This window comes from Mus musculus, chromosome 5 (genome assembly GCF_000001635.26).
Source record: "Mus musculus strain C57BL/6J chromosome 5, GRCm38.p6 C57BL/6J".
Taxonomy (NCBI): Eukaryota; Metazoa; Chordata; class Mammalia; order Rodentia; family Muridae; genus Mus; species Mus musculus.
In genome coordinates, this window is record NC_000071.6 from 137,891,655 (window position 1) to 137,963,743 (window position 72,089).

Sequence of the window (72,089 nt, forward strand, 5' to 3'; positions counted from 1 at the left end):
TGTGCAAGGACATGTGTATGCACATATGTAAATATGCACATGTGTGTGCACTTATGCAAGTACACACATGTGGAAAAGTATGATCAAATAAATTTTTGATACATTAGGTAAATACTAACAGTGTAAGTATATTTGCAGGATGGCAAATTCTATACATTACCTCCTTGCAAGACACTAAAAAACTAACAATACAATGCAATTCTCTTTTAAATTTTTATTGCATTTTGTAAAATTAAATGATTTGCCTTCTAACATTCATGAGTATTTTATGAAACAAAAATGGGTCACAGTGGGGCACTCCATAGTCCCAGAACATTGGAAGGGCAGAGAGGAGCGTCACGAGTTCAAGGCCATCCAGTTACATGGCAAGCTGAACTCCATTGACCTCCAAAGACCTTGTACACACAACATAAGGGTCAAGTGTGGACTGAGGACAGAGAAGATTTAAAACCATGGGAACTAGAAGACTGGGGTTGGAGGACAGAGATGCATAGACGGTGGAGTGTAATGGAAGTTTACAAATAAACATTTAAATGTGCATGTCATGGATTGCATACAGACTCAGCCAGCCCTCCATATTTATTGCCCTGCAGAAAACTCAAGTCCAGTTGGATCAAGGACCTCAACATAAAACCAGATACACTAAATCTAACAGAAGAGCCTTGAACACACTGGTACAGGAAACATTTTCCTGAACAAAATACCAGTGTCTTAGGCTCTAAGATCAATAATTGATAAATGGGACCTCATGAAACTGAAAAGCTTCTGTAAGGCAAAGGACACTGTCGAGAGGAAAAAAATGGCAGCCTTCAGATTGAGAAAAGATCTTTACCAACCCTACATCCAACAGAGGACTGATATCCAAAATATATAATAACTAAAGAAGTTAGACTCCAACAGATCAAATAACCCAATTAAAAAAATGAGGTACAGAGCTAAACAGAATTTGCAACAGAGGAATCTTGAATGACTGAGAAGCACTTAAATAAATGTACAACATCCTTAGTCTTCAGGGAACTGCAAATCAAAATGACACTGAGATCCCACTTTGCACCAATCAGAATGACTTAGATCCTAAAACTCAAGCAAGAGCACATGCTGGCAAGGATGTCCCTCCTCCACTGCTGGTGGGAATGCAAACTTGTACAACCACACTAGAATCAATATGGCAGTTTCTCTGAAAATGTAAATAGTTTCACTTTAAGACCCAGCTATACTGCTCATAAGCATATACCCAAAATACATTCCACCATAATACAAGGACATGAGCTCCACTATGTTCATAGCAGCTTTATTCATAATAGCCAGAAAATGGAAAAAAAAAAGACACCCCTCACCCAAAGAATGGATACAGAAAATGTTGTCCATTTACACAATGAAATACTATTTAGCTATTAAAAGCAAGGACATCATGAATTTTGCAGGTAAATGGGTGGAACTAGAAAATATCCTCAATAAGGTAACCCAGACCACCCACATGCAGGTGTTCACAGAGGCCAGCAGAGGGCAATAGATCATGGAACTGGAGTTACCTGCAACTGTGAAGGACATGCATGGTATGTATTCCCTGATACGTGGGTATTAACCATGAAGAACAGAATACCCATGATACTGAGAAGTTTAGCAAGAAGGAAGGCACAAGTAAGGATGCTTGAATCCACTTAGAAGGAGGCAAAACAGTCATGGAAGGCAGAAGGAGGAAGAAACTTGGTGGAAGAGGGGATGGGGAGAGGAATGGGAGGTCACGATCAGGTGTGGGGAGAGACAGGTGAGAGACCCTTTTCTAAAGGGAAGCAGAAGAGGGGTGGATAAAGAAAGTAGCAAGGGGTAACAAGAGTGGACAGAGGGAAACTGGTGAGGATGTAATGTAAGAGAGAAACATAAAATTCAGAAGTAAATGAATCTTAACCAGACTCAGGATATAAACAAAGTTCACAAGTCTCAGGAAGTTCCTGAAACTTACACAAGTCATAAGCTCCCAGCTCCCAGCTCCCAGGTTACATAAACAGTAACAATTTCAGGGAACTTCAAGTTGGATCACTCATACATATGTAAGCAACCACTCACCCATGACTCTGTAAGTACCCTTGAAAGGCACTGGTTCACTAAGCTAGACTTGGGTAGAATCATTCCTTTGGTATCTCATTAGTGCCATAACTGAAGTAAATAGTTGTCCTTCCAGAACTCTCTAGGAAAAGTCAATATCACCATGTTTATTGACTTCTCAGCTTAGTACATCATTGTAGTGTGCTGCAAATCAAAAGGTTTGGTAAAAATTTGGTCATTAGCATGAGTACAAAAATGCTTATTTTCAGAAATAAAACTAGTAATTGGTGTTTATTTTCTCATCAGAAATCTGGGTATTTAGTAGTAACAATGAAGTGAACATCGGCAGCCCCACAAGAACCAGGGAGTTGGATATATTTATCTTGGATTTGTGTCGTTACACCCTTATGTTCCACAGAAGATAACTTTCACAGAGACTGAGCAAGTTCAAAGAACACCCGGAATCCTTCAGGAGTGCACGAAATTATTGCAATCTTTATCTCTGGATTCATTCACAATATGAATTGGTTTCTGGTCCACAGGATACAACATCATAACAGACCATTATTCATTCATCACTTACAGTCTCATCTCTGGACACAACTTTTAGAAGGAGTGGGTTTTCTGGTTGAAGAAGTCCTTGTTTGCTTAATTTTAAAGGGATCTGCAGCAATTAAGTACAAGAAGCAATCAGTGAAGTGACAACAACCACAAATGCAAAGAAGAGATGCACAAATGCTAAAAGTGCTTTACAAGTGCACAAAACCTACTTTTACTGCCAAAGTCCTTCCTTAGGTACTATCTACCTTTTTGCAGACAGAGTTTCTCACTGACCTGGAGCTCAGAAACTCTACTAGGCTGGCTGCTTAGCGAGCCCCAGGAATCTGCTGATCTCTGCTTTTTCAGTGCTGGGAGCTGGGAATACAAGTGCATGCCAACACACCTAGTTGGTATTAAGTGGATTGGCTGATTGGTTGATAGCTGAGTTTTATTGGTTGATAGGTGGTTTGGGTTGGTTGGTTTGTTTCTTGCTTGCTTGCTTGCTTGCTTGCTTTGGTTTGCATGGGTTATGGTGATTAAACTCAAGACCACGTGCTTTCAAGGCAAGAACCTTACTGACTAACGTGTCCCCTAAAGCCCTTAGTTTAGACAATTTTTGCATTAACTTATTTATTCATTCATTTTCACATCCTAATAGCAGCCCACCCCTTCCAGTATCCACCTCACAGAATAACTCTCTCATCTCCCCTCCTCTTCTCTGAGAGGGTGGGGGGGGTCCCCTCAGTACTAGTTTAGACAATTTTTATACTCGTCTTTTAAAAGCAAAATATACAACTCTAAAACTGAAACACTTAAAACTCTCCAACAGATGGTGCAAAAAAAAAAATTCCTTAAATCAAAATGTTTTCCTGCAAACCAATACCCCAGTTTAAAAAGCAAAACTCCCATAAAAAACATAACTTAGTGAAAATTCACACTGACCTCAGTTTCCTTACAAGGCTGGACAGTGAAGTTCTGCAGGACTCTGACAAGAGCAACTTTCATGTTTATGAGAGCAAACCTCATGCCAATGCAGTTCCTTGGTCCACTCCCAAAGGGCAGGTACATGTAAGGATTGATGCTGTCCTGATTCTTCTTGCTGAACCTGGCCCCACAGGAGTAGATTAAGGCAAGTCAATGAAACACAATCCCCACAGCAGCCACTTGTCTGGTATCTCTTAGATACCCACAAGCAGTAGTCGACAGGACTACTACTCCTGGACTGGTTGTGAAAATTCTGGTATGACTTTTACAGTTTCTTGCTTGAATATAATGTAATGTGGTTATTTTCCCCTCCCATATTAGCTTCTCATGTGACCTCACCAATATTCTCTTCTTCCCAACTTGTCGCTCAGCCATTTTCACATCTGTTTCGCATGAGTCTTTCACAGGTGGTCACAGACTTTGTATGTTCATGATGGTGATGGCAACGTTCTAGCCAGAAGACACTATTAACACACTTCCCTGATTCCTTAGCTCTCACAGTTTTTCCATCCTTTCATCCACGATGTTCCCTGAGCCTCAGAGTGGGTGACATACCATAGGAATTATACATTACAAGTCTTTCTCTTGCTTTAACATGGAGGAGCTTTTTAGCCATATTGAGATGAGGCGAGTACTGTTCAAAAGAACATATATCTTTAAAACCCAATCATTGCATATAGTGTGATATGTCTATTCTGTGATACATAAGAAATGAGGCCAATTAAGGAAAAGTATGTGATTGGCTGAACTCACACTCCCTAAAGTCAGAGGTTATTTTATTTTTTATTTTTATTTTTGGAGGTTTCAGTATTTTATTCAAGTTTTATTTTAAGTGGTTGAAGGGGAGGAGCTAATTCCACACAAAATGGAAGACTCTATAATGTACCCATTAAACTGCTAAAAAATAGTGGTGAGACTACAAGAGGATTCAGTTGAGATCCCTAGTGTTGTCAGGGTGGGACCACAATCACCCGCCCAGCTCAGAGCCGGAGAACCCGGAAGCTATTTCATACTCTGGTGCAATTGCAAAAGAAGGAATAAAAAAAAAAAAAAATAGAAGAAAGAAAACCACACCACAACACAAGGAAGAATTAAGTCCTGAATGACTGGCTCCGTCATGCCCACCCTCTCCACCCTAAAATGGCACAAAAGAAATAGCTAACCACACCCTAAAGACCACTTTTGGTGTAAAACTGGTAAGTGATGGGCTAGGATGGGAACAGGGCACGATGGGAACAGGGCGTGAGGATCGGTCTAAAAACATCCCTTTCACGCAGGTGTGTACATGCTTCTGAGCAGATAGGATCTGGACACCAGGGTTCGATGCTCAGGAAGTCACAGTTTCATCTGGGGACTGGATATAGATTTACAAAGGACCTACATGTTCCCAGCTTTCCACTCGTAGCCTGGCATCTCTACAGGGGCTCCTCCCCAACCCACTCCTACAGCTAAACAGGACCCTTTCTAAATTCTGAAGTTAGCTATGCTGCAAAATAGTTTAAAATTAAACGACTGTGCAATATTCATTTATGCTTGAAATTCCAGTCCTAGGCCAAGCTTGTGGCCTCCCGCATTGACGTTCTTGCCATCGAGCAGGGCTGACAACGTCAGTTTGATACCTGGTTTTAGGGTCTGAGTGGACCCTAAGCCAATCAGGCTAGCATCAGGGTCGACCTGATACTTGGCTGCTATTCTAAAGCGAGTGTTACTGTTTTCCTGCAGTCCAGGCTAGATTGGAAGTCAGAGGTTAAAGTCAGAGGATTTGGGCTAATACTGAACTTGTTTTCCTTCCTCTCCTATTGGTCAGTCTCTTTTCCCTTCTCTGTTATTCTGTTTTCTACTGTCTTCCTCTCATTTCTTTCTAGTGGTGTTTACCTCCCCTTTCTCCTCATTTCTCTCCATCTCTCATTCTGTTCCTTCCAACTTCCCATCTTTCCTTTCTTCACCCTTCTTTTTCCTCCCTCTCTTCCTTCTTTCTTTCTTCCTCATCCTTTTCCTTTCTTCCTTCTCCTCTCCTTTTTTTCTTGCTCTTTCCTTCCTTCTTAACCAGACAATTTAAGTCAGGTAATTTACAAAGATATACAATGTTTCTCTAATATAATATAATCATTAATTTATCTCTCTGTGTGTTCCTTTGGGTATAAAAATCTGAGTGGACAGAAAATTTTTATTCAAATTAAATACATGTAAATGATACTTAAGAGAAAAAAATCACTGCGTTATGGAAAAGTGGCAATTGCAATGTAACTGTGTATTTTTTCTTTTTCTTTTATTTTTTAAATGTTTTTTTATTTAACTTTTTTTTACAGTTCAGATTTTATTCCCATCCCAGTCCACCCTCTGACTGTTCCACATCCCATATCACCGCCCCCATCTCCACGAGGATGTCTCCACCTCCAGCCCCCACCCCACCAGACCTCGCTAGTCCCTGGATCCTCCAGTCTCTTCTCTGACTGAGTCCTTGAAAATTCTGATGTGCATTAGAGTATTGTAGTTTCAAAACTTAATGAGGGTTGTGGATGTATGTGAGTAAACAATGTATGTGTGAATAGTTGCTGGTCACATAGAATTCCCTTAAAAGTGCTCTGGATACTGATTTGTTCCTTTGTCAAACATTCTCTGTTGTAGAAATCAACAAAATGATTTATCAGTGTTTGGAGTAGTCCTTCATGTACAGTAAACACTTATTATGTTGTTTCATTATTAAACGAATGCAACAGAAGTACAGCCACACCAAAAAAAAAAAAAAAAAAAAAAAAAAAAGGAAGTGGGATTGCTGAAAATGGAGGGAACACAGAAGCCATCTGGTCTAGAAGACAGAAGAGCTAATGAGCTTTAGTTAACTTCTGGTGTCCAAATTGCACACAATATGGTTAAAAACATAAGGTACCAGAAATCAGGAGGTGTGTAGTAAGACACAATGACTGCCTAGATCCTGGGCCTTTAGGCTTGTCAGCCTCTGCTCTAAAAATGCCATTCTTTATTTTGTTTGCCAATAAAACAACTAGAATGTAAAACTGTGGCTGAAGCTTGATCTCAGCTCCAGTTTTCCAGAAGAGCCCTCTTGAACTGTCTCCAAAGAAGGATGTCTCAGACTTTTAGACAGCAAGAGACATGGCTTTGGAAAAGTCAGATAGGGTAAGATAGCTGTCCAGGACAACAGCAGAGGCAGGAGTTGAAAGACACATGGTCTTCTCTGTTCTCGATAGGGCTGCTCAAACAAGGCCCTTCAGTGATAGCATTACTGCCACACTGGAGGACCCAGGAAGCAGTCTAGTCAAAAAGAAAATGCAAATGTTTTCTAAAGGCAATGGGAGCAACTGAAAGAAGAGCAAGGAAAATCTAGGAATGAAAAGCTTAATGCATTAAAAAAAGAGATAGTGCTGAGAGCACTGTGATAGATGCTACTCTTATCTTAAAAGTTTGAATAGACAGATGGATGGATAGGCATACGATAACCAGAAACACAGACAGACTGTTATTGCTACTTATGTGTCTTCAGCACCAGGATACAACACATCAAAACTGGACTAGTCTGGGTCTGGGTAGTTTCTCTTTCCCACATGCTTGTACCTTTCAGGGCGGAATTCCTCAGGCTCTGGCCAGTACTTCGGGTCTTTGTGAAGAGCAAAGGTTGGTATCATCACCACAGTCCCTTTGGGAATGAATAGCCCATTGATTTCAACATCTGTCTTACAGACCCTCTCAAGTCTTCCAGCGATTGGATATAATCTGAGAGTTTCATTCACCACCATGTCTAGATACTCCATCTGTAGCAGGGTATCATAGGTGGCAGGTGCCTGCAAAGAGAGACAGAGATTTTCATAAATTAAGTAATTTGTGGAGAACTAAGTTATTGCACTACCCAAGAAAAACTCACATTGATAAAGGACCTTAGCATTTACAAAGTATTTTAATAACTGACATACTTCAATGTGATCAATGTATCTTTAATAAATGTAAGACAATTATGAGATTCTAAAAGTCTTTGTGACAATTACAAACCCAGGAAATCGTCAGCCTTATTATATACTACATTTTCTTAATTTGAGGAACCATAACTAACACATAATGATAATTAGAGTCACAAAAATTTAACACACGTGATTACGATTCCACAGAGAGGCCACACATGTGTGCTTGAAAGTATTATATACAGCACAGGAAGAGAACAAATCCCTATTTTATTTATTTGAAATTATTCTGTATGACCATTCTTTTGATTATATATAAAGTTTGGAAGCATTGATAGGATAAAAATTTAAATGATCTGTGGAGATAATAGTCTCTTCTGTATTAAAGGTGACAAAAGACAGATATAAGTCATTGCTACCACAGTGCCCAGTTTCAACCTTGGTAAAAGTCACAATGAGAACAGGAGCCACCACTAAACCCCACTCTCTTGTCTGTCACTGGTCCAGCATGCTGGTTTTCATTCAGGGCTTGCCTGTGATCTCTGAAGAGAGTGATATGCCAGATAGACCACCCCATACACCAGATAACCTCACAGCCCACAGTTTGGGCAGAATTATAAAGATCAATGTATAGAACTTGTGACTATTACTATATTAGATTTTTGGACAGACCGTAATATGGCATGACTAAGGGGTCACCTATGAGTTGAAAGAAATGTAGAGGGCAGCAGTAAATCCACCTGCCTCGCCCAGCCAGGCCAAGGCCAGTCACGCTCAGGCAACAGTACAGTGCATGGCATCAACAGAGCTTACTCTGAAGACACTTGACTAACCAATACTCACACTTCCGTATCACTGTGCTTTTGTGGATGTTTCATGGTAATTTTTGTGACAGACAATCTATCCCAACATTTGTCTACAATGATATTTTCATAAAAAGCATCATCCAATATCTGCTTTTCTCTTTCCAGAAACCTTCTTAAAATAAAGATGGTGAAGGCATCAATGCTTAAGATGTTGTTAAAAATTTCTCCCTGTGTGGGTTAAGTAGCCATTCATGCCAATGATTCTCCTCTTCCCTCCCTCCCTCCCTAGGTCCTATCCCCTCACCTTATTGGGCAGAGCCGCATCAATTTCATCCTGAAGTTTCTTCTGTACATCAGGGTGAATGGCCAGCAAATACAATGCAAAGGAAAGAGCACTGCTTGTGGTCTCATAGCCAGCAAAAATAAAGATAACTGACTGAGCCACAATCTCCACATCAGATAATGCTAATGGGAAAGAGAACTCATTTTATTTTATTTTATTTTATTTTTTTTATTTTATTTTATTTTATTTAGTGTGTCTGTGTGTGTGTGTCTCTCTCTGTGTGTGTGTGTGTGTGTGTGAGAGAGAGAGAGAGAGAGAGAGAGAGAGAGAGAGAGAGAGAGAGAGAGAAAGAGAGAGAGAGTGTGAGAGAGAGAGCTATAGTATTTTTGTGGGTGTCAGAAGACAACTTGCAAGAGTGAGTTCCTCCTTGAAACATTTGGGTCCTGGAATTTGAACTCAGGTCTTTGGCTTGGTAGCAAGTGCCTTTATCTTACGAATATAGCTTACCAATATTGCTGGCCCACTAGATACATTTTAGAGAAAGGAGATCAGTATTTAAAAAAAAATCATTATTTGGATGAAAAACAACCCAACTAATATCCCAAATCCCTAAAAAGATCATGAAAAAGCAATTCAGAGTCACCCTCACACTGGTCTGACAAGGGATTGAAATGGGAAAGTCAATTTTGTCAAGCTCCCTTAGGTCTACACTCCTCGCGACCATCTCTGCATTCTGACATCTTCAATATCTTGCCAGCTGAGAAATATCAATAGGAAGCATTTCTGGGTAATGTACACAATTTCTTCAGAATGCCTCATAGATAATCAGAAATATACCTTATTTTGTTCAATTTTAACATTGTCTCTTTGTAAGAATTGAAATCATAACTGCTCAAGTACTAGCAGGCTGGTACAGCATTTTTAACTTTCAATCTGCTCCATTTTAAGTTTTTTGTTAAGTCTTATTTTATTTGAGTGTGTGTGCATATGTGCACCAATATACACAGTGTAGGGTAGGACCCGAACATGGGTATGCAGGTACATGTGGACATAGACTCCAAACAGGACTTCTGGTGTCTTCCATCATCATTACTTTGGGATAGGGTTTCTTAATGAATTAAAATCTCATCATTTCAGCTAGTTTAGATGGCCACTGAGCTCTGGGTCCTTCTAATTCCATTCTCCGATTTTGTGGCTATATAGGCACATACAGCCATGACTTCAAGCTAAGTTTTAAGACAGAATAATTTAATTTTTCTTAAGGGAAAATACTATCTTCTATTATACTTAGATGAAGAAGCTTTCCTAGTGTGAGGGAAATGGTTTAGTGAGTAAAACTATTTGTTTTGTAAACATGGGGACTTTAGTTTGAATCCCCAGCACCCGCATAAAAACCTTGAAGTGTTTGGAATGAGTTTGCAATAGAAAATTATGAGTGTACAGAAGATGAGCATATCCATGAGCTATACCTGTCTTAAGCAACCTGTAGCAATAGGACTCAAGGTATGGTGTAGAGACCAGTAGCAACACAGGAAGGCTCTTGGTAATGTCAAAGCACCCCACATCTCCCTGGTTAGTATCTGAACTTTCAAGAGATGTGGTATTTATATGCATAATCTATTGGATAAACAAGAAATGCCAGTCTTTAAAATTTGCAATTCAGAAATTAGGGGAGCTACAAAGAAAAAAGGAATAGCCATGGAGTATTGAGTGATGGGCTGGAGAAATGGCTCAGCCTATTAAAAGAGCAGGCTGTTCTTGCAAAGGGCCTGAGTTCAGTTGTGGGCAGCTCAAACTGCCTGTAACCCCAGCTCCATGGGATCTGATACCCTCCTCTGACCTCCCAGGCACCTAAACTCATACATTCTCACAGACATACAGACATACCCTGATATAAATTAGAAAATAATTTTTGTATTTAAAGGGTAATGACTAACAATATTTTAATAAATTTATCCTCATTAGAGAATTTTTGATGAAATCTCAAAAGGAAGAAACCTCAGCAGCAACTAAACTGCACCTGTGGGTGCTGTACCCTGACACTGTGACCTGCAGCCCTGTTCCTCAAAACCCAAGCTTATGACTAAGGCTGAACTTAGACTAAGCAGAATTGTCTTTATGTGTTTGATCCTTATTTGTGTGGCTCTTCTTTACAAGGCAGGGATTACAACAAAAATTACATGCACAATGACTCATGTTAACATGTTGTAAAGTATAAACTACCCAGTCAAGCATAAACTAGCCCACAATCGTATGGTTTGAATCACATGCAAAGAAACTACACACCCAATAGCTGACTTAGCATAAACCTGAAATATCATGTAACAGGAAGAAGGAAGATGGTTTATAAAGATGTGGAGATGACACCAAACACTTTGTGTGTTGCTCTGGTGTGGTCTATCAGTACACATTTGCCAAATCCACAAAATGGACAAGGCCAAGAACAAACCCAAACTGTAACTATGAACTTTCAGTGATAATATGAACATGTAAGTTCAGTGCTCATAACAAGCGCACTCCATTCATGAATATTAAAAATGGGAGAGTGTCAAAAAATCAGTATCTCTCCTTTATACAAGCAATACATTGTCTGAGAAAGAAAATAGGAAACAATGCCCTCCACAATAGCCACAAGTAATATAAAATATCTTGGTGTAACTCTAACCAAGAATGTGAAGCAAGGGAGTATTCCTCCATTGCTGGTGGGTGTGCAAACATGTACAATCACTCTGGAAATCAATCTGGTGGTTTCTGAGAAATTTGCAAGTAGGTCTACTTCAAGACCAAGCTATACTGCTCCTGGGCATATACCCAAAAGAGACTCCACCATCCACAAGTATACTTGCTCAACTATGTTCATAGCATCTTTATTCATAATAGCCAGAAACGGGACAACCTAGATGTCCTTTAACTAAAGAATGGATAAAGAAAATGTGATACATCTACACACTGGAATATTACTCAAATATTAAAAAAACCAAGAATATTAAATATTAAAAAACAAGAATATCATTAATTTTGTAGGCAAATGGATGAAATTAGAAAATATCATCCTGATTAAGGTAACCCAACCCAAAAAGGACATGCATTGTATGTAGACACTTATACATGAATATTAGCCACAAAGTACAGGATAGCCAAACTACAATCCACAGACCCAAAGAAGCCAAATAACAAGGCGTGCCCAATGGAGGCTGGCTGAATCTTTCTCAGAAGAGGAAATAAAATAAATATAAAAGGTAGATGGAGGGAGGGAACTGGGTGGGAGAGGGGATGGAGAGGGAAGCAGAGCAGATGGGGGACCACATTTTGGGATATCAGAGGAGAGAGAGAATAGAAATTGGTAGGGGTTAGGCATTTCTAGGACATGCCAGAGACCTGAGATTGGGGTAGGGGAGGCCCCACGGTGTCTATGAAGGTGAGTCTAGCTGAAACTCCTAGAAGTTGGGGATATGGATCCTGAAGATGCAACTTCTGTAGCCAGGCAGGACTCCCAGTGGAGAGATAAGGACAGCAACCCACCCACAAAACCTTCTACCAAAAATATGTCCTGCCTTCAAGATGTGCAGACACAAAGATAGAGAAAAGAGGGAGGAAATGTCCAACCAATGACTGGCTCAACTTGACACCCATCCTATGGGCAAGAACCAATCCCTCACACTATTAATGATAGTGTTATGCTTACAGGCAAGATTCTAGCATAACTGTCCTCTGAGAGGTCCACTCGACAGCTGACCAAAATGGATGCAGAGATCCACAATAGAAGGAGTTCAGGGAGTTTTATGGAAGAGGTAGGGGAAGGACTGAGGGACCCAAAGAGGATAGGGACTCCACAGGCAGACAAAGAGGCAACTAACATAAACCCTTGGGGACTCCCAAAGACTGAACCACCATCTCAAGAGCAAGCATGGGCTGGACCTATAACACACACACACACACACACACACACACACACACACACACACACACACAAACACTGCTGCAAATATGTAGTAGATATGAAACTTGGTCTTCATGTGAGTCCCCCAACAACTAGAGCAGGAGCTATTCCTAAATCCGTTTCATGCCTATAGATCCCATTCCTCTAACTGAGCTGTCTTGTCTGGCCTCAGTGAAAGAGGATGTACCTACTCCTGCAGTTACTTGATGTGCAAAGGTGAGGTGATGGAGGGGAGTGCTCTCCATTCTCAAAAGAGAAAGAGGAGGAATTGGGGGAGGAGCTGAGAGAGGAGGGAACTAGTAGTAGGAGGAGCTGATATTGGGATGTAAAGTGAATAAATAATTAATTAATTAAAATAAAAATGGAGGGCATGATGGTCCAGCAAGATGGCTCAGCAGATAAAGAGTCAAGCCCAATAACTGACTTCCACCCCATGAACCCATAAAGGTGGAAGGAGAGGACAGTCTTATGCAAGTTGTCCTCTAAGCTTCACACTCACACCATAGCATGCGCATGTCCATATATAAACATAATCAAAATAAGTGAATTTCTAAAATGTGTTCTAAAAAGAATGTGAGGTCATGCACATAAGGGGGTGGGAATATATAGAAGCCTGTATATATTCAGCTGAAATTGACTATATGCCTATAGTTTCTCTAAACCTCGTTAACTACTTTCTAAATGAAACCAAGAAAGCAGGCAGCTTGTCTCTCTATTACGTGGAACATTACTCATAGCTGCATGGGACATGGTGGGATTAGAAAGCCATCTTTCTTCAACTATCACAGCAATGGTTTCCTCAAAAGCCATCCATGATGGAATGAGTAAATGAAAAACTGTGAAGAATTGTATACATGCTTAGTAACAAATCTTTCTCCACACATTCCTCATCAACTATACAAGAAACCAAAGCTTGACTGTAAATCAAGTACTGGGTAGACTAGCACCCTGTATTTCCAGTGACCATCTCCCCTGTGGGGCTATGCCTGCTTACTGAATATCTAGATGCAAATCTCCAGGGACAGCTTCTGACTCAATGAGTCTAGATGACGCTAAGATGGTATTTGTTCTGCGGTACCAGATCCAGAGACCACTGATGACCTCCAGACCTGAAGCACATGCCCTTGAGGCTTTGAACAAAGTAATGATTCTGTGTTTCTGCAATGTTCTTCTGGCTGCTGTATATACTGTCTACAGCTACGGGCTGGGTTGGGTTGGGTTGGGTTGGGTTTGGAAAAGTTGTAATTGTTTGTCTTTAATTTGGAGATATATTCATCTACTTGAAAAGCCTCTTGCATGTTTCTAGAACAAACTCCCAACTCGGAGGTTCCTCATCATTAAGCATGAAACATCCTTGCTTACCTTTATGAGATTCTTTGGTTTTGTAATTCTGGGAGTTTATCATCAGCTGAAGAAAATCCACTCTTTGCTGAAAGAAAATAATTTTGAGAGATGCAAGGTCAGCTGAGAGGTCAGGGTGAGTTACAAGAACTAGCAACCATTCTAAGAATAATGCTTATGTAAAGTCCAGAAGTCTGGATATGGTTCCCAAAGTCAAAGATAAACAAAAATATACATATATACACCTTGGAGAACAGACCACTTTCCTGAGTGAACACTGGCTCTGTGCCCAATAACTTTGGTCCCTCCTGTCTTTGACAGAACCTGAGCTCTCTGGGTTCTAAACAGCCCTCGTCAGCCCCTTCCCTTCAAGTTTATGTTTACACAGGAAGAAGTGGGCTTCGATCTCGTATCTTTCTATCTCAGTCTCAAACTATTGTCCTTATAGATAAAACTCATTCCATTTCCAGATCCCATCAGTAATCTATGGGAGAATATCTTTAAATGTTCTATGCACCAAGCTAGAATGCTATGGTGCTCAGCAATAGTAGGGTACCAAGTCCTGCTTTCCCTCCTTAATCCCTAGTCCATTTGTATGCACCAAAGTCTGACTACCCAGAGAAGCACTGCGGCACTCCAGGTCAGGAGGAGCTCAACCTTAATTCAGACCAGCCAGATTTATTAGCATACACCTGCAGTCACAACTCTAGGCTCCATAGCAAGACCGTGTCTTAAAACAACAACAATTAAAAATAAAGCAGAATAAACTGGCACAGGTAGGAAAAAAATACTTTTTTGAAAATGTGTAAAATGATAAGCACGGAAATGAAGTGACTTCTTGCCAGTGTGAGGTCCAGGTACTTAAAGTGTCTGGAAAGAAATGTTTAAGCAGAATCATTGTCCTTTCAGTAAAGGGAAGTGCTGAATTTTGTCTATTTTTTTACATTTACATTTACTGATACATTTAAAAATGTACATGACAACTGAATGAACTGATAATTTGATACATGCATAAAATAAATGTTGCTTAAATCAGGTTAAGCATATTTTTCTCAATATCCATTACTCATTCATGATAAGAACTTTCAAAGTCCACTCCTCTATAGCTTTTGGAATTTTTTAAAAAATGGATTCAATAAGCACAGGAGAACAGATGTTTTACACACAAGCTTATATCTTTATATGATTAGCACATGGGAGTTCTTTTTTTCTTCAATTTTTTATTAGATATTTTCTTCATTTACATTTCAAATGCTATCCCAAAAGTCCCCTATGCCCTCCCCCCTCCCTGCTCCCCTACCCACCCACTCCCACTTCTTGGCCCTGGTGTTCCCCTGTACTGAGGCATATAAAGTTTGCAAGACCAAGGGGCCTATCTTCCCAATGATGGCCAACTAGGCCATCTTCTGCTACAATATGCAACTCTAGAATAAGACTAAGCAATATGCAGGGCAACTTGGATCATTGTTCAAGGATGACACACTTGCTAACCATGTGCAAGGGTCTTGGTTTTATCCCTGGCACTGAGAAAATAACAAATTTTAATTTTTTAACATACATCCGTAGAGTTCTCATAATTCCCCTAACTTACTCCCCACAAATTATATGCAAACTATCTCTTTTTCCTGGCATGCGGTGAAGTTCTTGCCTTAAAAAATATTTATTTCGTATCAGGCATATCATTTAATGGTAAATACTTTATCTGGCTCATTTTATTTCTCTATTCCCAATCTCTACACTCTTCACTCTTTTTAAAATATCCAAATTCTCTTATCCTTAACCTGTAATCTTCCATCTAACTTTTAAAGATACAGAGGAAGTGTGTGTGTGTGTGTGTGTGTGTGTGTGTGTGTATGTGTACATGCATATTTGTTTTATATAAAGAGAATTGGAAACACATTAGCCCTCATGCAATCAGTTATTACCTTTTCTTTCTCTTTCATGCGATTCTCTTTCATTCGTTCTACTGAAGTTGTAAAAAAGCTTATGACATCTCTTGGAAACAAGGAGACATTTAGTGCATCAAATACTGGGGTAAGGAATGGAAAGAGTGCTAGAGGGAGAAAAAAGAGAAACCATGGTGAAAACACAAAAATGTACCCGGAGAAGTTCCACACATTCTGCCAATCAGCACAGTAAGCCATCAGAATCCCCAATGAGACACATGCTCTCTTGCTCAGGTTGCAGACCACTTGCTGGAAAAGGGTGTGTCAATGTATGGCCACCAACATAGAAGTGACATAAATCATTCTTGCCACATAGTTTCAGGGTTAAATTCCTTTACTTCTCACCTTTTACATGTCAGACTAAGGGGGACTGAGGTTTGTGGGTTTTGTCGTTGGTTGGTCTTGGTTTGGTTTTTTGATAAATCAGGCTTTAGCCCGGTGCTGTACTTAATCAAGGTGTTCAAGAACGAGCTTTTAGAGGGTAGAGAGATGGGTCAATGGTAATGTGATTGCCTTTCAAATTCGAGAATCTGTGTTCAGTTCTTACAACCCATGTTAAGGGCATATGCATTGGCTCAGAATGGCCATGAGAGGTAGAGAGAAGGAATTCTGTAAGCTTGATGGTCACTTAAGCCATCCTTCTCCCTGGTGAAGTTCCAGGCCAGTGAGAGAGCCTTAACAAAAGGTAACAGACACCTGAGGTTTTCTTCTGAGGTTTACCTCTGAATACTTATGTGCATTCATATATACAAGTATGTAAATATGCATGAATATATACACACAATAATAATGATGATAACTTTAACCAACCCCCCCCCCCAAAAAAAAAGGTTTTTGTAAGATGGAGGCAATACAATATTCAGAAGATAAGCTGGTTTCATATGACAACACTTTTTAGCATGTGCCACTAAAAGAAAAGAGAAAAACACAATAGAGACAGAAAGACTGGATACTACCGACCAAAGTGCAAATGAGTGAAATAAAAAGAATGAAGGAAATCAATGAAAACAAAGATGGTTCTATGAAAATATCTTCAGGGTTAGCAAAGTGTTAGCTGGGATTGTTCTAGAAATAGTGATGACTCAGATTATTAGCATGCATAGTGAAGTGGGAGGGGAATAATGTTATGAAAAATATAAGGACATATAAAGAATTCTATTAATAAATGGGGGATAGAACAACAGCCTCAATTATGTAACTTAGCTAGAATGTACAGATTCCTAGAAGTTCACAAACCATAGAAGCTGACTCAAAAAGAAATGCATACCATGCGTAAAAGACCTGTGGCATAAGAGGTTATATGTTGCACAGAAAATACACAGAGACCCATAGCATCTCTCACAGTCTAGAGTAAATGGAGAACTATGATAAAATGAGATTATCTTATAAATGTGTTCCTGGATCATATTGAATCTTTACCTCCTCCTACCTTGCCTTATGTACAGAATTAAAACTATCCCTGGTTTAAAAAACATGCTGTCCACAAGGAAAGCCTAAGACCATAAGGTTTCACTGCGGAATTTAACCAAATGCTTAAAGAAAAGCATATACCATTTCTTCCCAAACACTTCCAAAATTTAGACATATATAAAAGTATCTCTAAAATTCTCTGTAATACAAGTAGTGCCCCTAATATTAAGATCAGATAGAAATATCACATGAAAACTACAAATAAACAACACTTGTAAATATGTAAAAAGAAAATTTTCAATACAATATTAGTGACTATAAAAGAGCTATATTACTCTAACTAGATAAGATTCGCCTCAAGGATGCTCTTCTATACAACTGAACATACCAATGCAAATTAAAAATGAGCAGAACAGATGAACAATTAAATCTTTGAGAAAAGCCAACACCCACAGTCCCTTCAGTCCTCTATATTAGACATGACCATACAACTCAGCACTTCTTCTCAAGTATACACCAAAAACAACTTGAAACTTGTTCAGACACAAATGTGTGTACAAGTATTCATAGCAGCAGCGCTGTTCCCGAGAGCCAAAAGGTCAAACATTCTAAATAACCAGCAGTCGTGAGTAAATAGGACATGTCATGTCCTTACAATGGGATGAGATTCTGCCATAGAAAATAATTAAGCACTAAGACTCACTTCAAGGTGCATGAACTTTTAAAGCATACTAATTTGGATGCCAGACACAAAGAGGGTGATAGATTGCACAATTTTACTCTTATAAAGTGTTCAGAATAGGCAAGTCTACACAGCTAGAAAGTAGGCTTACTTGCTGCTTATGAATGAGGGAGGTAAGGTCATTAAAAGTTCAGAGTTTCTAGAGTGACAAAGATGTTCCACAGCTAGCAGTGACAGCTGGAAATACTTTAAATATACTGAAAACCAAATCCTGGCCTGTTTCAGTGGACTACTCACAGCATATGTGGATTATCTTTCACTACACTGTTGCTTAAAAAGACAAAAAGAATGAAACATTAGCTTACGTACTCACTGAGAGGAACAGTGGATCAAAGATATCAAATTTTAAGAGCTTCTTGATTTTCTCCACAAAAGGATCCTGTGGGTTGTTGAGGGAATCAATATTCACTCCAAATGAGGTGGCTGTGATCACATCCATGCTGTAGGCCCCAAAGATGCTGAAGAGAAACGGAATATAACTATTAGATATCTTCTTGGTCTAGCTAAGATAGACAGAGTATGAAGCAGTAGTAAGTTCACATGTCCAGCCAAGATAGCCAGAAGGTCATACAGAAACCCCGCCTACCATATCCTTGCTTCTGTCACACTCACTTATGAGAAGCTTGACAGGTGACAGTGTTGTGTCTATCTTTGTGATGTGGGACTACATGGGTACTATCTATGATTGTGAGTTTTAATTATCAAAATGACATAATCTACAGTCACTGGGGAAGAGAATTGTTTCTACCAGCTGGACAGGCCTGTGAGGGTCTGATTTGATTGTGTTAATTGATGTGGAAAGACACAATCCTCCACTCTGGGTGGCAGCATTCCCTCGGTTTGGTTCTGCTCTGTGTAAGTGTGGGAAGGATAAGCTAAATACCATGCATGCTCATTTTACATTGTTCTTCCTTGTGGATGCCAATTCTCTCCCATTCCGAGAGCTCTAACTCAGGTGGCAAGTACCGTAACCCACAAAACTATCTTGACAGCCCAAAGCAATAGTTTCTATTTCACTGATAGTCCCAAAAAAGTCTATGATGTAATATAAATGGTTTGATGTTTTAACTTTCCTGGTATACACACAGCATTCTAATAAGTGCCAAGTACTTTCTCCACTCTTTTCTATTGAATCCACACCAACAACTTTGTTCAGATAATGTTCCTTCTTTCTAAACTATCTTTCTTCTAGAATTTTAATAATTATAATGGGATAGACAAGTTAATAATGACTCCTGAATACAGAGGTGAGACTTATTCTCTTCCAGGCACTCTACTTTCTCATAAGAGACGCTCCTTTCCAGAGTGACCCATTAAAGTCCAAATGCTGTGACAGGGATGTCTCCAGTTTCCTTTGGTCTCAACTCCAGTCATAGTCTGAGCTCTTCTAATCAGTGGTAACACCATACAACCCACTTATGACTAGTCCTGGAGTAACTTCAATAAATGAAAGTTCCCTAACCCTAACCCTAACCCTGTTTTTTTGTTTTTTGTTTTTGTTTGTTTTTTAAACTGGGAACTTCAACTCCCCAGTAGGTAATTATGGAGTCTCCTAGCACTACTGTTATGATTTGAATGTGCATGTCCCACCAAAGGATTGTGTGTTTGAATACTTAGTCCCAAGCTAGTGCCACAGTCTGGGAAAAGTGTGGCAACTTTTGGAGGTACAGACTCATTGGAAGCAAGTCACTTTGGGCAGGTCTTCATATAATCTGGCCATACTTCCTTCCTTCTGATTGTAGATGCATTGTGATCAGGTAGCCTCCTGTTCCTGCCACAAAGTCTTCCTGCCAGGAGACTGTATCTCCCTCGGAACCACAGCCAAAATGAAACATTTCTTCCTTCAGTTGCTTTTGTTAGAATATTTTGTCACAGCAACAGGAAAGTAACTAATACAACAACCCAGCGCTCAACACCTGTGCTAGTACTTACTCTTTCATGCTGGTGGGCTTTCCTTCTCCTAATCCCTGCCTCATGTTTCTCACCAACACATCTGTAAACTGGTTAATGATGGGGAACATCTGCACACAAAACAAAATTCACGCATAGTGAGTGAAGGACTCAATTCCCAGTAGACACAGCTTTTCCAAGGACAAAGCAAGAAGTCACATTAACATTTAAGGCCATTGTTAGAAAGTTTCAAATCAGAGGACACTGCTTGTAAAGGGGCTGTGATCTCTCACCTTACTTGTCCCCAAATCTGTTATTCAGGTTTCCAACAAAAAACCTTACCTCCTTGAGCCTCCCACTGGTGAAGGTTGGAGACAGCAGGGCTCGGATTCTCTTCCATTCTTCATTCTCAGAGATAGAGATGGCCTTTTTCAAAATACCCACTGGACCAAAGCGCTAGAATTAGAAGCAAAAAAAGGTGTTGTCATATAAAGATTTGGAAGACTCCACAGTTGTGGGGAAAAAAAGTTAACAGGCTTACACATTATTTAGAATTATAATGTCATTAAAAGGTCCAGAAAATGTATGTTTCAAATGACTTACTCCCTAGGAGGCTGGAGATAGAGGGGTTGGTTTTGTTTGTGGAGGTTTAATAAAAGTTGGCTCGAGTTGATCAATGTATCAATCTGCATGCATTTCAATATTGTGCTTACCTCCTCTAGTATGTACAGTTAACAAATTCAATGAAAAATTGTAGGTCTCTGTGTTGCACAGAAAGTCACAAAAACTCAGGAGTAGCAGTTAAAATTGTTCAAAGTCCTTAGTCATCAGGGAGGGGCATGCAAATCAAAACTGCCCTGAGATTCCACTTTACACCAATCAGAATGGCTACGATAAAAAATTCAGGTGACAGCACATGTTGGCAAGGATGTGGAGAAAGAGAACCATTCCTCCACCTCCAGTGGAATTACAAACTGGTACAAACACTCTGGAAATCAAACTAGCCGTTCCTCAGAAAATTGGAAATATACCTGCCTGAAGACCCAGCTATACCACTCACGGGCATATATCTAAAAGATGCCCCACCATATCAAAGGGACATTCTCCACATGTTCATAGAAACCTTAGTAGGGAAAAGAAAATAATCACGCAAAGCAGAGGGAGGGGGATCAGGGTAGGAGAAGTGAGGGGAAGGTAAAAGGGGAACATGATCAGGTATGGAGGTGCAGGAGAGAAGCCCAGAGGGCCATTAGAAGAAATGGAAATGTGCAGACTCAGAAGGTAGGAGGTAGGGAGACTCTCTAGACAGTACCAGAGACCTGGGAAGTGAGAGACTCTCAGGACTCAAACAGAGGGACCTTAGAGAAAATGCCCGACATAGGGAGAGGGAACTTGAAGAGCCCACCTCCATTAGATATACAGATCCTCAATAGGAGGGATGGTGTTACCAACCCACAGCAAAAAAACTCTGACCTAGAATTGTTCTTGCCTAAAAGAATTGCAGGGACAAAAAGGGAGAAAAGACTGAGGGAAAGGCAATCCAGTTACCCACCCAACTGGGGATCCACCTCATTGGAGACACCAAGGCCTGACATTATTACTGATGCTAGGATGTGCTTACAGACAGGAGCCTAGCAGGGCTGTCCTCTGAGAGGCCCAACCAGCAGCTGACTGAGACAGAAGCAGATACTTACACCCAACCATTGGATTGAAGTCTAGGACCCCTGTGGTTGAGTAAGGGGAAGGATGGAAGCTGAGGAGGGTGATCTCATATGAATACCAACAGTCTCAACTAATCTAGACCCCTGGGAGCTCCCAGAGACTAAGCCACCAACCAGGCAGCATACACAAGCTGGTCTGAGGCCCCAGACACATATATAGCAGAGGATTGCCTGGTCTGGCCTTGGTGGGAGAAAATGTGCCTAATCCTTGAGAAGTTTGAGGCCTCAGGGAGGGGCAAGGCCTGGTAGTGGGGGAGCACCCTCATAGGGAGAGGGGGAGGAGGAATGGGATGAGGAACTGTGGGAGGAGGGACCAGGAAGGGGACAATGTGTAGATTGTAAGTAAATAAATAAAAATCTTTAATAAAATAAAATAAATTGGGCCCAATTGTGAAAGATTAAAGTTTATATGCTTTTAAAGTGAAGTTCAGCATTGTATTGGAGCCTACAGCTAGCACAGTGAGCTAAGAAATAAAATAAAATAAAATAAAATAAAATAAAATAAAATAAAAAGTATGTAGATAAGAAGGATAGTGTCAAGTTAGAGAATTCATAAGGCACATGAGCAAGCAAACATCTAGAGCTTACAAATGAGTCAATTCACAAAAATTCAGACACACCAGTAAAGTATGTGAAAAATATGGAAAACCACATGAAATGTATAACGACTTTCACAATCATTATGAAGAAAACAAAAACACTTTAGGTATGAATTTAACAAAAGCAATAAAAATGCTCAAAAAATAAATCAACAAAAATTTGAAGGAATGAAGAAACATAAAGCATTCACAGATCAAATCGCTCTGCTGGGGAGACGGCTCAGAAGGTAAGATTCCAGCATGAGAACCTGGGTTTGAATCGGCAGCAGCCACATTTTAGGACATGTGGGCCATGGCAAAAGGTGCCTATAGCCCACTGTTAGGGAACAGAGAGAGGCAGATACCAATGGCTCACTGGCCCTTCAGACTAGCCAAAACAGCAAAGTAACAGTGTAGGACATCTAACATCTTCCTCTGGCCCCCACAGCTTCATATAGGTACACACATGTATAGACACATAAATACAAGTCTCACAAACACAAGACTACAAATACTAAAAATGTGTGTGATGTGTGTGTGTGTTTGTGTGTGTGTATGTGTGAGAGAGAGAGAGATAGAGACAGAGAGAGACACAGAGAGAGACAGAGAGAGAGTGACAAAGAGAGAGAATGGAGTTTGGTTCAGCCATAAAGAAGAATAAAATTATATCATTATATCATTTGCAGAAAGGCAGATGGAGCTGGAAATCATCATATCAAATGAAGACAAATTTAGACACATGAGTATCACCTATCAGTATTGATAATAGATTTTTAAATTATAGACATATAACAAAATATTATAGGAACTGAAGAGAAGGGTCAGCAATTAAGAAGACTTTCTGTTCTTACAGAAGAATGAAGTTTGGTTCTCAGTTCATAAATATCAGTAACTACAGCTCTAAGGGATCCTGCACCCTCTTCTGGCCAATGTGGGCACCTACATACATATGTATAAGCATACATACATACACATAAAGAAATATAAAATAACTATTTAAACAATTTAATAGGTCACAAGAAAACCCACTCCATTGTATAATAAATATATGACAATGATATAGAAATTAAAGATAAAATATTTTCCAATTAAGAAGAAAAGACAAACTACATGTGGCAACTCGAATAGACTGCCATGGAGGAACAATTCTGTGATTTACATAGCTACACAAGCAAATATGCATATAGTTACACACCTGTGTGCACACACACTACCAAATGCAGGCATATAAAATTAATACTGAATAAAATGTACGGGTCATGCAAATTTCCTGCCATAAAATATACTAAATTTACAGTTATATAAAACATCACCATTAAGTCAAAAAATATGAAGAGAGTACGGATGCTTGTTGTACATTTGGGCCAATGCCCTATGAATTATACTTACTCAATGATAAAAGAAAACTACCATATAAATGGGGCTCTGGAAAGATGGCTCAGTAAGAGAGAATACTAGCTTATAAACATAAGGAACTGAGTTCTATAATAAAGCACATACTTAAAAAAGCTAGATGTGGCTCTGAGCACCTGTAACCTCAGCTCTTTGAGGGGCAGAAACAGGAAAAGTGCCAGGACTTGCTGACTAACAGCTTAGCTCCGGGTTCAGTCCAAGACCTTGTCTCAAGGGAATACAGAGAGCAATAGAGCAGGACATTCACTATTCTCCCCTGGCCTGTGTTGTGTAGGTATGTGCATCTGCACATGTGCACACATACCTCATGCATGTAAACACACATGTACCCTAAAGAAGTGAAGGTATTTTACATAGATGCCTACCCGCCGGTTTGTGAAGGTAGAGTAACATTCCTTCACCAGCACTGTTTTGATTATGTCTGGATCTGTGATAGCCAGCACAGGCTGTCGACCGTCATACAACCTGCATTGGCAAAGCAGAAAAGATTAAACCCAACCAGGTGGATTTTATAGCTGGAAGCATGCCCAGGAACTCAGAATCTGATCCAGACGTTACATAACCCTTGCCTTGGTTATACAACAACATGCTTAGCTAAACAGCAACATGAGCACCTAGGTCAAGTCTGACCCCAGGTCTCTGGCATTCTATGAAATGAAGTGTAATATAGCTCATGGATGGAAGAGGCAAATGCAAAATAGCTCTACAAAGAGAAGATGATTAGAACTAAATTGGAACGTTTGTAAAGTCTGGGTAGTGGATGCATGAATATTGCCTACACACAAAGTTTTTCATAATTTTGCATGTTCAAAATATTGCATTACCAAAAAGGATATTGCGTCCATGGAAAACCGAAGGTGAGAAATTTAAGTGCAAATGGATAAGCTGTGTGCTCTGAGAAGGATCACAAGGTCTTTATGGGCTGTATTTATTCAACAGACCCTGTGGTCAGCCCGTAGTCATCTAGAGATGTGTGAGAGAAGTTAAAGAGACATGAAGAGGCCACGCCTCACCGCTCGTGTGTGACACAGAACACAATGCTAACACCTCTTGCAATGTTCTCAACCACCAGTGGCCCTTAGAATTTATCAGAATTTGTTGGTGAAATATGAACAACAGTTTTTCAAAAAAGATAAGCAAAGAAGAAAGAAGGAAGATCACATAGCACAGCTTAAATGTCTCCTATTAAGAATTACTATTATTAATAATAGATAATCATTTTGCAGCAGTTAACCAAGTTCCAAGATCAAAAACTCCATTAGTCTACAGGGAACATGGTCCTGCAACTATGTCCCACACTTACTGTAAAGAGTCAGTATCATGAGGGAGCTGAGACGATGACTTGGTGGTTAAGATCATGTTTGTGATTTCAGAGGTCCTGGGTTTGAATCCCAGAGCCTCCATGGTGGTTCACAACTATCTGTCACTCCAGTTCCAATGGATCTGACACTTGGCCTCTAAGGCAATGAATGCATGCATGCACCTGGTACACAGACATGCATGCAGGTAAGACACTCATATGCATAAAATAAAAATAAATAAAATTTTAAAGTCAGTATCATGAGCTGGACATGGTGGTGTGTGCATGCCTATTATAATTCCAGCATTCAAGAAGTAGACGAAGAATGATCAGGAGTTCAAGGCCATCTTCAACTATACAGAAAGATTATCCCCCACCCCACCCCAGGATATACTTAAGCAGCTAATATGTAGCAAGACTGTCTTGGGTCACATAAGACTCTGGCTCCAGGACAAATAAGACAGCAAGAGTAAATAGAGGACATATTCATGCATATTTCTACTGAGCAGCCTTCGCATCATGAGACTTTGAATGGGATAAAAATCTACATACATTGTTAGAAGATGGATTTTGAAAACATAGCTGTGTTTTCAATGTTTTGTGATAGCTCATAGTCTTTAAAGTACATATTAGATTCAATTTTTAAATAAATTTGGTCTAAAGTACAAATAAATAAATAAGAGATACAAAGAGACATATTTAAAGGTCTTGAGTGATTCGTTATATTTTATTAGAGGGATACGCAGAAGAGAACGTTGGAAGAGTGGAATATCCAGACACTGGACTAACTCAAGTGAACCACTCCTGAACCATCAAGTCCAGGAGAAAATCAAAACATGCAACTGTTTTAACAAAATTCCATCTGTGAATCATGACACTGGAAGACATATGGGGCCTTTGATAGGAAAAGCCTCCACAAATCTTTGTAATACCATTGCTTCCACTGAAGATCCTGTGAGCTTTTGTAAATGTTTCAAATCTACCCAGTAGAAGTTGCTGTAATACTTACCCCCACATTTTCCCATATTTTTTATGACATTGTATGTCACATTCCCAGAAGCCCTGGAAAGGTAAAGAAAATGAAAATCCATGACTATTTTAAATATAGTGTTCTTATCTCTAATTGGGGCACAGTTTGACTCTTACAAATCAGGCTAACTATCCCTCAATGGCAGTGAGAGAGACATTCTTATTCACAAGTGTTTGAGTAGAAGGGAGACTAAGTTCTAGAGGTATTTGAATTGGGGTTATTAATATCCTAAATTTTCTCCCAACATTGTACATGCACATGCACAAACACCTCACCCGTGGTTGTGAATAATAATAAATAAATAATAATAATAATAAAGTGCATTGTACATTGCACATGCTCGGCCACTCACTCTCACTATGAATAAGCTAACACCCTGTCTCTCTCTAAAGCTTTTGCTTCTCTATGTTGTCCTTAAAACCCTCAAACTCTCTGAATTGTTCCTTCCATAGGCATGTGGGGGGACAGAAGCCCAGGGAAAACCAATAAGATCCATTTATCTCCTTATTTAGTCTCTTTTTCATTTATCTCATGACTTCTCCCTAAAAGACTAATAATAGCATTTAGGACACTGAAGAAACCACTATCCTCTTTTCACTTAGAGCATTTAGTCTCAGGTAAGTTGCTGAGTGAGAAGGCAAGTGAATAAGAATAACAGAGGGGGCTGAAAAAGGGCGCAGTGGTGAAGAGCATTGCCTCCTGTTCTAGGAGACTAGGGTTCAAATCCTAGTACCAACATGGCAGCTCTCTGTAATTCCAGTTCCAGAGGGACACCTTCATGGGCACCAGGCACTCATATACAAACATGTACCCAAGCCATACATGTTAAAAAATATTTTTAAAAATTTAATAAAGAGAACCTGTCTTTGTGGCTCCCTGTCAATGTGGAAAATAAGGAGATGTCACCTCTACACACAGCACAGCAATGGATAGTATTTATCCTGTATACATAACATTGAAAATTAGATACTTGCTTTGAGTCTTCACTTCTGAGACCTAAAAAAGAAAACTTCTGCTAAGTTTCCGTCGTAAAATTTAAATATGCAAATAAAAATTCCAAAAGCCTAGCTTTCCCTTGTTAGGACAAATAAATAAGCATGAAGCATATATAGACACATATTAAAAGATCTCAAGTGATTCATAGTGTGTTATGAGAGGGGTCCACAGGAGGGAAAATTGGAAGAGTGGAATAGAAGGATATTGCCTTTAAAGGATCACAAATCTAAACATCAAGTCCTCAACATGAGTGTTGACACGTCAGAGAGCTGAGCATCTGTGCCAAACAGGATTCTCCAAAGACCAACAGCAAAGCCTTGGGGAAACTTATCTTGCTTCACGTCGAAGCCAAATAATGGTTTCTGAAATTCTACCTCAGTTTCTACTCAAGGGAATTAATGGAACTAAGCCAGTCTTGGTAACCACAAGAAGCAAGGTAGGGGGCTCAAGGAACACTCACTCACCTTCTGGTAAGCAAGAATCGTCCCCAAGAAAGGCAGAGGTTTTGGCCCAGGAATTCCCAACTTTTTAAAAATTCCATGTGAATGAGTTCCATATCTATGAAGCAAAAAAGAAAGCTAGTACATGGGATTGCATTTTGTCGTGGCTCACCAGTCATGGATACAGGCACCATAGAGTTCAAACAAAGGAGGCAACATGTAGCCAACAGCAATGACTATTTTTGGTCTTCACTTCTCTTGAATTCTCTGTGGGGCCCCCAAAGACCACAAAGGTTATCTTAAAAGGCAAGTAAAACATTTGTGCTCTAAATCCTAAAGTTAATCATTAATAAGCGCCTGTAGCTTGAGTTTGGGTGTCCATGTGAATTCTTATTTGCTGTTTCTTTCACTTGCTTTTATTTAGGAAACTGATTGGATGCAATTCATCTGTCCTTCTAGTGATCTCCAGAGGGATCCATGCCCCACAAGTGTATTTGAAAATTCTCTCCTGAGAGAAGAGGAATATTCTCCACTTCCTGCCAACTCATACCTGAAGGTATTCTATTTCATCATTGACCCATCCTCTTCCTTACTCATCTATACTAAGGGATTAGCATGGACTGACAAACGGGTATATCAAACACTGATAAAAAATTTAACAACCTAATAACCAAGTTTGTTTCAAAGCATACATGCAATCTATACACTGTATTTGTTTGTGCATTATGCTCACATTTCTGACACTCTTATAAACAGATGAAGTTATTGTAAAATTGTCACAAATATTGAAAGCAACAGATCCACTTTAACCTTTTGAAAGAAGGTCCTGGGATTATCGTAAATAAATTCTAGGGATGAATAAAAGGGAATGAAAGATTTCAGTTAATAGTAAAATATCATCAGATGGAAAAGGTGTTGTCATAATACCTTAAATACTTACTATTACTTTAAAGAATAAAACCAAGTTTGAATTTTTCATTTTCACATTATTGTGAGTGTGTACCTTTTCTTCAAGTCAAATGGTGACAGAAGTCAACTATGGTGTGTGTGTGTGTGTGTGTGTGTGTAAAAGAAGAGCATCTACTACCTACAGACTTACACACACACACACACACACACACACACACACACACACATACACACAATCACACACAGGGGTGATTAGAGCAGTGGTTCTCAACCTTCCTAGTGTTGTAACTCTTTAATACAGTTCCTCCTGTTGTTATGATCTACAACCATAAAATTATTTCATTGCTATTTCATAACTGTAATTTTGCTACTGTTATGAATCATGATGTAAATATCTAATATTCAGGATGCCTGATATGTGACTCTTGTGAAAGGGTCCATTGACCCTCAAAGGACTGAGACTTCACAAGTTGAGAACCACTGCCGTAGAATGAGCTGGGCGGGGTAGTCATCTATGCTTTTAATCTTGGAACTCAAGATAACCTTTCTCCTCCCCTCACTTGTACTACTACACAGGAGTCCATTCATTAGAAGGTAGTCCTGAGATGGGTGTTTTCGCTGATGCTCACCAGAGGAACTTAGAGAAAAATATTTAGCATCCTAACTGTTTCAAAGTTCCTGCCCTTTGAGGATGCCAGGAGATTTCATAGCAGGGAAGGAGGAACTCCTTATACTTATGCTAGGGTCTTTGACAGGAAATGGTGAAGGGAAAGAATCAAAGTCAGGTCTTCTTTGCTCCGAAGAGTCGTCATTTATGGGAGCTAGAGAGGTAGCTCAGTGGTTAAGAACACTTCTTGCTCTTCAGAGGACCAGGGTTCAATTCCCAGCATCCACATGGTGGCTCACAGCCATCTGTAACTCCAGTTCCAAGGGATACACCGTCTTTTGCTGACATCCATGGGCACCAAGCACTCATGTAGTACACATGCATGCATATATGCAGGCAAAACACTCACAAAAATAAAATGATCAAACGTAATATACTAGGGGCATTGTTAAAATAGTCCTAGAGGTGGGACAATGAAGCAGAATGTGTACATATAACAATACTCCACGTTTCCTGCATCAGAGAAAACAGGTGAAGACAACACAAAAGCTCTTCCCATCCCCACAATACCAACAATCCTGAGACCTTGAAGAAGAAGCCTTCCATCAAACACAGTGACCAGCTTCTTGTAACCTGCTTTACTGAGCCCTGGGTGGTTAATCTGGTGAAAAGGTGAGACTCAATTGGAGAATAACCCAGGTCTAACTGAGGTCACTCAAACCTCCTATCCACAAAAACTGGAGTTTAGTAGAAGAGGAATGTATACTTACTTACCCCATAGGAGGGATTTGCATAGGACCAAAAGCAATACCTTAACTCTTTGTACAGCCCACACTCAATGTCCCCTTCATATTCTCTTTGGATTTTCCAAGCCAGTAAAGGAAAGAATTATCTGACTTGCATCCCCCAAGTCCTGCTCACTAAGAAGAGGAGCCTGGGCAGTTTACTCACAAGTAGAGAAGGACCAGGCTGGTAGCCAGGAGCATCCAGGTTTCCATGGAAAAGTTTGGGATCAGGTCCATTGCTGTTTTCTTTAAACAAGTCTCTCTCCAAGTTGTACTCTCAATTTTGTGTGCTGCACCTTTCAGGGCTGAGCCTGCTGAGCTCCCTTCCCTGCCCAGCTGTTTGTGACTCAGGAAAGCCACCCTGAAGAACTTAAGTACAGGGAAAGAGGTGGGGCTGAAATTGCAGCCAATGAACAGACCTACAGTTCTGAGTCAAGTGTACTCTCCACCCTAGCAGTTGGCAAAGAATCATGGGTGTGCCCACTTGAATCTTTGAATTCATTTGGTAAGAAATATCGACCAAAACTGAGGCCAGTGTTATCATTATCACTGAGTACAAAGGTTATTGCTTCTTATCAGAAACTCAGGTGAAATCATTGGCATTCTATAGCATTTCTGTCCTAGTTCGCTTTCTGTCATTGTGGGAGAGAGAGAGAGAGAGAGAGAGAGAGAGAGAGAAACCAGAATGACCAAAAACAACTTGGGGAAAAGGTTCATTTTGTATTACAACTTAGAGTCCATCATGAAGGAAAGTTAGGACAGAAAGTCAAGGTACATATCTGAAGACAGCAACTGAAGCAGAGCCCACAGCTAACTAATGCTTCCTTCTTTCTCCTTATGGCTTGCTCAGCCTTCTTTCTTTTTTTCCTTTCCTTTCCTTTCCTTTCCTTTCCTTTCCTTTCCTTTCCTTTCCTTTTCTTTTTCTTTTCCTGGGACTAACTCAAGTGCTCTGGGAGGACAGAATGCTTTCTTAGCCACTGAGCCTTTCTCCAGCCTTTCAGGTTCCTTTCTTATCAAACCCAGAAGCACCTGCCTAGAGGTGACACTACCCACTGTGGTCTGGGCCCTCTCACATTAATCATTAATCAAAAATATTTCCCCACAGAGGTGCCTACAGGCCATTCTGGTGGAAGCAATTTCTGAACTGTGATTGCCTCTTCCTGGATATGACTAGGTTTGTGTCAACTTGAAAAAAGCTAAACAACCTTCTGTCCTTTTGTCCTAAGCTGCTTTAATTGCCAAGAACTTGAAATCCACCCAAATAAACACATGAAATGACCCAAAACAAGCTGATTCTTCAAAAAAGAGAGAGAGAGAGAGAGAGAGAGAGAGAGAGAGAGAAACCCTTAGGTAATCTGACAAAAAGAAAGAGGGGGAAGACACAAATTTTAAAAATTAGAGATGAAAAGGTATCATTATAACTGACTCCAAAGAAACCCAGAAGTTCATGAGGCTGCTGTGAAAAACTGTACTCAGGAAATCTGGATAATCCGAAAGAAATAGAAGGATTTCTAAATGCATGTCTTCCTCCAGATAGATTACAAACCATGAGATCCTAATCAAAATCTTCCCATCAAAGAAAGCCACAGGACCCAACAGATCTCCAACAATCTCATACCCTTCCTCTTACCTTGTTCCATGATGTAGAAAGTGAAGGTCCATTGCCAAATTCATTCTATGAAGTTGATATTATCCTGGTACAAAAACTGTGTAAAGACACCTATAAAAAGCAAACTACAGACTAATTTATTTGATGGGTGTAAGAGCAAAAATTCTGGGCAAAATATTTGCAAGATGAATTACAGAACACATTAAGAAGATTATACATTATAACCAAGTGGAAACCATCTCAGATGCAAGATTGGTTCAATATACACAATTCTCAATAAGTGCAAGACACTGTATAAATAGACTTAAGGACAGAAACTACATAATCATTCTAAGCAATACTGAAATGCACTGAGCAAAGTTCAAGATGATTTCTTGATTAAAGTTCTAGTCTGGACACTTTAGGAATAGATGGAAACTGCCTTAAAATAATAAAGACAATATACAACAAAACTGTAGCCAACATTATATGAATGGAAACAAACTGAGAGTGTTTCCTCTAGCATCAGTGACAAGGAGGGATGCTCACCTTCCCCTTCATTTAATATAGTGCTTGAAGTCTTGGCTATAGCAACTACACAAGAGAAAAACACAAAAGAATAAAAAAAAAAAACCAGAAAAGGAAGATGTCAAACTGTCCCTGTTTGGAGGTGACATGATTCTTTACTTAAAATAGTCTGCAGAGGCTACAAGAAAACCCTTTAACACTAATAAGTACGGTAAAGTTACAATCTACAAAATCAATATGAGAAAACAACAGCCTTAAGTTACATCAACAATGTGCTCTTGAGGAAAAATTTTTGGAAAATTATCCTTTCAAAATAACCCCTCCCCCCTAGAATAAGTATTTGGGAATACATCTAACCAAAAAAGAAAAATGTCTCTACAATGAAGACTCCAAGGCACTGAAAAAGGAAATCATAGGAAATAGTAAGCAATAGTAAAACCTTCCAACACCCCCTGGACTGGCAGGATAAATATAGCAAAAACAACTACACCATAAAAAATAATTTACAGGTTTGATGCTATGGCTAGCAAAATTTTAATGTCATATTTCACCGATTTGGGAAAACCAATATAAGCATTCATATGGAATTACAATGAGAATGAATATCCAAAACAATTCTAAAGAGTGCTAACACAATATTCCAACTCTTATATTCTATACTATAAAGCAATAGTAATAAGCACAGACTGGTATCGACATAAACAGAGGCAAGAAACCTAATGGAATGGAACAGAGATCCCAGAAACAAACCAACAAAGAAGCTATGCCTACTTAATTTTTGACAATTGGAGCAAAAATATATGCTGTGGAAATAACAACCCATTTGGCAAATGGTGTTGGCAAAACCAGGTGTTCGACTGCAGAAGAATAAATTTTGATCTATATCTTTTACATTGTACAAAAATTAACTCAAAATTAAAACTTCTAGAAGAAAACATAGGGAATACTCTTTGAGACATTGGGGTAGACAACAAGTTTCTGAACAGAACATTAGCAAGACAGGAACTAACACAAAGTATCAACAGACTACACAAAAATTAAAAAGTTTCTGCACATCAAAGGAAACTATTATCAGAGAAAACAGACAGACCACAAAGTGGAAGAAAATCCTCACCATCAATATTACAGACAAGGGACTAATAACCAGAATAGAATATACAAAGAACTACAGAAAATGAATACTAAAGACATAAAATTGTCAATCAACAAATGGGCAACTAAAATTAACATATATTTTTTTTAAAAATGGAAACACAAAATGGACAATAACTATTTTTAAAAGTATTCAGTTTCTCTAACTATCAGGGACATGCAAATCAAAACTAAACACCTCACCCTAGTCAGAATGGCTATCATCAATAAATTAGACAAGTATTGGAGATATGGGGAGAGAGGAATCTGTATGGCTGGAGTAGAAATGAGTACAACCATTACAGAAATCACTTTGGACTACCGGAGGATCCTGCAATACCTCTCCTGGGCATATATCCAGAAGATGTCCCAACCAGTAAGAAGGACATATGCTCCACTATGTTCATAGCCTTATTTATAATAGCCAGAAGCTGGAAAGAACCCAGATGCCCCTCAACAGAGGAATGAATACAGAAAATGTGGTACATTTACACAATGGAGTACTACTCAGCTATTAAAAAGAATGAATTTATGAAATTCCTAGGCAAATGGATGGACCTGGAGGGCATCATCCTGAGTGAGGTAACCCAATCACAAAGGAACTCACACAATATGTACTCACTGATAAGTGGATATTAGCCCAGAAACTTAGGATACCCAAGATACAAGATACAATTTGCTAAATGCATGAAACTCAAGAAGAACGAAGACCAAAGTGTGGACACTTTGCCCCTTCTTAGAATTGGGAACAAAACACCCATGGAAGGAGTCACAAAGACAAAGTTTGGAGCTGTGACAAAAGGATGGACCATGTAGAGACTGCCATATCCAGGGATCCATCCCACAATCAGCTTCCAAACGCTGTCACCATTGCATACACTAGCAAGATTTTGCTGAAAGGACCCAGATATAGCTGTCTCTTGTGAGACTATGCCGGGGCCTAGCAAACACAGAAGTGGATGCTCACAGTCAGCTATTGGATGGATCACAGGGCCCCCAATGGGGGAGCTAGAGAAAGTACCCAAGGAGCTAAAGGGATCTGCAACTCTATAGGTGGAACAACATTATGAACTAACCAGTACCCTGGAGCTCTTGACTCTAGCTGCATATGTATCAAAAGATGGCCTAGTCGGCCATCACTGGAAAGAGAGGCCCATTGGACTTGCAAACTTTATATGCCCCAGTACAGGGGATCGCCAGGGCCAAAAAGTGGGAGTGGGTGGGTAGGGAAGTTGGGGGGGGAGGGTATGGGGAACTTTTGGGATAGCATTGGAAATGTAAATGAGGAAAATACCTAATAAAATATTAAAAAAAAGAAAAATGAAATCACAAAATTGGTAGAAAATGTACAAACTTAAAATGTATAAGAGTAGGTGATGTCACACTCTCTCAGAGGGAAAAAAAAAAGCCACATAGTCTCCTTCATGAACAGATCGCAGCCTAATACATACATATGTAAACAAATGTACATGTGGAAGCTGTATAACATCTAGAAAGGATAACAAGAAAAGGTCAATACTAGGTGGTAAAGAAGGTCCTGAGAGGCAGATAAGAACCCTCAAATCATGAGAGAAGATTAAAAGCTCATTCTTTCTCTAATCTCAACTTTGTCACTGATCTTTCAGGCTTTGGTGATGGATATGTGCAGAAAATATAATTGATATCAAAAGTGTAAAAGCTAGTGTGAGGCTCCAGGGCTTTAGAATGGTCATTCTAACTGTATAAAAGTTCACATAGATGTGTAGACTTTAGGTCTGTTTAATTTTGGATGTGTGGATAATTTTTTATTTCCAAGTTCTTTATGTTAAAGTTTTTATCAGAAAAAGATATTTAATTTAGACGCTGAAATTTCTATTCATTTTTAAAAAAATTTTTGTACAAGTTTAAAGACAAGGATCAAGTCTTCCCCGTCAGAGTGGAAAGCCAAACTAGAGAAATAGTGGGGACTAACAGGAATGAAGGTAACAGAGAAGGGGCAAAGTGAGGATGGGATGGACTCAAAATACAATATATGTGTATATGAGAATGCCTGTGTAACCCTGTATCATGTAGAGCAAATGTGCTAATAAACATTTTAAAGCATTAAAGCTGCCCCCCAAAATCTCACAATAACAGGAAGAAAACTTTCACTCTTTCCTAGAGCCATTTGCTAAAAAGGACGTCTTGTCCCCAATGCAAACTTTATTGTCACCTTTATAAAAAAATCAGGTAGGTGTGTTCTATGCATGGATCAAAGAGCAAAGGGCATCCTCCAAGAGTTTCAGGTTATTGTGTCCTGAAATTAGATTAGAGACACATAGATAGTGATAAAAATATATAGACAGTGTGAGAGATAAGAAAGGAAAAGACTGTCATGAATAGAAATCTAGAAATGGCTCAGAGAGCTGGGAAGGAAGGGCCCAAGGCTCAAAGGCCCTGGGCCATGAAAGTCCCCCTCCTTTATAGATTATTTACATGGTGCTTTCTGTATTTTTGTGGAGGTGTGTGTGTGTGTGTGTGTGTGTGTTCACATTCTGTTTTGTTGCACGCAGCCCATGGTCAAAGGATGTGTTGCTTTGGGTGAGAATGGTCCCTGTAGACTCACTCACTCATATCTGAATGCTTATTCCACAGCTACAACTGTTTGGGAAAGATTAGGAGGCATATCCTTATTAGAGGAGGTTTGTCACTGAAGTGGATTTTTAGTTGCCTAGAACCCACACCATTCACAGTTCTCTCTCTCTCTCTCTCTCTCTCTCTCTCTCTCTCTCTCCCTCTCTCTCTCTCTCTCTCTCTCTCTCTCTCCTTTCATATTGCTACATGACCTTCTCTTGACTTTGGATCAGAACTGCTCCAGTGCCATGACTACCTGCTGCCATGCACCGTGATGTTCATGGACGAATTCTCTGAAACTGTAAGCAAGCTCCCAGTTAAATTTTCTTTTCTTTTATAAGTTGCCTTGGCCGTGGAGTCTCTTCATAGTAGTCAAACAGTAATTAAGAAAGAGGGGGTTTGTTTCATCATTCTATAATTTGTTTTTCCATATGTCGATCCTGATGCCTCTGGATTCTCCTTCTCTGCTGTTCTCCAACATCAGGTGTAGCTGCGTAGGTTTATTGCTACATCCTTTCCTGTGCTCCTATCATTGTGAGGAAAATGGGTTGAACCAGAGATCAGCGCCCTAAGCAAAATAAATCAGATTCAGAAACATTGCAAATGGTTTCTTTCTAGTTTTTTTACTTTATTTTCAGTTATACTGGGAGTGAATGAATTGCACACCCATATATAGGTACGTGCAGAAGACAGAAGAATACATTAGGTCCTCTAGAACTGGACATGAGCCTCTCAATATGGATGTTGGGCACCAAACTCCAGTAAGAGTAGAAAGTGCTCTTAACCATTTAGTCATCTCTCCAGGCCCCACATAGAAAAAATAGTTATAAAGGAATAAAGATGGGACCAACAGGAGAGTAACAAGTTTGAGTAATGAGAGGAAATATGATGAAAGGATCATGTAAAATTTCATGCCAAACTCCCTTATATTTTTATACAAAGTGTATACACTATTTTTTTTAAAGCCAAGTGTACTGGCTGGTTTTGTGTGTCAACTTGACACAGCTGGAGTTATCACAGAGAAAGGAGCTTCAGTTGAGGAAATGCCTCCATGAGATCCAACTGTAAGGCATTTTCTCAATTAGTGATCAAGGGGGAAAGGCCCCTTGTGGGTGGGACCATCTCTGGGTTGGTAGTTTTGGTTCTGTAAGAGAGCAGGAGAACGATGGCGGACGCGGAGACAAAACGCTGTTGCGACGAAAGAGGTTCTGGCTGAGGCAGCAGCCATTCTAGAACCTGTAGGCTTGCAGGAAGAAGCAGAGCTGCCTGCCAAGATCATGGAGGAGTTCATGAGGAAGTCGCGGAAGAAAGACAAACTGCTTTGTAGCCAGCTTCAAGTAGTGAACTTCTTACAGACTTCTCTGCCTCAGGAGGATACTGACCAGAATCCAGATGCTTTGGCTTCTGAAGATGCAAGTCGGCAAAAGGCAACTGAAACTAAGGAGCAGTAAAAGGACATGAAGGCCACATACATGGATCACGTGGATGTCATAAAATGGGCCCTGTTGGAGGCCTTACCCCAGGTTAAAGAGGCTCACAGGAATTACAAAGAGCTTCAGAAGGCTTTTGAGCAACTCGAGGCTAAGAAGCGAGTCCTTGAGGAGAAACTTCAGCTGGCTCAGAAGCAGTGGGCGCTGCAACAGAAGCGTTTGCAGAATCTGACAAAGACGTCTGCAGAGGTCAAGAGGCGCCGCGGGAAGAGGGCTCTGGAGAAGCTTGACGGACCCCACCAGGAACTGGAAACCTTGAAGCAGCAAGCGGGACAGGAACAGGGGAAGCTGCAGAGGAACCAGAGCTACCTCCAGCTGCTGTGTTCCCTGCAGAATAAGCTGGTCATCTCTGAGGGCAAGGCTGAGGACAAAATGTCAAAGGGCGAGCCCTTACAGCCAAATCCAAATCTCCTTAAAGGGACAAAGAAGAGCACTGGTTTGGCCTGGAACACCTTTTCTATTGAAATGAGAAGTGGCATGATATACTTATAGCTTGACAAGTGAGATGGTTTAATGATGTCTTCAAGAGTTAAGGAGAAGGGACTGAAAGAAATTTAGTTAAGATTGAAAGCTGGTTGCGAAGCAGATCTTCAGGATGGACATGAAGCAATGAGATGCAGCAAACCTGTACTTTGCCTAAAGAACCTGCAACAAGACGTTGTGGCCTGGATTGTTGACCCATTGCATGGATATGGACTTTCTGGGAAAACTTAGATTGTTGGAAACATTTATGGGAATAGGAATCTTTTATTAAATACCTCGATTTTAAAAACAAAACAAACAAACAAACAAGAGAGAGAGAGCAGGCTGAGCAAGCAAGGGGAAGCAAGCCAGTAAAGAACATCCCTCCATGGCCTCTGCATCAGCTCCTGCTTCCTGACCTGCTTGAGTTCCAGTCCTGACTTCCTTGGTGATGAACAGCAGTATGGAAGTGTAAGCTGCATAAACCCTTTCCTCCCCAAACTGCTTCTTGGTCATGATGTTTGTGCAGGAATAGGAACCCTGACTAAGACACCAAGTAATTTGTATTGGGACAGTAGGAAAGCTGTCTTTAGGGTATCTTGGGTTTGGGCTGCACCTCACCCATCAGGACAGGCTCAATGGTGTAAAAATATAAAGTCATTTGAAAGATTGCTTTGAGAGCTTCAAGGCAACATGCTCACACAAAGCAACCTTGTTGTATGACAGTTTTTCTGAGGAGATGGGACATAAACACAAGTACCTATTAACCCCAGATAAGGAACTGATGGCAGACCAAAATAACAATTACAGAAAAGTTCAACTTGGCAAGCCAGCTGGTTTATTGGGATTCCTTGCAGGAGTGGTGGTGAGAAGCTCCTTATATAAGCCTGGATAGCTCTAGGATTTCACCCAGAGCAAAAAAAAAAAGCTTGAACCCTGAAATTCTCTGTACATTTTTCAGGCAACTGAATCAGCAATTGCCTGTTGTCAGTAATCCTTACTGTTTATAAAACTTTGAGAAGGGGAGACCTCGTTCATCTGATCAATTTCAAGGACTAACAGACCTTTGAGTTGTTTAGTTTCTGAGACTTAATGAGCCTCCCTTTAGAATTTCCTGAGCCTGAGTTTTAAGGTGTTTCCTTCCAGGATAGAATGGTTCAGAGAAAATGGCTACACAGACAACCCAAGCAAGTGTTTCTCCACATTCAACCATCTGGATAGGATGCCACAGCTCTGATCAACATTTAACCACCATATCTGTTAGCAGAACTTGTCAGCATCTGAATTTCATAGGAATGCAGATTGTAAGAATTGTGTGCAGGTGGCACAGAGGTTTCCATGATACTTCACAGGAAAGCCAGAGATCATGTTCAGGTCGTGATCCCTATAGGCAGTTCCTGAAAAGGCAGCAACAGGTGAAACTACTGTGAGACTGAAAATGATGCTGTAGTAGAGACCCACAGATGTTAGAGATGAGCATCTACAACATCCGCTGAGAAGAGACAGGGGCAGTCAGCAAAGGGTCACATGGATGGACATCATGGATGTCCCTAAAACCTAAGGACAGGATTGTGTATGCTACCATGTGACCTGAATGACAGATATGGACCCAGAGGACTTGACTCAAGGACCAATGTCTGATGTCATGAGGATGTTCTTTTCTAGGAGTTGACTACGTGAACCGGTGTCCTCTTTTGTAAGAGCAGTATCTCTGTAGAGGAAGGGGAGCTACATTGAAATTGTCCATGTGGTCCACCTCTGGAACCTCTGGGATGACAGAGGCCTACACAAAGATAATTAAGGAAAGAAACGGAGTTGAGCTTGGATATTAGAGGCATACATAGGGATCTAAGGACATCAGATGATTCATGGTTGAAACCCCACTTTTTTGGGGGTTGGGGGTTTCGAGACATAGTTTCTCTGTGTAGCCCTGGCTGTCCTGGAACTCACTCTGTAGACCAGGCTGGCCTCAAACTCAGAAATCCACCTGCCTCTGCCTCCCAAGTACTGGGATTAAAGGCGTGCACCACCACTGAAACACCACTTAATTCTCATACATTTCTGTCACTTTTTTTTTACTTCATCGTCCAATGTCAAATACAGTCATGCTGCCATACCCATTTTTACAGGTATTAAAACTGAGTTTCGGTGAAAATCAGCAGCTTTGCAATAGCAATTTTTAATTATTAACTTTTCAGACTGTTTTCATTGTACGCATGTGAGTGCTTTACCTCATATGTATACATTTCCAGAAAGAACATGCCTGATAATCTAGGAAATCAGGAGAGGGCATCAGATCCAGCCGAATCAGAATCACAGGTGTCTTTAGAATCACAGGTAGTTTTGAGCCACCAGGTGGATGCTGGAAACTGAACCTGGGTCCTCTGTAAGAACGAGTATTCTTAACTTCTGAGTCATCATCTCTCCAACCCCAAATACCAACTTTTATGGCCACTAAAACATCAGATATTAAGTGAACATGGAAGGAGATTTAGAATTCCTCTAGTTGAGAGTGGTTGAGATATGGTTCAATTGATAGAGCGTTTACCTATCATGCCCAAAGCCTTGGATTTGGTTCAAGCACTACATATAACCTGGCCTGATGTCACAAACCTGTAATTCTTGGGGAGGTAAAGGATCAGAAGTTCAAGGTCACCCTTTGCTACATAGTAAGTTTGAGGCTAACCTGACATACATGAGACTCTGACTTTTAAAAAAATGGGGGTTGAGTGATGGCTCAGTCAATAAAATGGCTTCCACACAAGCGTCAAGACATGAGTTCAACCGGTTTCTCTTCCAGAGGTCCTGAGTTCAAGTCCCATCAACCACATGGTGGCTCACAACCATCTGTAATGGGATCTGATGCCCTCTTCTGGTGTGTCTGAAGACAGTGACAGTGTACTCATTACGTAAAATAAACAAATCTTAAAAAAAAAAAAAGACATGAGTTCAGATGCTCAGAACATATGTAAAAGCCACATATAGCTGTGTGCCTGTAGTCCCAGCCTTGTGAAGACAGGCAAATCTCTTGGGATCTGCCAAGCCTAATTAGATGGATGAAAGATACTGTTTCAAAAAGTAAAGATGAAGAATATAGAGAGATGATTCTGTAGGTAAGAGCATTTATTGGTATTATTATGATCATTATTATTATAAGACATGATCTTAGTCTGCAGCCCTGACTGTCCTCAACATCATCATATAGGCCAGAAGTCTGACATCTAACACCCAGAAATCTACCCACCTCTGCCTCCCAAGTGCTGGGATGAAAGACATGGGCCACTACACAGGCCATGTTTGCTGTTCTTGCAGAAAATGGGAATTCAATTTCAAGCACTCACCACAGGTGACATGTATCTCCAGCTCCAGGAGACCTAGAGATTTGGGACTCCATCTGTAACTGCATACACATGGCATATAAACATAGACATAAGTATACAGATAAGTAATAATAAAATAATCTTTAAAAATTAAAGGTGGAAAATGATTGGGAAAGCTAACTGATGATCCAAGGACTCTACACACACATGTTCTCACATGCACTCATACCTGCACAGATGCATGTACATACAACACATACACACAGAGAATTGCTATAGTACTCTAAAGGTATATCCCACTTGCTCACGAAGATCACTGTAGGAACCAGCTAAATATTCAATATTGCAATAGCAATTTAGTTGAAGTTCAAATTCTTGCCAGTGACTCCCCCTTCAGCAGACTCCACACATGTCTTCCAGAACCAATACCCAATCTTAAAAGATTTGTTAATCAAGAGTCAGTCAAGTCAAGCACCATAAAGGATAGTATGTACAAGCTCCCTTTCTATGCTCCCAAACAAAGAACACAGAATACATGAAAACATGAAGAGACTACTGTGTCCTATATATTGACAACTTAATTACCTCATCCCAATTCAAAGCCTTTTTTATACTTTTAAAATGTAAAAACAGGCTAGGGGAAAACCTCAATGAATGAAATGCTCACCATATAAATTTGAGAATATGAATCAGAACTCCTAAAATCCAATCATAAAAAGCTATGGAATGGGAAAACAAGGACAGCAGGATCCCTTGGAGTTACTGGCCTGTCAGTATAGCCAAATCAGCATGCTCCTGATCCAGGGAGAAACCCTGCCTCAAAAAGTGAGGTAGAGAGCAATTGAGGAAGACATTTGATATTGACTCTGGGCCCCAAATATGCACTCACACACAAATGCACACACACACACACACACACACACACACACACACACATGCAAACAGATACACAACTACATTCATACACACAAATACATATAAGATGTAAAACCTTTCTGGAGCTAACCATGTTTTGCTCTGAAAAACAGAACTTAGTTATGAGGATCTTGTAATTATATGTAATATGACTTTTTCTGCCCTATTCAACTACCAGCCTATACTCTGACAGTATGGGATAGCCTAGTATTTCTTAAGACTAAAACTCAGGCAGAATTAAGGCTAAACCAATGTGTAAAGTCTGAGCCTATGAAAGGAAGAATGCCCAGGAGAGGTATTGCTGGATCCTCCAATAGTACTGTGTCCAATTTTCTGAGGAATCGCCAGAATGATTTCCAGAGTGGTTGTACCAGCTTGTAATCCCAGCAATGGAGGAGTGTTCCTCTTTCTCCACTGCTACATACACTCCAGTGAAGTTTGCTTGACAGGCCAAGAGGCCTGGGAGCACTCACCTCCTGGAACTTTGGCATTCTCATAACCCATATACTCATACCCTCTCCCCCGCATTAGTCTGGTGTATGGATCCACATGCTCTCTTTTAGTATTATCTTATTATACGTGCCTTTTAAGATTGAATTCTGACATAGCTAAGCCTTAGCCAGTGCTCCAACGTCCCAGAAAGACCTTGAAGCTGACAAACTCGGAATTCAATAGGAATTCAGTGAGAAGGTTACCTATTCAGTAACATTCAAATTTACTTCTAGTAGAGACAGTGAAACTAATTAGGCATTACAAAGAACCAAGCTGGAATAGCTCAGGGCTGGTCTGCAGAGTGTTTACTTGACACAATAGCCAGTCTTATCCAGACAAGGGAATTCACAATGACCTATCTGAACAGGTGGGTTCACCATGAGAGTTAGGAAATCCTCCTGAGACAGGTTTCTTCACTTGGCCCAAAGAAACAGCATAAATCAGGCATTTACTAAGAACCCCTGGTGGTGGGCTTAACAATAGACTAGCTTTACACCTGGCCCCCTTCTTAGTGGCAGCGGCCTGGTCTGTGCCTTCTTTTGACCTATACATTCCTTTTGTATTGTGTCACTGTAACTCGGTTGGATGTATCTCGCCTGGTTTCTTGTTATTCTTCTGTATAAAAAGTTAATGCTCAACTTGACAAATTACATTCAGATTCTACACAATCTCCTGTGTGCATCTGTCTGTCATTTTCGCTGACTCCTTGCCCATCTGCACCCAGAGACCCATCCTAGGCAGACATAGGGACCCAGAGGGTCTGCGGCACTCCACATCCTCGCCAGCATCTGCGATGAATTTTTGATCTTAGCCATTCTGACTGGTGTGAGGTTGAATCTCAGGGTTGTTTTGATTTGCATTTTCCTGATGATTAAGGATGTTGAACATTTTTTCAGGTGCTTCTCAGCCATTCGATATTCCTCAGTTGAGAATTCTTTGTTTAGCTCTCTGTGCCCCATTTTTAATGGGGTTACTTGGTTTTCTGGAGCCCATCTTCTTGAGTTCTTTATATATGTTGGATATTAGTCCCCAATCTGATTTAGGATTGGTAAAGATCCTTTCCCAATTTGTTGGTAGCCTTTTTGTCTTATTGACAGTGTCTTTGGCCTTACAGAAGCTTTGCAATTTTATGAGGTCCCATTTGTCAATTCTCGATCTTACAGCACAAGCCATTGCTGTTCTGTTCAGGAATTTTTCCCTTGTACCCATATCTTCGAGGCTTTTCCCCACTTTCTCCTCTATAAGTTTCAGTGTCTCTGGTTTTATGTGGAGCTTATTGATCCACTTACTTGACCTTAGTACAAGGAGATAAGTATGGATCGATTCGCATTCTTCTACATGATAGCCGCCAGTTGTGCCAGCACCATTTGTTGAAAATGCTGTCTTTTTTCCACTGGATGGTTTTTAGCTCCCTTGTCAAAGATCAAGTGACCATAGGTGAGTGAGTTCATTTCTGGGTCTTCAATTCTATTCCATTGGTCTATCTGTCTGTCGCTAAACCAGTACCTTGCAGTTTTTATCACAATTGCTCTGTAGTACAGCTTTAGGTCAGGCATGGTGATTCCACCAGAGGTTCTTTTATCATTGAGAAGAGTTTTTGCTATCCTATGTTTTTTGTTATTTCAGATAAATTTGCAAATTGCCCTTTCTGACTCGGTGAAGAATTGAGTTGGAATTTTGATGGGGATTGCATTGAATCTGTAGATTGCTTTTGGCAAGATAGTCATTTTCACTGTATTGATCCTGCCAATCCATGAGCATGGGAGATCTTTTCATCTTCTGAGATCTTCTGTGTTCATAGCAGCCTTATTTATAATAGCCAGTAGCTGGAAAGAACCCAGATGTCCCTCAACAGAGGAATGGATACAGAAAATTTGGTACATTTACACAATGGAGTACTTCTCAGCTATTAAAAACAATGAATTTATGAAATTCCTAGGCAAATGGATGGATCTGGAGGGTATCATCCTGAGTGCGGTAACCCAATCACAAAAGTACTCACATGATATGCACTCACTGATAAGTGGAATTTAGCACAGAAACTTAGAATACCCAAGATACAACTTGCAAAACACATGAAACTCAAGAAGAAGGAAGAGCAAAGTGTGGACAATTCGCCCCTTCTTAGAATTGGGAACAAAACACCCATGGAAGGAGTTACAGAGACAAAGTTTGGAGCTGAGATGAAAGGATGGACCATCAAGACACTGCCCCACCTGGGGGTCCATCCCATAATCAGCCACCAAACACAGACACTATTGCGTACAACAGCAAGGTTTTGCTGAAAGGACCCTGATTTAGCTGTCTCTTGTGAGGCTAAGCCAGTGCCTGGCAAACACAGAAGAGGATGTTCACAGTCATCTATTGGATGGAACACAGGGCCCCCCATGGAGGAACTAGAGAAAATACCTAAGGAGCTGAAAGGGACTGCAACCCTATAGGTGGAACAACAATATGAACTAACCAGTACCCCCATAGCTTGTGTCTCTAGCTGCATTTTTAGCAGAAGATGGCCTAGTTGGCCATCATTGGGAAGAGAGGCCCCTTGGTCTTGCAAACTTTACATGCTCCAGTACAGGGGAAACACCAGGGCCAAGAAGTGGGAGTGGGTGGGTAGGGGAGCGGGGTTGGGGGAGGATATAGGGGACTTTTGGGATAGCATTTGAAATGTAAATGAAGTAAATATCTAATACATAATTGGAGGAAAAAAAGAAAAGACAGGAAAAAAAAGGAAGGAAGAATTCTTTTGTGAACCTTGTTCTATATAAGGTAATAACTTTCAACATGAAGAAACATGTACAGTAAGAACTAAGCTGAAGAGGTCAAGGCAGATACTATGTACCAGAAGTTCATCCTGACCTCTGACGTTTGTTGACCCATTCACTGCCTACCTTTAACTGGTACTAGCTACAAGTACTTAGTTGAGACAGATGACTCACACCCAGGCATAAGACTTAGGTGAGTAATAGAGAATGCAGCCATGATTGGAGATAGGGACAGATGATAACTATAGGACATTGAACTAAAATTAATCACGCAAGTATTAAAAGCATACAACCTTATCAATAATGAATTTGTTTATCTTTTCCTGTGTGCCTAACAAGTCAAAGTTCAATTTTTAATAATAAAGAAAGTATTGGGCTTAGACATAAATATAATCATGCTTATTGATCTGTTACCAGTTTTAGTTCAAAAACCTGGGCTCTGGGAATCCCATAAGGGAGCCGCCTATCCCCCACATGATAATTGAAATGAATAGAGGTGAAGACAAAGGAGGGAGAATTAATCCCTGAGGTCATAAGAACAGATAAAAGAATTCATTGACTCCAAGTCTGTCGTCTAAGGGCTAACAGGAGCTTTTGGAGTGTGTGTGTGTGTGTGTGTGTGTGTGTGTGTGTGTGTGTTACAGTGCTCATATGGATATCAGAGGACAGCTTATAAAAATGTATGTCCTCTCCTTTCACTGTGTAGTCCCATGGATGGAACTCAGATCTTCAGACTTGGCCACAAGTGCCTTTACCCACTGAGCATATTAGATTCAAATTTCATAAGTCACAATGTCCGTTTTTATATTTATTTTTAATTAAGTGTATGGTGGGGTGCAGCAAGGGTGCACATGCATGAAATTACTCATGCAGACCAGAAGAGGGAGACAGAACCCCCGCAGCTCTCATTAAAGGTCGTTGTCTGCAGTCAGAACCAGATGCTGGGAATTAGGTCCTCCGAAAGAGAAATACACATTCTTAACCATTGAGCCCTTGCTCCAGCCCCACCCTTTCCCTTTTTTAGATATATTCTTTTTTTTCTTTATGTGTGTGAGTGTTGTGCCTGCATCTGTGTATGAACATCACATGCACGCTTAGTGCCCATGGGGGTAAGGCAAGAATGTTGAAAACCCTCAAACTGGAGTTGCAAATGGTTGTGAACCACATGTGGGTACTGAAAACAGAGCCCAAGTGCTCTGCAAAAGCAAAAAGTACTCTTAACAGCTAATCCATCTCTCTAGTACTCTACCCATTTTTAACGTGTGTGTGTACAGGAGCACATGTGAATACATGCATGTACAGGGGGCTTCATGGGGGCTCACAGAGACTGAAGCAGCCATCACGGAGCCTACATGAGTCTGCACTAGGTCCGCTGCAGGTTGTTTAGGTTGGGGATTTTGTGGGAGTCCTAACAGTGTGAGTAGGGGTGTCACTGACTCGTTTGCCTGCTCTTAGGACCCTTTTCCTGCTACTGGGGACTGCTACAGTGAGACAAACCTACTTTATTGTGTCAGTAATAGGATATATAAGGGCTTTTAGGCATACAGGTGTAAAGGGCTAATTGCGCATAGCATCATGTGGGCAGGAAGAACTGGTGGGTTGTAATACAGCGCCTAATTATCCTGTGGGCAGGAAGTCAGAATGGGACCCGTGCACTGAGTTACATAGCAATTGCAGAGAGCTCTCTACAAGTAGGTCATTTTTTTTTCAGACAAGGTCAGCCACCTGTACTAAGGGACATTCTCCAGACAAAGGCAGAAAAAGAAAAGCCCCATTGAGAAAGGGAGAGACCATTCTATGCAGAGCTCAGAAATCCATCTAGACATGAAGGACCTTGATGGCAAGGTTCCACCACAATGCATGTATGTGCACATATTTGTATGTGCAGAGGTGCACATGAGAGGAAGGAGTCCACGTGCATGTGTGCATGTGCTTGTGCAGGCCCAAGGGTGGCACTGAGAATCTTCTTTCATTGCTCTCCTCTTTTTCTAATTTGATTTCACCGGCTGTAGCTAAAAACTCCAACCGAAAGCAACTTAGGGGAGGAAAAGATTGTTTGGCTTATAGATCCAGACCACAGTCCACCTTTGAGGAAAGTCAGGACAGGATGCTAATAAGGAAACTTAAGACAGGAACTATGGAAGGGATACTTCTTGCTGCTTCTTCACAGGCTTGCTTGAAGGCCTATGCTTCACTAGTTGTATACAGCCCAGGACCACCTGTCCAAAGAATGGTGCTGCCCACAGGGACATGAGCCCTACATCCATTAATAATCAAGACAATCTCTCCCTCTCCCTCTCCCTCTCCCTCTCCCTCTCCCTCTCCCTCTCCCTCTCCCTCTCCCTCTCCCTCTCCCTCTCCCCCCCTCTCTCTCTGTCTCTCTCTCTGTGTCTCTCTCTCTTTCACACACACACGTGCACACACACACACACACACACTCATACACCCAAGCACACACATGTACCTAAAGGCCAATAGTATCTGGTAACTCCTCAATTGAGATTTTTTTTTCCTTTCATACCACTCCAGGTTGAAAATTAAAGCTAATAAGACTCCTACCAATGGGGGAATATGGAGCCTGAACAGGCCATCTCCTATAACTAGGCAAGACTTCCAGTGGAGGGATTGGGAGACCAACCCAGCCACAAAACATTCAATCTACAGTTTAATTTGTCCTGCCTATAAGATGTGAGGGGTAAAGGTGATACAGAACTTGTGGGATTAGCCAACCAATGACTGGTCCAACTTAAGACACATACCAAGAGTAGGATTTCACACATAGGACACTCCCTGGAAGACCGGAAATCAGAGGTGGGATAGCCCAGAGACCTAGGATAGAACCCAACATCACCAGTGAAAGCAAAAAATAAACAAACAAACAAAAAGTCAATGAGATGATTCCTAATGATCTTCTGCTATAATTGTAGACTAGCTTGACTTAGTCATCATCAGATAGGCTTCATCCAACAGCTGGTGGAAACAGATGCAGAGATCCACAGCTTGGGGAATCTTGCAGGAGAAGGGTGTAAAGGACTGAACGAGTCAGAGGGGTAAAGGACACCACAAGAAAACCCACAGAGTCAATTAACCTGGGTACATAGAGGCTCACAGAGACTGAACCAACAATCAGGGAGCTTACATGAGTCTGACCTAGGTTCTCTGCATATATGTTATGGCTGTGTACCTTGGTGTTCTTGAGGGACTCTTTTTTTCTTTTTTCTTTTTATTTATTAGTTATTTTCTTCATTTACATTTCCAATGCTATCCCAAAAGTCCCCCATACCCTACCCACTCCCCTACCCACCCACTCCCACTTCTTGGCCCTGGCGTTCCCCTGTACTGAGGCATATAAAGTTTGCAAGACCAATGGACCTCTCTTTCCAATGATGGCCGACTAGGCCATCTTCTGATACATATGCAGCTAGAGGGACTCTTAACAGTGAGAACAAGGGCTGTCCCTGACCCTTTTGTCTGCTTTTGGAACTCTTTTCCTCCTACTGGGTTGCCTCATCCAGCCTAAAAATGAGGGGTAGCGCCTAGTCTTTTTGCAACTTGATATGCCATGTTTGGTTGATATCCCTGGGAAGCTTGCCCTTTTCTGAAGGGAAAGGAGGAGTGGATCAGGGTGGGGTAAGGGACTGGGAAGGGGGGTACTTCAGGCTGGACATAATATATGAAAGAAGAATAAATTAATATAAATTAATTAAAAAATAAGGCTAACCAACATCACCTCATCATATACTGTAGCAAGGGCTTTCAGTTGAACCCAGAGTGAAACGATATAGCTAGTCTCATTAGCCAGATAGCTCTAAGCATCCCCTGTCTCTGCCTTCCAAGGACAGAATGGCTGGAGGGCTGCCACACCCACATGACTTTTGAGGATCTCAACTCCAGTCACCCCCACAGCCCTGGTTGATTTCTTTAATTCTACAGATTAATAAGGTTTTCTCTGATATCACAACATACGAACAACTAAACATCTCTAGCCATCCTCCTTCTACCGCCATCCTGTTTGCTCCCATCACCCACTTCTTATCTCTGATAATCCCTTTTCTTGCTTTCAGGTTGGTATCATTAGGGCTACAATAAATAACAGCAAATGCTCATATATCAAACGCTTGGTTCCCAGTGTGAGTGTTTAGATGAAGAGCTTTGGTGAAGTGATTGACGTGAGGGGTCTGACCTCATCAGTGTGGGTCAACCCACCAATAGCTTCATAGACTACTGGGAAATGGTGGAATTTCTTCTATCTCCTACTGGGGAGGTCTGGCTTTGGGAGTTGCTAAAAGTCCAAGTCTGGACTTGGAAATAAGAATGGGAAGAGTGAAATGGGAAAATAGTATGTTCAGTATAGTACTACCAAAAAGGAACGGGAGAGACACCAACTACCCTCGGGACTGTCTTCCAGGAGCTAATAATACAGAAGGAACAATAAAAGATGGAAGGCATGAAGTGTGCACAGCCAATCTGTTTTGATCTGTTTAGTAGTTTTTCCTAGATTGGCCACCCAAGATTGACAGCAATAAAAAAGCAGTTGTTGCCCAGAGACGGTCTCACCTTTTTATTACAGCTGCTATTCTTGGAATCTAAGGTGACTGAGGATCATATGACTCACAGAAAAGAACAAGTCAAACAGCAAGTTGGAGCTGATTTCTTTAGGGTTAGTGCAAGGACTAGAGAATTCTGGGCTGTGCCCAGTGATTTAGAGCAGGATAACGTGTAAACCTGGTGGTGACATAATGACAACGTGCTCCATTATTCTGTTTGCATAAATCTTGAAAATAGCTTAGCACTGTGGCATCTTCAGTCTTGAATAAGAATGATTATTATTTATTTATCTGAGTGCCTCCTTAAGTGATTACCATGTGCATGCAGAGTTGGGCAAGAATCCAACATGAAAGTGAAGATTCAAAATTTAGATGGCAAGCTTTCATCCTCTCAGGGAGTAAGTGACTGGGACCAGGCTCTTGAAGGGCATATTTTCTTTCCTAACTCCTTCTTGTGTCTCTTTGTGGCTGCCACGAGGTAAGCGGCTATGCTCCACTACCTATTCTTGACTCATTACAGATCTAAAAACTGCAGATTCCAAATGACTGGGACTGAAATCCTGACAAAATGAGCTAAAATGTTTCTTTCTTTAAGCTTATTTTTCTCAAGTCTCTTAGCAACAGAAAAATATCTAATAGAAACAGCTAAGAAATAAGGTAGTTGCTGTCTCTTTATCTAATACTAGTATTCACATGCTTGTAGAATTGACTTTTGGTAGGTGATTAGAAAATATACAAACTCATAGAAGCTGAACAATTCACTATGCTACGCTTCAGTGAGGGCCCTTGGTTTCACATGGCTTCTACACTACTGGATGAAAATTGGGTCAAGACAAAAATCAAGAAGGAAATTTAAAACATTTTAGAATTGAGTGAAAGTGAAAATACAGCTGGGAGTGCTGAGGCATGCCTTTAGTCCCAGAACTCAGGAGACAGAGGCAGGTGAATTCTGTGAGTTCCAGGCCAGCCTGGTCTATGAATCAAGTCCAGGACAGCCAGGGACTGTTATGCGCAGAAACCCTGTCTAAAAAAAAAAAGAAAAGAAGGAAAGAAAGAAAAGAAAAGAAAAGAAAAGAAAAGAAAAGAAAAGGAAAGAAAAGGAAAGAAAAGGAAAGAAAAGGAAAGAAAAGAAAAGTGTGGAAGGAGGGAGGAGAGAGAGAAAGGAAGGAAGGAAGGAAGGAAGGAAGGAAGGAAGGAAGGAAGGAAGGAAGGGAAAATACAACATACCCGAACTTATGAGACATAAAGACAATTCTAAGAGACAAGTTCATGGTACTATGTATATACATCAGCACTTGGGAGGCAGAGGCAGGTGGATTTCTAAGTTTCTAAGGCCAGCCTGGTCTACAAAGTGAGTTCCAGGACAGCCTGGGCTATACAGAGAAACCCTGTCTGGAAAAACCAAAAATAAATAATTAAAAAATAAAAAAAGAAACCTAAGAAAAAATCTCTCTTGGAAATGGGTATTACTGTGAAATTCCGGGATATCTACGGTCTATTGAAAGCCCAGCTAGAGAGCTGAGACAATATCTCCACAAGTGTAATGAAAGGTACCATGCAAGTCTGACTACCCAAGGTTTATCCCGAGACTTACATGAAAACTGTCAGATGTGGATGGAGAGGTCTGTGACATGCTGTTTTTTGGATAGGGTATGGCTGATAGACTCGTGAACTCACTGCAGTTATGATTAACTTCACAAGCTCAAGCAACAAAATCAACCAGCATTCCACTAAGGAGTGTAAACTAGACTAAGCTACAAATAAAAGAGGGGATGAGAACGTGAAGGTGGGAGAGGGACATGTGGAGGCAAGGGGAGGAAGAAGTCAGCATAGGCATGATAAAGATATATTATCCACACACATGGAACTGTCTGGAGGGGAAGGTGGTGTTTTCTCCCTCCTTCTTTTAGCAAGTTTTGGTTCTATACAGGGTAGTCATGAGAGTCACTGTATTTCATATTGTTCTTATGTAGAAATCAACTAAAGTTTAAAACAGTGGTTCTCAACCTTCCGAATGCTGCAACCCTTTAATATAGTTCCTCTGAGTGGTGACCTCCAACTGTAAAACTATTCTTGTTGTTATTTTATAACTGTAATGTAGTTATGAATCATACTGTAAATATTTTTCTCACAATCTGCAGGTTGAGAACTGTTGACTTAAAGAAACATGTGAGTGATAAGATACACAAAGAAGCTAAATCCATGCTCCCAGGCAGTGAGCCAGAGCTATCTCCTGTGTGTATTTGTACTCATCAAATTGGGACACACAGACAGAAGAAACTAGGATTGTAGCGTTTCATCAGCTAAGCTTCCCTATCTATACCTTACCCAGTTCTCATCTGAATAAGATTGGCTACTTAATTTTCACAGAGAAGCATGACTCAAAAAAAGAGAAGATCTAAATTGATCTTACAAGTATTACCCTATCTTTATTTGTTTTTTTTATGTTTTTTTTTATGTTGTTCTTTTGTTTGTTTTGTTTTGTTGTCCTCTCCCTATGATCGTATAGCAATTTTCTCCTAATTGAAACACCACCTCCATGAAGGAGAGAAAAACTCAGGAAATCAACAATTTCACACATCTAGGAAAGCTGAGTCTTGAGGGTCCCTTCCCAAGGATGTAGAGTCAGTAAACAATTGCTGGGCCAGGAGACTCTGACCAACCAAGTTGCTAAGAAGAGACTGTCCTACCACTGGGGCAGCCTGCAGGTCATGCAGAAAGCTTCGGGAAATCCTCAGGCGTGTTGGGATGGGCTTTTCTATCATGCGGCTACTTTTCAGTTCTCCCTGCTCCTGCAAGTAGCCACTCTACTACACTCCAATAAATTCATTGGCTCACCAGGTGGTTCATTGGTTGAAGGAATCTTCCTCCAAGCTTGGCAACCCGAATTCAATCCCCAGGGTCCAAATTATGGTAGAAGAAAACAAACTCCTACATAAATCACAGGCAGGTCATTCACACACACACACACACACACACACACACACACACACACACACACACACACAGACACAGACACAGACACACACACACAGACACACACACACAAACACACACACACACACACAGACACACATTAATACATACATACATACACACACATTAATACATATACACATACATACATACATACATACATACATACATACATACATACATACAGGAATTTTTAGAGACATGTGGTTCTCTCATGCTGCCTCTAATTATTTCCACAGTTGAGAGATCTACATGCATACATACTTAGCCATATAGTTCTGAATCTAATTCCTCATTCTTGTCCATCCAGTGGTCTCAGTGGGTACCCATGTCAGAAGCACACCATTATCTGGTTCTTTGCTTTATTTCTCCCTGAGGAATTTCCTACCATTTCCCCATTCCTCTTCTGGCCTTTCAAAGATCTTTTTCTATGCCTCCTCAGGAGGCTGTCCTCCTGGGTTGACGCAATAAGACCCTGTGACGTAAAAGATAACTGACAGTGGCCAAATTACTAATAAGAGTTTCCAGGATAACTCAAGCCTAATGTTATCATACACAGAATTTCCTCAGCAGAGACATGGGCTCGGAACAAGCATATGTGTGCAGCGTAGCTGGCAAGAGAGTCCACACTGATGCACACATTGGCTACTATTCCCCACTAACAAGTCTTTTCTGAAGTGCACAGCACACTTCATTCTCGAACTTAGGAGATCTTCTAAAACTGGTGCAGTTGCATTAATTATTCCAGTAGAGGCAGGACAGGAGCAGCAGAACATGTGAATATGTAGTACTTTTACAGCCTGCAATCATATTCTGAAGCCTTCCAGCAAGTAGCAGGACAGTCTTGCTCAGATCTGTATCCTTATCGGCCTATTGGCAGGATGGACTGAACAACAGGGCTTCTTCCACCCATGCTAAGTTGGGCAGTGCAATCGTGCAGCATGTTCTCTCTGACGCTGAACCTCTATTTTAGTCACCTTTCTATTCCAGCTCAAGAATTTAGGCAACAAGAATTTGCGGGGATATGATACAGTTTTAATTATCACATTCCCAAACCTAAGGGGGAAAAATATGATTTGGATTTCCCTGCTGTTTTGGATAACTGAAGCTCTCGTTTTTATAGGTATCCTATCCTTCTGTTATTATTTTTTTAATTAGGTATTTTCCTCGTTTACATTTTCAATGCTATACCAAAAGTCCGCCATACCCACCCCCCAATCCCCTACCAACCCACTCCCCCTTTTTGGCCCTGGGGTTCCCCTGTACTGGGGCATATACAGTTTGCAAGTCCAATGGGCCTCTCTTTGCAGTGATGGCCGACTAGGCCATCTTTTGATGCATATGCAGCTAGAGTCAAGAGCTCCGGGGTACTGGTTAGTTCATATTGTTGTTCCACCTATAGGGTTGCAGTTCCCTTTAGTTCCTTGGGTAATTTCTCTAGCTCCTCCATTGGGGGCCGAGTGACCCATCCAGTAGCTGACCGTGATCATCCACTTCTGTGTTTGCTAGGCCCCAGCATAGTCTCACAAGAGACAGCTATATCTGGGTCCTTTCAGCAAAATCTTGCTAGTGTATGCAATGGTGTCAGTGTTTGGGAGCTGATTATGGGATGGATCCCTGCATATGGCAATCACTAGATGGTCCATCCTTTCGTCACAGCTCCAAATTTTGTCTCTGTAACTCCTTCCATGGGTATTTTGTTCCCATTTCTAAGAAGGGGCAAAGTGTCCACACTTTGGTCTTCGTTCTTCTATTATAAATAAGGCTACTATGAACATAGTGGAGCATGTGTCCTTCTTACCGGTTGGGACATCTTCTGGATATATGCCCAGGAGAGGTATTGCTGGATCTATCGGTAGTACTATGTCCAATTTTCTGAGGAACCGCCAGACTGATTTCCAGAGTGGTTGTACAAGCTTGCAATCCCACCAACAATGGAGGAGTGATCCTCTTTCTCCACATCCTCGACAGCATCTGCTGTCACCTGAATTTTTGGTCTTAGCCATTCTGACTGGAGTGAAGTGGAATCTCAGGGTTGTTTTGATTTGCATTCCCCTGATGATTAAGGATGTTGAACATTTTTTCAGGTGCTTCTCAGCCATTCGGTATTCCTCAGGTGAGAATTCTTTGTTTAGCTCTGAGCCCCATTTTTTAATGGGGTTATTTGATTTTCTGGCGTCCACCTTCTTGAGTTCTTTATATATATTGGATATTAGTCCCCTATCCGATTTGGGATAGGTAAATATCCTTTCCCAATCTGTTGGTGGCCTTTTTGTCTTATTGATGGTGTCTTTTGCCTTGCAGAAGATTTGCAATTTTATGAGATCCCATTTATCGATTCTCGATCTTACAGCACAAGCCATTGCTGTTCTATTCAGGAATTTTTCCCCTGTACCCATATCTTCGAGGCTTTTCCCTACTTTCTCCTCTATAAGTTTCAGTGTCTCTGGTTTTATGTGGAGTTCCTTAATCCACTTAGATTTGACCTTAGTACAAGGAGATAGGAATGGATCAATTCGCATTTTTCTACATGATAACCGCCAGTTGTGCCAGCACCATTTGTTGAAAATGCTGTCTTTTTTCCACTGGATGGTTTTAGCTCCCTTGTCAAAGATCAAGTGACCATAGGTGTGTGGGTTCATCTCTGGGTCTTCAATTCTGTTCCATTGGTCTACTTGTCTGTCACTATACCAATACCATGCAGTTTTTATCACAATTGCTCTGTAGTAAAGCTTTAGGTCAGGCATGGTGATTCCACCAGAGGTTCTTTTATCCTTGAGAAGAGTTTTTGCTATCCTAGGTTTTTTGTTATTCCAGATGAATTTGCAGATTGCCCTTTCTAATTCTTTGTAGAATTGAGTTGGAATTTTGATGGGGATTGCATTGAATCTGTAGATTGCTTTTGTCAAGATAGCCATTTTTACAATGTTGATCCTGCCAATCCATGAGCATGGGAGATTTTTCCATCTCCTGAGATCTTATTTAATTTCTTTCTTCAGAGACTTGAAGTTCTTATCATACAGATCTTTTACTTCCTTAGTTAGTGTCACGCCAAGGTATTTTATATTATTTGTGACTATTGAGAAGGGTGTTGTTTCCCTAATTTCTTTCTCAGCCTGTTTATCCTTTGAGTACAGAAAGGCCATTGACTTGTTTTAGTTAATTTTATATCCAGCTACTTCATTGAAGCTGTTTATCAGGCTTAGGAGTTCTCTGGGTCTCTTAGGGTCACTTATATATACTATCATATCATCTGCAAAAAGTGATATTGTTGAATTCAGTATATCTAGTAAAGCCCCTTTCTGACTGTATAATTGTTTTCTCAACAGTAAGTAAAGACACCAGAATGGACTTGCCCTGGCATGAGCCAGTCATGAAGGAAGAAGAGTACCATTTGTGAGAAATGAAACCTCTCCAAGCCCAGAGGACATGTGATGTAAGCTGAGCTAAGTTGGCATCACTAAACTGACAGCATAGGGACTTTCCCACAAAGCACACACCCTGGATATCTCCTGGGAACCCTTAGCACAGACACCAGCTATTATGTGCCCTGCACATTGAGAAATTGATTCCCTAAGACCTTAATTTACTTGGAGTTTGTTTATGAGGTCAGAGGAATAAGGGAAATGGGAAGAATTAGCCCTGGTGATAATGCATGAATATTCTCACTAGGGATCAATTAACCATGATGAACCATTGTTAGAGTTATGTTTTCTTTTTTTGAAATACAGATCTTTCTTGCTTCTTTCCATCCAACCCTTTTGAAAAAAATCTAAACAAACATCTAAGACGGAGTGAGTCCCTGGAGTGTCAAGAGACAGATCTTTGTATTGAAAGATGCAATAGAATCAATCAGTCACCATGCCTACATGCCTTAACGCTAGCATACACTGATCAACTGTCAGCCATCCTGTGGTAGGAAAGATGCTTTGGTCATAACTCAGTCTATTGGATAGGCTCAGAGCTCTTCATCCTAATAACTATAAAACTCAGAGGAAAAGTAGAGCACTCAGCAATTAGCCAACCACAGGTTTTTAACTCTAACTTTCCATAAGAGTATACTGGTGATGGAACTCCACTCTCCCCTGAACGCTGTACCCACCACAACCTTATAAAGTCCTTAAACTTCTTTGCAGGACAATTTCTGATCAACAGAAGCAAATAGGCCTAAGTGTGCTGCCAAGGCCCTAATGTAAAAACATGTCCTAGATATCCAAGAACAGAGGAGAAATGAAGGCAAGAGGATATCTGCAAATTGCCACCAAGCTGGCCAAGCTCAGATGGTGGGCTCTAGGCTCTGTGAAAGACCATGTCTCAAAATATTAGGTGTCAAGTGACTAATAAAGACATTCAATGTCTTTATTGATAGTAATGAAGAAACTGTCTTCCAGACACAACAGGACTGATGCACCTATGAACTCGCAGGGACTGTGCCAGCATGTACTGGGCCTGCACAGATTCAAGTCAGATGGGGTCCCAGACCTGAGGGGGACAGCAAACATGGGTTCTCACTCCTACACAAGAAGCAACCTGTAACTGCAAAGTAAAAATTAGTTATCTCTACTTCAGTCTCAGTGCTGAGATTAAAGGTGTGCGCCACCACACCTGGCTATTTATGTCCTTCTTAAAATCCTCTATCAACATCATGAGATATGATTTTAAATCTGAATCTCCATTTTCCAGTGTGTTGGGGGAACCCACAACTTGCTGTGGTGGGAGAACTGGGTTCTGATGGTGCCAAGGAGTCTTGTTTTCTGTTGGAAAGATTCTTGTGTTTGTCTTTCGCCATCTGGTTATCTTTGGTGTTAGACGTTCTTGTTGTCTCTGACTGGACCTTATTCCTCCAGTAGGTCTGTAAGCCTGTGTCAGTACTCCTGCAAGACCAGCTCTCTCCTGGTGGGACGCGTGCACTGCGGGCTGTGGAACAGCCTGAGCTCGGGGGTGCAGATAGAGGACTAGAAGGATCCTGTCCCAGATGCTCCACTGATCTTGTACCCCATTTGCTTCTGACTGGCCCCACTCCACACAGTTATTGGAGAGAAAGTGGTTGTCTCACCTCCGAGCCCAGGAGTAAAAACATTCCTGGGAGAACAGGTCTCTTCTACAGGGACCTGTGCACAATGAGCTTAGGCTCTAATTTTTATCATACTAAGCTGGCAATCCCAAAAATCCTATATCAACCATGTTCAAAGATCTGGAAAAACTGTCCTGGCAAGACTTTTACATGTCTTTAAATCATTTGTTCATTTGTTTTCCCTAACTTTTCTCTTCTGTGAAGCTTCATACCTGTTGATTCTACTATCTGCGTCTCTGCCTCTCATCTTAGCCTCTTTGTATTGGCTTCCAACCTGGGAATAAATCCCCACGTGACTTGGACAAAATCCAAATATTGCCTTTTATCCTTAAAAACAGTTAAATCAGATTTCTAAGCCTCTATTTGTATATATTTGGTGGCTGGAGACAGGCAGCTTTATTGTCTGCTTCTCATTGCCTCACTCCTAACACTTAGAATCTAGTGTGACTCACTACACTGTGGATATGGAACCTGAAGTGGACACCTCCTGTTGCCAGGCAGGAACCTCAGTGGAGCAATAGAGACACCAACCCACACACAAAACTTTCAACCCAAAATTTATCCTGTCTACAAGAAATGCAGGCAAAGGGGATGGAGCAGAGACTGAGGAAATGGTCCACCAATAACTAGCCCAACTTGAGACCCAACCCGTGGGCAAGCACCAATTCCTGACACTATTAATAATGCTATGTTATGCTTGTAGTTAGGAACAAGTTGTCTTCTGGAATGCTACACCCAGAAGCTGACTCAGACAGATGGAGTCAAACAGTCAAGACAGTCAAACAGTGGATGGAGCTTGGGGACTCTTGAGAAAGAATAAGAGGAAGGATTGTGGGCCTCAAAAGGGAGAGGGACTCCACAGGAAGACCAACAGAGTCAACTAACCTGGACCCTTGGGGCTCTCAGAGTCTGAACCACCAACCAAAGGACATACACAGGCTGGACCTAGGCCTCCCCACACATATGTAACATAGCAGATGTGCAGCTTGGTTTTTGTGTGGGTCCTGAACAACTGGAGTGTGGCTATCCCAAAAGCCTGTACATGAGATATGTTCTTCTAGTTAGGTTGCCTTGTCTTGCCTCAATGGAAAAGAAAGAGCCTACAGAAATTTGAAGTGCCAGGGTGAGGGGATACCCAGGGGGTACCCCACCTGCTCAAAGGAGAACAGGGGTGGGGGAAGGATTGTAGAAAGGGGTTACCAATGTGTGTATTGACCCCATATTGTTACTTATTCTTTGAATAGATTAAATGCACCATCACTTTATTTAAGGAATTTCTTTCTTTAGATGGTTTCTCTGTGTAGCCCTGGCTGTCCTGGAACTTATTCTGTAGACCAGACCAGCCCCAAACTCAGAGATCCACTGACATCTGCCTCCCAAGTCCTGGGATGAAAGGCGTGTGACACCACCACCCAGCTTATTCAAATAACTTTTAGTTCTTTGATCTGTTGCTCTTCTTTACACCAGAATATAGTATCTCTGTAACTGAAGCAGCTATTACATCTGTATCATTCACTTGGTTATTGGATGAACATTTGATGAGCATCTGTTCCATTCCCAGCTCTGTATTACTACTGTTGAGCATTTGTGATGTGTTTAACAAGCATATGGTCTTTCTTATTAGAGAAATAAGTTTCCAGGGACTTGAGAGATCCTATTAATCACTCTAGAATAAGCTTGGGTATAATTCAGCAATAAAGTGCATGCCTAGTGTTCTAGAAGCCTGGGTTTGATCCCCAGTTCTGAAAATTAAAAGAAACATCCCAAGATGATGTGGAATTTGTGTTTCTGAATCCAAGTTATTTTGCTTAACACACTGACTGCCAGAAGCATACCTTTTTCTATTAGCAACTTTAATTCACCTTCTGCACAGCTAAATAAAATTCCATTGTATGTAAGGATCACATTTATCAACTTATCTGTTGATAGACATATAGAATGGTACCATTTCCTAGTAATAGTGCAGCAGTGGACAAGAATGAGCAAGCATGTCTTAAGTGTGCTGATTTCTTCAGGCACACACCCAAAAGAATTTCTTTTTCTTTCTTTGGTTCATTGGTTGATTTTTCAAGACAGGGTTACGTGCATGGAATGAAGGAAAGGGTCTGGTGACGTGTGGAATCTTGTCTTTCCTCTGGTTTAAGATGCTACTGAGTCTGACAGAATGTTGTGTCCCACAAGAGCTCCTTTCACTTTAGTAGCTTTTCTTTGCATGTCAGTGACCTCTGCTGGCACACTTAGCTTTCCGCAGTCTCGGCAGGTTCCTACCCACTGAGTTGACTGTTGTTCTAGCTGGGGCTTGGAAGTGGGAGTGCCTCCTGATGTATCGAAGTTGTGAGAAGTAGCCACTGCCCTGAAGACTGAAGAGAGGATCTGTGTATTAATCACCCTGAGGGAGGGAGGCACCCATGGAAAACGATGTTGTGCCTACAAGCCTAGTGACCACACAGGCCAGAATAGGAGCTGCAGGCAGGTGTGAGCCTCCCAATGCTGGTACTCTGTAAGAATAGCAAATGCTCTTAGTCACTGAAGCATCAGCCCTTGTATCACCAGCCCTTGGGTTACTTCTTATCAACATATCACCCTATGTTTTTTTTTCCTGTAGTTTTCACATATCCTAATGCCACCTTTGTAAATTCTTGAAGCTCCTTCTCTCCTTCTTTCTGTATTAAAGCTTTTTTTTTTCTTGTTCTGACTCTTTTCTTTTACTGGATCCCCTGGAACCACCTTCTGCATGGCCATCTTACTAAGAAGCCTCAAAAGTGGATTTAATTGCAAGAAATAAAGTCATTTCCTAATAAGAAAGGAAAGTATTATTGTCAATGACTTTACTTGTAAAGACATTGCAAATTCCACATATTTCCCTTATTTCTGGTTATTTGTATAATCAATGAATTTAGTAGTCAATGCCTCTATATATACTTGCATGCTTACACCTACATGAGGTTTATCATAAGGAATTGCTTCACTTGGTATGTGTAGGATATGTGGGGGCACAGAGATCTCTATGCTCACAGATAAGCACGAGGGGGCCTGGAATGTTAAGAACACAGGGTTGTTCTTTCAAGGCAAAGAATGGAATACCTGTTATCCTTTTTGAAGCAGACATGCTTTCTAATCTGGTGAGCTTTGATAGCTTTGGTGACCTGTGTGACCAGAGACAACACTGAACTTAAGCTTGTTTTTCTCAATTTTTATGGAAAGGATCGTATATACTTTACAGAGAGTTTGGATATAGTCACATGCCCTCTTTATTTAGTTTACTTTATGCTTCATTGTGCACACAGGATTGATTACCGCCAGGAAAACATTGAACCAAACTGACACGTTCATGGGCCTGCAGAAAGGTTATTCGTAGAAGGCAAGAAGGCAGTTCAGTTCAGCACGGCTCAGTAGCTGGTAATGGCTCCAACTTTGAGAGTCTGATCCTGAGTGATTTATTTTAGGCATTGTTAAGTGAAGCACAATTTAGTGATGGTTATGGACTCCATCCCTCTACAACTCTGAATCCTAGATAGAACACTCTATTTTACAGGTTGCTTGATCAAGGCGGTTTATTTATTTATTTATTTACTTCTCAAATGCTGTCTCCCACCTCATCCCCCCCTCACAGAATTCCTCTCCCATCTCCCATCCCCTTCTCCTCTGAGAATATGCCCCACCCAAGGTATCCCCCAACACTGGCACACATCAAGTCTCTGCAGGTTTAGGTGCATCTCCTCCCACTGAGGCTAGTGTTTTATCACAGCAATAGAAAAGTAACCCAAATAGTAGGTCACCAACACTTACTGACCTATTGGTCAAATGCATTTCTTTATTTTAAAAGTGTATCATTTCATTGTGGTAAAAAAAAAAAAAAGTAACAAAATTGTTCTAACTGCCTGAATTTTTTTAACTGACAAGTAAATACTTAGTATATAAAACATGAGGTTTTGATGTGGGTACATGTGTAGGATGGTGGAACAAACCTACTTAATCCATTAACCTAATTTACTTACACTTCTTCTCGTGGACAGGACACCTAACAATCCTCAACATGGTAATTTGGCCTCTGTGGTCCTTAACTTTTTCCTCTTGTTTCACTGATAATTTGTGTCATTTGACTAATATTTCCCCAATCTGGCCATAGTCCAGCCTCAGGTAATAAACATTATATTATTTCTTTCTGTGAGTTTGAATTTTCAGTGGTCTACATGTGTGTTTGCCTTAATATCTGCTCTTGTGTCTGGATTATTTCACATAACATATGCCTTCCAGGGTTATCCATGATATTACAAAATTTCCTATTTTTTCTTTTCTTCTTCTCCTCCTCCTCCTCCTCCTCCTTCTTCTTTCTTCTTGTTTTTCTTCTTTTGAGTCTGAACAATATTCCACCATGTACACATTTTCCCCAATCCATTTGGTGGACATTTACAATCTTAATTTTGTTTTTAATGTAATCATCTAATGATGTAAAGTATATTTACATTTGTGGGTTGGACATTTGTTGGTTTGTCATTTTTAATTAAAAATTATTTTTGTTCTTTTCTCATGTTTTACATCCCAACTGCTGTTTCACCTTCCTCTCTTCCCCCCAATCTCTCCCCAGCATCTTCCCACTCCCCCCAGTCTTACCCCCTCCACATCCCCTGAGAAAAGAGCAGTCCTCCCAGGGACATCAACCAAACACTGTAATGCAAGCTACAATAAGAGCAGGCACATACATCACATCAAGACAAATGCTTATCTTTGCCTTTACTTCTGAGAGTTAGTTCTGCCAATCATGGGCCTCTAGATTAACAGTAAATTTTTCTTTCTTACAATTCAAATACTTTGCTCATTTACATTGTTTCCAATAAGAAAGATAATGTCATTTTGTCTTTTTTTTTCCACTCCATAAGAGATCAGAGTCAAACATAAGTTAAAAGTATAAAATTCTTAGATGGAAACACAAGTGTAAACTCATAGTTTTGAGTCAAACAATGGTCTCTTAAATGTAGCACCAAATTCACAAAAGCCAAAAGAAAAACAAGTAATTAGAGTTCATTAAAATGTAAAATGCATCCAGAGACTACCCCACCCAGGGATCCATCCCATAATCAGCCACCAAACACAGACACCATTGCATATGCCAGCAAGATTTTGCTAAAAGGACCCTGATATAGCTGTCTCTTGTGAGGTTTTACCAGTGCCTGGCAAATACAGAAGTGGACGCTCACAGTCATCTATTGGATGGAACACAGGGTCCCCAATGGAGGAGCTAGAGAAAGTACCCAAGGAGCTGAAGGGATCTGCAACCCTATAGGTGGAACAACAATATGAACTAACCAGTACCGCCATAGCTCCTGTCTCTAGCTGCATATGTAGCAGAAGATGGCCTACTCTGCCATCATTGGGAAGAGAGGTCCCTTGGTTTTGCAAACTTTATATGCCCCAGTACAGGGGAACGCCAGGGCCAAGAAATGGGAGTGGGTGGGTAGGGGAGCGGGGAGCAGGGCGCGGGGGGAGGGTATAGGGGACTTTCTAGATAGCATTTGAAATGCAAATGAAGAAAATACCTAATAAAAAATTGGGGAAAATGCTGGGCGTGGTGGCGCACGCCTTTAATCCCAGCACTCGGGAGGTAGAGGCAGGCAGATTTCTGAGTTCGAGGCCAGCCTGGTCTACAGAGTGAGTTCCAGGACAGCCAGGGCTACACAGAGAAACCCTGTCTCAAAAAAGAATTGGGAAAAAAATGTAAAGTTTTGTACATCAAAAAATATTGCCAACTCTATGCTGGGTAGCCTTCCTAGTCATCAAAACTCTTTCTCATGTATGAATCTGATGAGTTCCAACAACCAGCCTCACAAGACACATGCATGGGTGAAACAGTGGTGTAGCTGGTACAGGAGTAACCAACTGCTTTCTGATTCGATTGAGGATTCACTCCACAAGAGAAACCCCATGCCTGGTACTACAAATCTGGCCAAGAACCCATCCTGCGGAGCTCAAAAGCCCTACAGAAAAGTCACTATTAGTTTGCTAAATTGACATAGTATCAAACTGTCTTCTAAATGATTCTCGAAACTCATAGATTAGGTCAGTTTTCAACACTGACCACAGACTTTTTCTTTTTACAGTGAACAGTGGCCAATATACAGACTTACAATTTGTAAATGCAGAAACAGGTGTCCATGTAATATTCAGTCTCAAATGAGACATCGACAGCACATCCTTGCCCCCCAAAGCTCAAGGGAACATTAGAGAAGATGGAGAAATGGGAAAGAAAAATGTAAAGATCCAGTGCTCTGGGAGATCTGCTATGAAACAACATCTTATGAACACAGCAGGAACTTGCATTCATAAACTCACAGAAGCAGTGGTTGCCTGCACAAGCTCAAGACACTCAGCATTACAGGATGAATGAGAGAAGGACTACCCACAACTGAGGAACTGTTGGCAGTTGATCAATGCTGGCAGAGGAAGACTCCATCTTCTTTGGGTGTGGCATCGAGTAGGTTGACTGTGTTCGGGTAGATAGCTTCACACCAATTCACACTTTGAGTAGCACTGATTTTTGTTCTCAGTGGGTTATAAAGAAAAGAAGAGGACAAGAAATTAGGATAGGGACATGTCAGGAGATCCAAGAGCAGTGATACAGGGATATAGGGTAGACGTGATCAAAACACACTGTATACATGTAGGAAATTATCAAAGAATAAATAATTTTAAAGAAATGCTACTCAGGAAGAAAATGAAGATGACCCATGGAATAGAAGAGAATGTTTTGAAATGAGCCACTTGATAGGTATCTAACAATTATATAGTTTATACAAGGCAAAAATAAATAACCTAATTTAATTGGCAAAAAACTTGGTCTTTTCTACAAAGATATACAAGTGATTAATAAGCATACTGTATGATTCCATCTCTATACAATCCCAGAATAGGATAGATAATCCATTAGAACAGAAAGTAGCCTGTTTTTTGTTTATATTTAGTGGAGAGACAGGAAAGAAAAATTAGAAGTGGCAGCTAATTGATGTAGGAGGTCTTGTTTTGTTTTCTGAGATTTTATTATTTTATTTATTCTTTGTGTGTGTGTGTGTGTGTGTGTGTGTGTGTGTGTGTACTCTTCATGACATGTATGTGGGCAACTTGTGGGAGTTGGTTTTCTCCCTTCTCCGTGTGGGTTCTGGAGATCAATCTCAGATCATGAGGCTTGACTGCAAGCACCTTTACCCCTGTACCATCTCCCCGGCCACCTCACTGGATGTATTGAAGATCAAGTCCCAGAGTTTTCTGCAGGCAATCCAGGCAACTTTACAACTCTGAAAAGTAGAAATTAAGCAGAAGCTGAGGATTTTACCAAATGAAAGAGCAGGCAATACACAAACCAGTGTGCTTATCGGGGTCTACCACAAGGAGTCATGCAACTGATAGGGATAGGTATTGGGAAACGGTTTGGGGGTAGTAATCAAATACATGCCTCAGCCATGAGACTGAGAGCATGGTGGCTCTTGCTTTTAATCTTAGAACTTGAGAGCCAGAGGCAGATGGTTCTCCATGAGTTCAAAGCCAGCCTGATCTACTATAGCAAATTTCACGCCAGTCAGGGCTAGCTGTTTCATATACATATATGAATGCCTTCTCCACCAAGAGAGACTGTACCCTCAAACTGTGAACCAAAGTAAACATTTCATCCCTTAAAAAATACATCTGGGTTCTGGAGAGATGTCCCAGTGGTTAGAGTGCAAAGAAACCAAAGTTTGCTTCCCAGTTCCCACATTGGACAGCTACCTGTAATTCCAGCTCCAAAAGATCTACCACCTTCTCTGGCCTCCACCGGCACCTGAATATTCTCTCTCTCTCTCTCTCTCTCTCTCTCTCTCTCTCACACACACACACACACACACACACACACACACACACAAACACACACACACCAAAGTAAAAGTAGAATGCCTCTGCTTAGAAACTTTGTAACATGGGAACTGTACACCCCAAAGGATGAGGGGCCTACTCTAAGTGGGGACTGCTAACACAGAGAGATCAGAGGCAGGGATAGATGATTGGCAGTAGGGTCCTCACCTGCATCTCAAAATGGCTCTTTTGCCTCCACCACTGACAATTCATCGGTTGTGTCCTTGGATCTTACAGAGCTCTCTGAAGTTGGCAACTTCTTTAAGAAGGAAAGTTTGTGCTTGTATATCCTCCAAAACCTCCCTAAACCCAAAAGCGCAAGCTCCAAGAAAATAAATAAGAAACAGGCCCCGCTGATCCCAAACATGATGTTGAGGAAGATGGTCTTCTCAGAGGGGTGAGACTGGAAACAGGTTGTGCTGCCAATACAAGGATCCTCACGACATATAAAAGTGCTGGACATCTTGAAACCATACAGATTGTACTGAACACCTAGAGCTGCTCCCTCAAGGGCCAGCCGTACCCCAAGGTGTGCCACATAGGCCCAGAGAAGCTTGAGGCTTTTAGCCCCTGAGACATCCTTGCTATGATCCCCTTTGCTAATCTGGGTCTCTTGCTCCTTGTTTTCCTTTCCTGGTACCTCCCAGTATCCAATCACATGATACAGAGTGAAAGCCACATAAATGGCACTGGGTACAGCCATCAGAATGACTTGGAAGGCCCAGAAGCGCAATGGAGAGAGAGGGCGGAAGACATCATAGCAAATGGTCTTGCAGCCTGGCTGCCCTAAATGACATATGAATTCATTCTCATCATTGCCGAAAACCCCAGGTCCACTGGAAACCAAGATCAGGAGACGGAATCCCATGAGCATGGGAAGAAGGAAGCGCCCCACAGGGGTGGAGTGCTGGCTCTCCTGAGCCAATAGCTGTCTCAGGAACCTGCCGCACATCCTGTCACCAAGCAGAGAAGAATTATCAGTGCAGATGTCTTACTTGCTTTTAAAGGAGGCTTCAGTCTATCAAGTTCACTGCTAACCCATGGGTCTGCAAAGCAAGCCTTTTTGCTCCTCTCCAAAGTTGATCAAACACCATTTATCCATCTTTACTTGCCTACAATGTAATACCTGAGCTAATTACCTTTATAGACACAAAAGGTTTAGTTGGCAGACAGTTGTGTAGGTTTGGACTCCAAATAGCACAGCACAGATTTGGTGAAGGTCACTCGTTGAATAAACATATATCATGACTTGGATGGCAATGAGAAAATTGGAGCAAAAAGCTTCAACCCAAGGAGACAGGAAGATGGACAGAATCCCACAAGCCCTTTCAAGGGTACATTTTTGTAAATGGTGGGTTGGCTCAATCAACAAAGTGACACACAGGCATAAAAAACTAAGCTTAATCCTTAAAACCCATGTAAAACTGCTGTGTGGTGGTGCATGCTTGAAACCCCAACTGCAGGGGAGGCAGGGACAGGAGAATCCTAGCCAATTGGAGGGCCTCCAACCAACATAAGATCCTGTCTCAAATACAAGGTGGATGACTCCCAGAGAATGGCACATGACACTGAGCTCCAGTTAATATTACTTATGGAGAAAGAGAGGAATGGAAGGAAGGAGAGAGGGAGGAAGGGAAGGGAGGAGGAGGAGGAAGAGGAGGAGGAAGGGGAATGGAGGGAGGGAGAGAGAGAGAGAGAAAGAGAGAGGGAGAGAGAGAGAGAACTAAAGACCTCCCATTAGGCTCTACCTCTTATGTTTATTTTTAATGCATAGGTGAGTGTGTCTTTCTATGTGTATGGTGTGTATGTGTGTGTGTGCCTGTACATAGAGACCAGACAAGGTCATCAGATCCCTTTGAGCTGGAGTTACAAGTGGTTGTGAATCACCAAACATGGACAGTGGGAACCAAACTCAGCCCTCTAGAAAATCAGCAAGCACTCAACCACAACACCATCTCTCTAGCCCCACACAAAAGGCTTTTTCAGATCCACAATACATTCTAATGACACTACCCTAAAGGTCAAGTCTTTATGTATGGATTTCTGTGAGGACACTCAGCAAAACTGTAATCAATACCAAGTCTCTGGCTCTCCTTATTTATGAGTTAAAGAAATATAAGTGAATAATATAAATTTATGTAGGTGTCCTAGTTTAATTTCTGGTGCTGAAAAAAAAACTTAAGGAAGAAAGGATTTATTTCAGCTTACAATTCCAGGATATAGTCCATCATAGCAGGAAAGTAAAGGTAGCAGGAACTTAAAACATCTGGTTGTATTACACCCATACCCAAAAGCAGAGGGAAAGGAAGGTGTGGTGGTTGGAATATGCTTGGCCCATAGCAAGTGGTACTGTTAGAAGGTATGGCCTTGTATACCACTGTGGAGGTGGGCTTTGAAGCTCCACCCAATGCAGAAAAGTCAGTCTTCTCCTAGCTGCCTTCTGATCAAAATGCCAGAACTCTCAGGCCTTTCTCCAGTATCATGTCTGCCTGGATGGTGCCATGCTTCCTGCCATGATGACAATGAACTTAGCCTCTGAAACGGTAAGTCAGCCCAAATTAAATGTTGTCCCTTATAAAAGTTGCCTTCGTCATGGTGTCTCTTCACAATAAAGGAAATCTTCACTATGATAGAAGGCCTGCATGCTTAGTGATCAGCTTGCTTTCTCTATGCTTGTACAGTCCAGAAACCCAAAGAATGATGCCACCCACTTTCATGCCAAGTCTTCCCAAATCAATTAAAGCAATAAGAACAAATTGCCTCCCACACACAGAGACATGATCACTGGCCAACCTGATCTAGATAATTCTTCATTGAGACTCCCTTCCCAAGTGACTCTAGTTTGTGTCAAGTTAACACTTAAAGTTATCACTACAGGGAACTGGAAAGATTGCTCAGTGGTTAAGAGTACTTGTTGTGCCGGGCAGTGGTGGCACACACCTTTAATCCCAGCACTTGGGAGGCAGAGGCAGGAGGATTTCTGAGTTCGAGGCCAGCCTGGTCTACAGAGTGAGTTCCAGGACAGCCAGGGCTATACAGAGAAACCCTGTCTCAGAAAACAAAAACAAAAATAAATAAATAAATAAATAAATAAAGTACTTGTTGCTCCTGTAGAAGACCTGGATCAATTCCCAGCACCCACAATGGTGAGTCTCAACCATCTGTAACTACAGTTCCAACAGATCCATTGACCTCTTCTGGCCTCTGTGGTGGTATGCCTGAGGTGCACATATATACATGCATGCAAGTTTACACTCATGCATAAAATAAAATAAATCTTAAAAAAATAAAACTGTGGGCTGGGCATGGTGGCACTCGCCTTTAATCCCAGCACTTGGATCTCCCTCATGATGAGGAGTAACCATTTTCAAGGACAAATTTCAGAAATTTCCCAGTTGTCTGACCATAATACCAAGCATGCTATCTTTATCATTGCTCTAATAGGTGCCTTCTTCCATGCCCAGCAGCTGCTTCCAATCATTGCCTTTTATCCGAAAGATTTACACATCTTCTTTTCTCACTCCCAAATGATCATGTGCTATGATCTAACTGTTGGTGTCTTCCCCAAAGTCAGAGGCTGGGGCCTGGTGATTAGTTAAGGATATGGCTCAGCAGTATAATACTTAACTAGAATTCCCCAATGGGGATTGGTACCTGCCCAGCATACAAGAGGTCCTGGATTCAACCCCAGAACTGAGAGAGAGAGAGAGAGAGAGAGAGAGAGAGAGGGAGGGAGAGGGAGAGAGAGAGAGAGAGAGAGAGAGAGAGAGAGAGAGAGAGAGAGAGAGAGAGAGAGAGAGAAGGAGGAGGAGGAGGAAGAGGAGGAGGAGGAGGAGGAGGAGGGGAAGGAGAAGGAGAAGGAGAAGGAGAAGGGGAAGGGGAAGGGGAAGGGGAAGGGGAAGGGGAAGAGGAAGAGGAAGAGGAAGAGGAAGAGGAAGAGGAAGAAGAAGAAGAAGAAGAAGAAGAGAAGGAAGGAAGGAAGGAAGGAAGGAAGGAAGGAAGGAAGAGAAAAGAGAGAAGGAAGGCCTTTAAGTCATGAATGGGTTATAAAAAGAGATTTGAGGGAGCCCTTTAGCCCCTTCCATCAGCTGAAGGCACAGAGACATCACCATCCATGAAGAAAAGGCTTAATCCAGACACTTTGTCTACTAGTGCCTATATCTTGGACTTCCCGCCCTCTAGAACTGGCAAATAAGAGAAAGTTCTGTGGATTACAAATCACTCATTCAGAAATATTTTATAGCAGTTTTGTCATACTAAGATGCTATGCAAACCTTTTATTCTAGAATGTTCTACAGACAGTTCTTTATGTCTGTTTTTCCTTTTTTGAGAATTTTATAGATGAGCACTGTATTTATATCACTTTCCCCCACTCCTCCCTACTTTATCCATGTTCCTCAACTCCCTTTCAAAGTCATGGCCTCTTATTCCTTGCTATTGTTACATCTATACATATAGTGGCATATGCCTTTAATCCCAGCACTTGGGAGGCAGAGGCAGGCAGATTTCTGAGTTTGAGGCCAGCCTGGTCTACAGAGTGAGTTTCAGGACAGCCAAGGCTGCACAGAGAAACCCTGTCTCGAAAAAAAACAAAACAAAACAAAAAACCAAAAAAAAAAAAAAACAGAAAGAAAGAAAGGAAGGAAGGAAGGAAGGAAGGCAGGAAGGAAGGAAAAAAGAAAGAAAGAAGGAAGGAAGGAGGCTGAAGAGGGAAGAAAGGGACTAACCTAGAAGAAAGGGCATGAGAGAGAACGAGGAGAGAAATAACAAATCAAAGTATTCATGAAAATGCCATAATGAAATGCATTGCTCTGTAAGCTTATTTTCAAAATGCAAATAGACAGAGGCTGTAGCTCAGTTAGTAGAATGCTTGCCTCACATGTTCAAGTCCCTGGGTTTTATCCACAGTACTGCATGAACCAGGTGTGGTGATACACACCTGTAATTCTAGCACTAGAGAGGTGGAGGCAGGAAGTCCATCCTCAAGGTCATCGTCAGTGAGTTTAGAGCTAGATGGGCCTACAGAAGACTGTGCCTCAATAAATGAATGGAGGATGCTTGGGTGGATGGATGGATGGATGGAAAAATCATAGTAGATAGACAGACAGATGATAGATAGACAGACAGATAGATGATGGATAGATAGACAGATAGACAGACAGATAGATGATGGATAGATAGATAGACAGATAGATAGACAAACATTTAGATGACGGATAGATAGATAGATAGATAGATAGACAGACAGACAGATAGATGATGGATAGATAGATAATAGATGATAGGTAGGTAGGAAGATAGATGATAGATAGGTAGGTAGATATAGTATAAATGTAGCAACAAGCATACATTCAAAATTCAGAAAAAAAAATCCCAGAAGTGAGCAGATTTTCAAGCACCTAAACAGATTATTTGAAATCCCATCATAATTTTAATGAGAATTTTTTCAAAGCATCTCACATACTTTTTTTTTTTGAGGTGGGGCATATCATCAGTGACTGAATCCATCACAGGAAGTTAAGGAGAGGCAGAGAAAAGGACCCATGAGGAAGGAGGAACTTGGCAGTGCAAACCTAAACTCATTGCTCCCACCTTCCTCTGCCTGGCCCAGAAAGCATTCTAGATGCTTCTCTTCAAAGCCTGGCCATGAAGCGGCGAAACGAGCAGCAACAGAGACCCAGGATCCTGGGCCATATCCCTGACTTGTAGATCTTACATCAATTTCAAAGCTATCTCTCCGTAATCATGAATGTGTCCACACACAGACACCTCTTCAAAGCGCAGGATAATCTCGGCCAGAGCCACCCTACCCTCTGCCCATGAATTTACCTGCACTTGATTGGCAACTCCAGCAGAAGCATCAACCACAGAGGAAAGAAGCCAAAAGGAATCTTCACACTGGAGCCTGCAGGGTCTAGGATCTTGCGATGGCCCTGCCTCCTGCAGCCACCCACCCTTTCGCCTTCTCTTTTTCATTCCTGGCAGGCTCGCTGCAGCATAAAAGAATTCCAACTGAAGGACCAGAGGACCCTGCCCTCAAGCCGCGATCTCTGGAAAGTGACTCTGGCGTCCGGGTCACGGGATGTATTCTCTAAGTGAATGGAGGCTTTGAGATCATCTGAAGCTTTATTCTGTGCATTCAATTGGTTGTCTTGGGATGATGGAACTCATTGAGAAGCTGGCTCTGGAAGTAGGGCTTTCTCCCACTTCAGACCCAAGTTTGTTTGTCTCAGAGGATCCTCTAAGGCCCCTTGTCTAGGGATGAGCTGCCTCCCAGACTCTATGACACAGAGGAAAGGGAAAGCAAACAGCCAAAGAATAAAAACATTGTATCCTTGAAAACTGCTAGAAGGAAAACCAACGGTGAGAAAATAGAGCAGAAGCTGCCGCTGTGTGTCTTACACTGTGCGTCCCATAATACAAAACTCCCTGGAGTGGGAGAAGGGCTGAAAGTGCAGCCATAGGGAGCTCAGGCGAGGAGAGAAAGCTCAGTGGAGAACTCTGACGGCTCTAAATTTCCCAGTCAGTTTCTGTTGGATTTTGGGAGCATCCAATTTGACGAGGCTGCCTCTGTCTACTATTTATCTATTTTTTTCCTCTTTTAGTTTTTCCTTTGGAGATGGTATTTTAATCACATTTTGTCCTTCTTTTCCTCCCTCCCAACTGTCTCATCTACCCCTCCCTGATCCCCTTCAAATTCATGGTCT

At 41.1% G+C, this 72,089-nt stretch overlaps 2 protein-coding genes and 1 pseudogene across 5 annotated transcripts; 1 reads left to right on the forward strand and 2 right to left on the reverse strand.

Moving 5' to 3' along the window:
- Positions 1-1,278: 1,278 nt before the first annotated feature.
- On the reverse strand, positions 1,279-33,956 carry Cyp3a13 (cytochrome P450, family 3, subfamily a, polypeptide 13). Of its 3 annotated transcripts, XM_030254121.1 has the most exons (14): positions 31,252-33,956; positions 29,788-29,990; positions 27,345-27,438; positions 25,864-25,916; positions 23,920-24,019; positions 20,185-20,298; positions 19,885-19,973; positions 18,262-18,410; positions 15,780-15,907; positions 13,876-13,942; positions 8,595-8,755; positions 7,144-7,370; positions 3,529-3,691; positions 2,309-2,710 (listed from the first exon to the last, which is right to left on the reverse strand). In XM_030254121.1, exons 2-14 carry the CDS (start codon positions 29,856-29,858, stop codon positions 2,615-2,617), a joined length of 1,512 nt encoding a protein of 503 aa, XP_030109981.1. In that variant the 5' UTR covers positions 29,859-29,990; positions 31,252-33,956; the 3' UTR covers positions 2,309-2,614. The 3 variants fall into 3 exon arrangements, 2 of the variants coding, with proteins under 2 accessions (NP_031845.1, XP_030109981.1); NM_007819.4 differs by lacking the exon at positions 31,252-33,956 and having other exon boundaries at positions 1,279-2,710; positions 29,788-29,965; XR_003955579.1 differs by lacking the exon at positions 31,252-33,956 and having other exon boundaries at positions 18,266-18,410; positions 29,788-30,241.
- Gm8099 (predicted gene 8099) lies at positions 36,613-37,551 on the forward strand (annotated as a pseudogene).
- Positions 59,338-71,444, reverse strand: Gjc3 (gap junction protein, gamma 3). 2 transcript variants are annotated; one of them, NR_151611.1, is made up of 4 exons: positions 71,212-71,444; positions 65,551-66,335; positions 63,903-64,790; positions 59,338-59,861 (listed from the first exon to the last, which is right to left on the reverse strand). NR_151611.1 is itself a non-coding variant. In NM_080450.5 (3 exons), exons 1-2 carry the CDS (start codon positions 71,241-71,243, stop codon positions 65,558-65,560), a joined length of 810 nt encoding a protein of 269 aa, NP_536698.2. In that variant the 5' UTR covers positions 71,244-71,444; the 3' UTR covers positions 62,219-64,790; positions 65,551-65,557. The 2 variants fall into 2 exon arrangements, 1 of the variants encoding a protein (NP_536698.2); NM_080450.5 differs by lacking the exon at positions 59,338-59,861 and having other exon boundaries at positions 62,219-64,790.
- Between the last annotated feature and the right edge of the window lie 645 nt (positions 71,445-72,089).

Excerpts from the sequence above, each read along its gene's own strand:
- Cyp3a13 (NM_007819.4), bottom strand. The coding sequence starts at position 29,858 with ATGGACCTGATCCCAAACTTTTCCATGGAAACCTGGATGCTCCTGGCT. Across the intron at positions 27,439-29,787 it reads AGCCTGGTCCTTCTCTACTT|ATATGGAACTCATTCACATG; the intron begins GTGAGTAAACTG and ends TTTGCTTCATAG. Across the intron at positions 2,711-3,528 it reads AGCCTTGTAAGGAAACTGAG|ATCCCTTTAAAATTAAGCAA; the intron begins GTCAGTGTGAAT and ends TAATTGCTGCAG.
- Gjc3 (NM_080450.5), bottom strand. The coding sequence starts at position 71,243 with ATGCTTCTGCTGGAGTTGCCAATCAAGTGCAG. Across the intron at positions 66,336-71,211 it reads GAGTTGCCAATCAAGTGCAG|GATGTGCGGCAGGTTCCTGA; the intron begins GTAAATTCATGG and ends GCTTGGTGACAG.